General features: G+C 44.0%; 3 protein-coding genes and 1 long non-coding RNA gene across 7 annotated transcripts; 2 read left to right on the forward strand and 2 right to left on the reverse strand.

The window, feature by feature from the left end:
• Positions 1-20,717: 20,717 nt before the first annotated feature.
• On the reverse strand, positions 20,718-21,640 carry LOC136515427 (uncharacterized). Its single transcript, XM_066509013.1, has 3 exons — positions 21,623-21,640; positions 21,468-21,539; positions 20,718-21,155 (listed from the first exon to the last, which is right to left on the reverse strand). Exons 1-3 carry the CDS (start codon positions 21,638-21,640, stop codon positions 20,718-20,720), a joined length of 528 nt encoding a protein of 175 aa, XP_066365110.1.
• A 2,613-nt stretch (positions 21,641-24,253) lies between these two features.
• On the forward strand, positions 24,254-41,160 carry LOC136517564 (uncharacterized). Of its 4 annotated transcripts, none has more exons than XM_066511165.1 (8): positions 24,254-24,381; positions 24,449-25,120; positions 25,713-27,919; positions 27,999-28,268; positions 28,345-28,425; positions 29,893-30,004; positions 30,088-30,154; positions 41,054-41,160. In XM_066511165.1, the coding sequence occupies exons 1-8, from the start codon at positions 24,309-24,311 to the stop codon at positions 41,088-41,090; spliced, it is 3,519 nt and encodes a 1,172-aa protein (XP_066367262.1). In that variant the 5' UTR covers positions 24,254-24,308; the 3' UTR covers positions 41,091-41,160. The 4 variants fall into 4 exon arrangements, with proteins under 4 accessions (XP_066367262.1, XP_066367261.1, XP_066367263.1 ...); XM_066511164.1 differs by lacking the exon at positions 41,054-41,160 and adding an exon at positions 33,534-33,899; XM_066511166.1 differs by lacking the exons at positions 30,088-30,154; positions 41,054-41,160 and adding an exon at positions 33,534-33,899.
• Positions 40,220-47,542, reverse strand: LOC136517566 (uncharacterized). The gene is made up of 3 exons (XR_010774305.1): positions 47,297-47,542; positions 44,477-44,614; positions 40,220-40,783 (listed from the first exon to the last, which is right to left on the reverse strand). It is a non-coding gene; the product is annotated as an uncharacterized lncRNA (long non-coding RNA).
• A 4,668-nt stretch (positions 47,543-52,210) lies between these two features.
• Positions 52,211-52,780, forward strand: LOC136515428 (uncharacterized). The gene has a single exon (XM_066509014.1). The coding sequence runs from the start codon at positions 52,211-52,213 to the stop codon at positions 52,778-52,780; it is 570 nt and encodes a 189-aa protein (XP_066365111.1).
• The last annotated feature ends 19,309 nt before the right edge of the window (positions 52,781-72,089 follow it).

The raw sequence follows: 72,089 nt of genomic DNA on the forward strand, positions 1-72,089 counted from the left end.
CAATGGGGTGAGGATCATTTTCACAAATTTGGTCTAGTCTAGATCATTTACCAAAGATATTTAACTCGGTTTGATATAAGGACAAGCTTCTTCACACCTCCAAATAAGGGTTATCTTGTACCATGTTGAGTTAAACACTTATAGCTCATTTTCTAGATTAAACACTAGGTTTACAAACCCATAAACATGTCATATGCTATCACTAGATCAAATCAAGCATAGAAGCAATAGTGATATCATATAGACATCAAAATCATTTGATTTTCATGAATGAGCCAAATAAAATAGAACCATTTGAAAGGTCCTAATAAGATTGAAAATATGACTAGATGCACTAAACATGTCCTTAGCAAGGATGTATGCCATGCCAAACAACTTTTACCTTGGATTGCTCGAAGGAGAGGCATGTCATGTAAATGGGGGGTGCATCAACATATATTTGAGAAATCCAATATGTTCAACTCATTCCTTAGCTTACAAAACCTTTTCTCATCCAATGGCTTGGTGAATATATCGGCAAGTTGATCTTCGGTGCCTACACTCTCAATGTAAATGTCCCCTTTTTGTTGGTGATCTCTTATGAAATGATGGCGGACATCAATGTGCTTTGTTCTTGCATGTTGCACCAGATTGTTGGTTAGCTTGATTGCATTCTCATTGTCACATAGCAATGGCACTTTCTTGAACTTGATTCCAAAGTCACTCAAAGTGGCCTTCATCTAAAGTACTTGTGCACAACAACTACCGACGGATATGTATTTAGCTTCGGCGGTTGATAAAGCAACATTATTTTGCTTCTTTGATGACTATGAAATAAGTGATCTTCTCAACAATTGACATGTGCCCGAGGTGCTCTTCCTTTCAACCTTGCATCTCGCATAGTCCGAGTCGGAGTAACCAACTAGCTCAAACTTTGCTCCTTTGGGATATCACAAACCAACATTTGGTATATGCTTCAAGTACCTCAATATCCTCTTTGTAGCCTTCAAATGACTTTCTCTTGGAGAGGCTTGAAATCTTGCACACATGCATACACTAAACATGATATCCGGCCTTGATGCGGTCACATAGAGTAGGCTTCCAATCATAGACCGATACAACTTTTGATTCACCATATTTCCACTTGCATCACTATCTAAGTTGTCATTGGTTCCCATTGGTGTGCTAATGACTTTGCTATCAATCATGCCAAACTTCTTGATCATGTCCTTGATGTACTTGCCTTGACTCACAAAAGTACCATTCTTCAATTACTTAATTTGAAGACCAAGGAAGTAACTCAATTCTCTAATCATGGATATCTCAAACTCATTAGCCATTATCTTCTCAAACTCATCACAAAATTCTTGATTTGTTGATCCAAATATGATATCATCAACATAGATTTGCAACACGAATAGATCTTTTCCAATCTTCTTGATGAAAAGAGTGGTGTCAATCTTGCCCATTGTGAACCCTTTAGAGAGGAGGAAGTCCCTCAATCTCTCATACCATGCTCTAGGTGCTTACTTCAAACCATACAATGCCTTCTTCAACTTGTATACATGGTTGGGCTTCTTATCATCTTCAAAATCGGGAGGTTGCTCAACATATACTTCTTCATTGATGTAGCCATTGAGAAATGCACTCTTGACTTCCATTTGATAGAGCTTGATGTTGTGAGTAAGCCTGGGCAAAATACCCGATACCCATTATCCGTACCCGAATTACCCGAACCCAGACCCGAATTACCCGAACCCGAGGTACCCGATTCCAAATTCGGATAGCGATTTTGATTACCCGAAATTAGTTTGGGTAATTCGAGTAATATCCCCCGGTACCCAAACTACCCGAACTACCCAAAGATTTGTTTTGTCTTTGTATTCATCATGTGTTGTTAGCAGAACCATTTAACTTATCACTTTATTAGAATATAATTCTCTCTATTTGAATGAGTGACTGTAATATATTATTCTCTACAAATTGCTATTGAAATTCTATACAAATTGCTGCTGAAATTATGTATAGATCGCTACTGAAATTTAGTGTAGTTTGTTGTTTTCTATAAATTTGGGTATATCGGGTAATACTCGAACCTGAACCCGAATTATCGGGTACCCGAATTTGCGGGTAGTGTTTTTTCGGGGGTAATATCGGGTAGCAATTTTTATTACCCGAATTTTGAATTACCCGAATTACCCGACCCGAAAAAATCGGGTAACCCAAACGCCCAGGCTTAGTTGTGAGCACAAGCATAGGCTAGCAAGATTATAATTTCTTCCAATCTAGCAACCGGGGCATATGTTTCTCCAAAGTCAAGACCTTCAACTTGTGTATAGCCTTGTGCTACCAATCTTGCTTTATTCCTTACAACTATCCCATCTTGATCTTGCTTCTTTCTAAAGACCCATTTGGTTCCAATCACATTGTGTCCTTTTGGTCTTTCTACCAATACCCACACTTGATTTCTTGTGAAGTTATTCAATTCTTTATACATAGCATTCACCTAATCAACATTCTTCAAAGCTTAATCGATCTTCTTTGGTTCAATGGATGACACAAATGAGAAGTGTTTACAGAATGATGCCAATCTTGATCTTGTTTGCACACCTCTTGAAATATCACCAATGATTGTATCCAAAGGATGATCTCTTGCAATACTTGTTGGTTGGAGCAATGGAACTTGATTACTTGCACTTGCTAGATCATTGGGTTGAGATGATGTACTAGCCACTTGATCTTGATCAATGTCATGAGAGTCATTTGTACTAGCTTGATTTGTATCATCTTGCACATTTGAGTTTGAGAGCACTTGCACTTGATCATCTTTATCATCATTCACTTACCTAGGCCTCAATTCACCAATATCCATATTCTTCATGGCATTTGAAAGTTGAATGCCTCTAACATCTTACAAGTTCTCATTCTCTACTTATGAACCCTTGGTTTCATCAAATTCAATATTATGAACTTCTTCAAGAGTACCACTATCCAAATTCTAAACTCTATATGCTTTGCTTGTAGTGGAATAGCCAAGTAGCATCACATTTCTTGTCAAACTTACCCAATCTTGTGCCTTTCTTCAAGATATAGCATTTGCAACAAAAAACCCAAAAATAAGCAATGTTGGGCTTTCTACCATTCAAGAGCTCATATGGTGTCTTCTCTTTCAATCGGTGACAATAGAGGCGGTTGCTACAATAGCAAGCCACAATAGCAAGCCATATTGATAGCTTCGGCCCAAAAAGATTGACTCACATTATACTCACTAAGCATAGACCTTGCCATATCAATAAGTGTTCTATTCTTCCTCTCAATAAAGCCATTTGATTAGGGTGTGTACTTGACCGAGAATTGATGTCTAATTCTAAATTCATCACATAACTCATTAATTCTAGTATTTTTGAACTCACTACCATTATCACTTCTAACTCTCTTGATGGTTGTTTCATACTCATTGTGAATGCTCTTGACAAATGATTTGAATGTTGCAAATACATCACTTTTGTCCACTAGAAAGAATACCCATATGTATCTAGTGTAGTCATCCACTATTACAAATCCATATTTGTTACCACCGATACTAGTGTATTGTGTTGGCCCAAACAAATCCATGTGCAATAACTTAAATGCTTTGCTAGTGCTCATTATGCTTTTCTTAGGGTGCGTGTTTCCAACTTGTTTGCCGGCTTGACAAGAGCTACAAAGCTTATCCTTTTCAAACACAACATCTTTCAAGCCTTTAACTAAGTCATGCTTAACTAATCTATTCAATTGTTTCATTCCAATATGACCAAGCCTTTGTTGACACCGTTTTTTGCACGTGTCAAAATAATCGGAGTGGACTAATCGGCAAGGGGAAAGTTATTGAATACTTTGATAGCCGATGAAAGCCAGTTTGTAAAGATGGTTGCCGATAGCTGGTGATGGTCGATGGAAAGGTTGATTTGGACTCGGGCGTTGCCGATGAGGTTGGAGGTGTTATTGTCGATGCCGATGAAGGGAGGCTTGAGGACTACTGCCGATGAAACATGGAGTATGCCGATGAAGGGAGGCTTGAAGACTACTGCCGATGAAATAGGGAGTATGCCGATGAAGAAAGACTTGAAGACTACTACCGATGAAATAGGGAGTATGCCGATGGGAAGGAGGACGGTGAGATTTCCATCGTAATTGAGGCGGACAGGGAAATAGATAGGAGTTGATTTCCTTTTCTATATTTGTTAGGGTATGATTCATGTAAGAGTCACGTGTTTCCTTAGATATGGGATTGGTGTCCTAGTTGTGTTTGGTTGTGTCTCTTTAGATCAGGGTATAAATATGGAGTAAGGGGCAATGTAATATATATATCAATCAATATCAAAACCAATTTTTACTCCTATTTGCATCTACTTACTTTTCGGCGACTTCGTCAATTTGCATATTTTTCCTTTTTTACGAGTTCTCATTGATTCGGCGAGCTGCATCGTTTCAGTGCGACCTTCGGCGATTCTCGAGTTCCGCGTGAGCACCTCTTGGCCGTGACTTCCGGGCGTATCGCTGTTGTCAGGACCAAAGTGTTCGTATCTTCATCCTTGTCGATTAGCAGGTCAAATCGACTGGCACGCTTTGGATATCGATTCGGGTATTAGCCCTTTGTGTTTGCAGATCCACTTTTGCATCAACACATCTTTTGGCACGCCCAGTGGGACCAATCAATCAATATGTTCAATCCCGAGATCGATTCAGGGAACATTATCGCAGTATCAGAAGAAGATCTCAAGGAAGAACAGAGGCAGGCTATGGAAAAGGCTGTAGAAGAATACAAGCAGCTTTGTCTGAGATCGTTTAGCTTGAACAAGAGTGGACAAGTCATCCAGAAGCAAGATTTGTCGTTGCCTCGGCAGGTTACCTTTGACTCCAATCCTGGTAAACTTCAAGAGATGGTTAATTCTGCAGTAAATCATGCTTTGATTAATCATTCCAATGTGCTGTCCAATACTGTTCATAATGCTGTGGTTCGAACTCTCAAAGAAGGACAAGCGGCACCACATTATGTTGGGCCTGCCTATCATCAACCAGAGCCGGCATCTGTCAAAACTCCATCGGCTCCTTCGGCCGTTGGGGGTACAGAAGTTACTTCCCCTCCAGTATTGGCAGGCTCACCTAATATTCAATCTACACCGATACAATCAGATCAGGTACTACTAGGAGGGCGAGTTCAGCTTAATACAGATCTATCGGCATCAGCTATGTCAGGCCCTGTGTCTCAGAATAGCCAGATTCCTACTAATTGGTGGGGATATGGCATGCTTCCAGAGTCATCTGCTTTCAATCCTAGATTACCTCAAGTGTTTGATGCAGTAGGAAGAGCGCCTATACCATCGGCCGTTTTGCCGATGGCTCAAGTGCCTCAATATGCTGCAACTACTTCTGTGCAACCAACTCCAGGAGGTTTCCAGATGCCTATGGTTCAAACATTCAATTCAAGTCCATCGGCGAGCTTACTGCCGATGCAGCAGAAAGCCCCTGCTATGAGTCAAACTGGGGTTCAGTTCATGCCTCAAACCAGTTATAATTATCCAACAATATCAGCAAATTACCAGCCATCGGTAAGTTTTGTACCGATGAGTTCTAATAATGATTGGTCAGGACAGTTACCTGTTCAACATACAGTTCAGCGAAATCAGCAGGTTGCAGGGATTCAACAAGGTCATATGCAAGCTGGTTTCCAGAATCAAGCATCGGCAGCCCAGCCGATGAATCCTTTCCAACAGGCTAATGGACCACAAGTAACGGCAAATATGCCGATTGCTGGAGATCGTGGGCCACAAAGATATGTGGAGGGATGTCAGCAGGCACCTCCTGTAGAAATTCAACCAGTTCGTCAGTAGGAGGCTGATGCTTTTTGGGCCGATAAGATAGCAGAAATTATGAAGGATTAGTTTGGGATAAAGCCCAAGGTCAATACTTATTCTTATCGGACTCCATACCCTCCTGCATACGATTTAATTCCTCTCCCAAATCGGTACAAAGTACCGGATTTCACTAAATTCTCTGGGCAAGATGATACATCAACAATGGAACATGTCAATCGCTTCATTATTCAATGTGGAGAGGCAGCTAACAGAGATGAATTAAGAGTTCGATTATTTTCATCATCTTTGTCTGGATCAGCATTTACATGGTTCATTTCATTACCACCAAATTCTATTATTACTTGGGTTGATCTAGAAAAACAATTCCATAAGTATTTCTTTGCTGGAATCCATGAAAAGAAGCTTACCGATTTAGTAAAATTGAGACAGCGTAATGATGAATCGGTAGAGAGCTTTGTACAAAGGCTACGAGATGTAAAAAATAAGTGCTACAGCCTGGTGCTGGATGATCGGCAGCTTGCCGATCTGGCTTTCCAAGGGTTATTGCCACATCTTAAAGACAGATATGCTTCTCAGGAGTTTGAAAGCCTCAGTCATCTTGTGCAAAGGATCTCTGATCAAGATACTAGGGTTTTTGAACCTAAAAAGAACTGGAGTAAAAAGGTATCATTTGTTGAAGAAGTAGGAGATTCTGACTCTGATGAAGAACCAGTTATCGGCTTAGCTGAGTGGGTTAAGAATAAAAAGCCAATATCATGTCCCTTTGGTCAAAAAGAGCCAGAAAAGTTTACCTTTGATATCACCAAGGCCGATAAAATATTTGATCTTCTGCTTCAAGAGGGCCAAATTAAGCTGTCACCTAATCATGTGATCCCATCGGCAGAAGAATTGAAGAAGATTTTGTACTGCAAATGGCACAATGCAACTTCACACAGTACAAATGAGTGCAAGGTATTCAGGCAACAGTTACAATCGGCTATTGAATCTGGGAGAATTAAGTTTGGTACTTCCAAGGCCCAGAAGCCGATGAAAATTGATCAACACCCTTTTCCAGCAAATATGTTGGATGCCAAAGGAAAGACCAAGGTATTGACGTCAGAGGCTGCTGAGAAAAACGCGTCAGTGGACCCCCAACATCGGATAACTACCGATGATGCAAAGAGTAAGGGTTTGCTAGGAGAAAGCAGTAGTTCCAAAAATCCTCCTCGACCTGGCATTGTGATTACTCATCGAAGGCAGCAGGAGGGTTGGCGTCAACGTAATGACCGATATCGACAACAGCAAGAAATGAGACGTCAGGAAGAATGGAATCGACATAAAGATCATTGGAGATGTCCGTTTTTCATCCATTGCTGGGAAGAAGGTATTAAATTGCCAACTGTTGAAAATTGCCCTGAGTGTAATGGTTATTACGGAGTTAATCGCTCAGAAAGGAGGTTTCAACTTGGTAATCAGGGTTTGTCTATCAATGAGCCGATCAGAGGCAGAGCATCAGTGCATGATCGGCTGGGGGGCAGACTTAGTGTACATGAGAGGCTTGGTAAACGCGCTGGATATTTTCCAAGGAATCAAGAGGAGCTTGAGGAGATGGCAAACGCAAGAGTTCCCGATGAGGAAATATTCTACAGGGACCCTAATATACGTCGTGTAGAACCAACTAGGACTTGTTATCAGCCGGTTTGGAAAACCAAGTTTCCTCGATGGTGCCCAGAGGGTCTGACAAAGACGCAGAGAAGGAGGATGCAACGTGAGCGTCAGGAGGATTTATACCAAGAGGAAAATTCCTCCAATGAAAGGCCTGGTCATCAGCAGTGGCAGGTAAAACACAAAAATAAGGGTCCATCGGCAGATGTTAATATGGTATTCATGTTGCCGATGGAGTTTTTGGCACTATCTGATAATGAGGAAGAAGTTGTTCTCTCTGATCAAGTAGCTCAGTTAACACTAGATCCAATGATGGCTGTTTTTGAGAAACCTACCGATGACGAGAGACAGCATCTTAAGACTTTATTTGTGAAGGGCAGAGTTGATGGGCAGCCTGTGTCTAAGGTACTTATTGATGGAGGGGCTGCGATTAATATTATGCCTTACGTGATGTATCGGAAACTTGGTAAGGGAGATCAAGACTTGACCAAAACCGATATGATGTTGAAAGATTTTGAAGGCAATGTGTCACCGGCTAAAGGGGCAGTGTGCGTTGAATTGACCATCGGCAGCAAAACCTTGCCAACGACGTTCTTTGTTATCAACGGCAAGGGTGCATATAATCTGCTTCTAGGGAGGGATTGGATTCATGCTAATTGTTGTGTTCCTTCTACAATGCATCAATGCCTCGTACAGTGGATTGGGGATAAGATTGAGGTCGTCCCTGGTGATTCTTCTTATATCATCGCATCGGCAGAATCAGATACTTATGAGCGAACTAAATGCATATCAGGAGAAGCTTGGGAAAAAGAGTTCCTTAGAGTTGCTGATTATGAAATTCCACCGATCCAAGCAGTCGGTTCTGAAGAGGAGTTTTAATGGATAGGTTTGCCGATGATGGAAAATTAGGTCAAGGGTTCACATCGGCAGATGATTTAGTAGAAGTAGATATCGGTGATGGTGATAGGTCAAGACCTACTTTTATTAGTGCTAAGTTAGATTCCAAGTGTAAGCAGCGAATAACAGATTTGTTAAAAGAGTATAAAGATTGTTTTGCTTGGGATTATACTGAGATGCCTGGATTAGACCGATCGATAGTTGAACATCGGTTACGTATCAAATCTGGATTTCGGCCACATCAGCAGCCAGCGCGCCGATGCAACCCTAATGTACTTCCTGACATTAAGGCCGAAATAACTAAATTAATTGAAGCAAAGTTTATTCGGCAATGTCGATACACAGAGTGGATCTCTAATGTGGTTCCTATTTATAAGAAAAATGGAAAACTTCGTGTCTGTATTGATTTCAGGAATCTCAACAAAGCCACACCGATGGATGGCTATCCAATGCCGATTGCTGATTTGTTGATTGATGCTGCGGCTGGACATCAAATTATCAGCTTCATGGATGGTAATGTAGGTTACAATCAAATATTCATGGCTGAGGAAGATATTCCCAAGACTGCTTTCAGATGTCCAGGTCATGTGGGGTTGTTCGAGTGGATAGTCATGACGTTTGGTTTGAAAAATGCCGGTGCTACTTATCAAAGGGCTATGAACTTTATTTTTCATGAGTACATCGGCACATTAGTGGAGATCTACATTGATGATGTAGTGATTAAGTCTGGAGATATCACAGCACATTTAGCCGATCTGCGAAAGATACTGGAGTGCACAAGGAAGCATGGATTGAAGATGAATCCTAATAAATGTGCATTCGGTGTATCGGCAGGACAATTCTTGGGTTTTATGGTGCATCAGCGGGGCATTGAAATCAGTAGGAAGTCTATTGATGCAATTAACAAGGTGATTGCTCCTGCCAATAAGACTGAATTGCAATCTTTGATCGGTAAGATTAATTTCATTAGAAGATTCATATCTAATCTGTCGGGTAAGATCAAGGCTTTCAGCCCACTACTTAAATTGAAAGCTGATCAGGAATTTGTATGGGGAGTTGAACAGCAATTAGCCCTTGATGAAATTAAGAAATATTTATCAAATCCTCCAGTGCTAGTTCCACCTCAACATGGGAAGCCTTTCAGGTTATATTTGTCAGCTGATGATACAGTTATCGGTTCAGCTCTTATTCAAGAATTTGAAGGGAAAGAACGTGTTATTTATTATTTGAGCAGAAGATTAGTGGATGCTGAGACGAGGTATTCGGCCATCGAAAAATTGTGTCTGTGTTTATACTTTTCTTGTGTCAAATTAAGGCATTATTTGTTATCTGCCGAATGTACGGTCATATGCCAAGACGATGTGGTCAAGTATATGCTGTCGATGCCGATATTAAGTGGTAGAATCGGCAAATGGATTTTAGCATTATCAGAATTTGAACTATGCTACAAATCAACTAAGGCAGTTAAAGGGCAAGTGATGGCTGATTTTGTCACTCAGCATTGTAATACAGTGGACTCTCTGGGGATTGCTCCCTGGACACTTTTCTTCGATGGGTCCACATGTGGTGAAGGAGCAGGTATCGGCGTTGTGTTAATTTCACCTCAAGGAAGGAAGTATGAGTTTTCATTGCCGATTGTTGCTACAGCGACAAACAATCAAGCTAAATACCAAGCCTTGATAAAAGGGTTAGAATTGCTGAAGGAGATACGTGCCGATGTTGTTTAAATCTTTGGTGATTCTATGCTAGTTATAAATCAATTGGCTGGAATTTATGAATGCCGAAGTGAAGCTTTGATTTCGTATTATGAAAGATGTTTGCAATTGTTGAAAGGATTTAGAGATTTTCGTCTTGAACATATCTCTCGATTGCATAATGAGGAAGCTAATCGACTAGTTCAGCATGCTTCAGGGTATCAGCCTATTCAGGAAGTGCTAACATCGGCAGTTGATACCGATGACTGGAGGAAAGAGATTGTCGATTATTTAAAGGATCCATATAGAAAGGTTGAGAGACGTATAAGGTTCCAAGCTACCAAATATGTGCTCCTCGATGATGAATTATATTATCGAACTATAGATGGAGTTTTACTTAGATGTGTTAGCAATGATGAATCGAAAAGCTTGATGGGTGAAATTCATGAAGGAGTATGTGGGGCACATCAATCGGCTTTCAAGATGAAATGGATGATCAGAAGGAATGGGTACTATTGGCCGACTATTCTTGAAGATTGTTTTAAATATTTTAAGGGATGCCAGGGGTGTCAAAAGTTTGGTAATATTCAAAGAGCGCCTGCATCGGCTATGAATCCTATAATCAAACCATGGCCGTTTCGGGGATGGGCTATTGATCTCATTGGTCAGATTTATCCGCCATCGAGTAAAGGACATAAATTTATTCTGATTGCTACCGATTATTTCACAAAGTGGGTTGAGGCAATTCCTTTAAAAAAGGTGACATCGGTCAATATGATTGATTTTGTGAAAGAGCATATTGTTTACCGATTTGGTATTCCTCAGACTATCACTACCGATCAGGGCACTATGTTTACATCAGGAGAATTTGATGAGTTTGCTGTAGGTATGGGAATTAAAATTTTAAATTCTTCTCCATATTATGCTCAAGCTAAATGGTCAAGCTGAGGCTTCTAACAAAGGGATCATCAAACTCATTAAGCGCAAAATTGAAGAAAATCCTAGGAGGTGGCATATAGTATTAAATGAAGCCTTGTGGTCATATCGGATGTCATGTCATGGTGCAACCAAAGTAACGCCTTATCAGTTAGTATATGGACACGATGCAGTATTGCCTTGGGAAATTAAGGTTGGCTCTAGACGAATACGTTCTCAAAATCAGCTGACAGCCGATGATTATAATACTCTTATGAAGGATGAGTTGGAAGATGTGGCGGGTCATCGGTTAAGGGCTTTAGTTAGTATCGAAGAAAATAAGAAAAGAGTAGCTAGATGGTATGACAAGAAGGTGAAAGTAAAAGAGTTTGCCGATGGAGATCTGGTCTGGAAATTGATTTTACCGATTGGGACTAAAAGTTCAAAGTTTGGAAAGTGGTCTCCTAATTGGGAAGGTCCATATCGGATAAATCAGTCTGTTCCTGGTAATGCATATATTTTAGAAACCCTCGAAGGGGTTGTGTTTCCCAGAGCGTTAAATGGAAAATATTTAAAGAAATATTACCCTAGTATCTGGATAGATGCATAAAAGTATAAGTGCCGATAACAGTACTATCGGCTAGAATTATGCAAGGATGTCAATGTCTCATAAAGTGCCGATACAATAAATAAGATTACATGTTCAACAAGGATTGGATAGCTAATATCGCACGCAGGCGAATCTGGTCGGCTTCCTCCATTTCTTTGATATCGTCATCGGCAGCACCCTCCACAGGCTTGAGTTTTTTCTTCATGGCTAAAGCTTTGCGAGCTTGGATATCTCTTTCTTGCTGAAGGGCTTTGATGGCATTGGGTAGCTGGCTTTCTTCTTGTTGAGCATGAGTTAAGGCTGCATCGATTTCTTTCAATTCAGCCAATAGAGCTATCTTCCTTGCTGATAGATCCAAGATTTTCTGCTTAAGTGCAGCACCCGAAGTCTACAAGTTGACGATGCCCTTGTGCTTCTCATCAGCGATTTGTTTCAGTTGTAGCATCTCTTCTTTGAGTTGAGCTTGAGCTGCTCTATCGGCAATGCGCTGAGCAGCCCGTTGATATTGCAGTTGGCGGCTTTCTAAGTGAGCTGCTGGGAAGAGTACTTCTTCAACATCGGCAGGGACCTGGCCACGAATTGTTTTGAAAATTGCCTTTGCGGGGTCCGAGTCATCTACCAGTTGGGCGGTACCTTGCTGTAGCAAGTTCAAGAGGGTTTCCAACTTGGATTTAGTCTCTGCCGATATTGTTCCCAGTGCAAGGGAAGAACTTGTCTCCTCTCCATCGTCGTCAGAAATGTCAATGGCAAAGGAAAATAGGCTGTTCGGGGAATCTTGTTCCTGAGAGAGAGAAAAGGAGATCAGTTAGGGGTAAGTATGAGTATTGTAAAATCAGCTAGGTTGATCGGTTTACCTGTTTCAAGGCAATTTCCTGTGCTTGACTGGAGGAAGCAACCTGGAGTATGTCGTGTGGGGGATCGGCTGAGCTTGCCGATGGGATATCCTCTGTGACTTCATCGGTGGTGGGCTCTTGAGGTATGATGACTGATGACATTGGGGCAGATGTAGGGATCGGCATAGACCTTTGTCGTTTTGGCTGTGCTTCAGTATCTGTTAAAGCTTTGCGCTTTGCTTGGGCATCGGCAACGATTGGCTGGGGGGCATCGACACTTGTTGGTTGTGAAGCTTGGACATCTGGTACGTTTGCCGATGTACCCAATTGTTGCTGCAAAACAAGTGTAAGATATGATATTTAACAGATAAAATGTAAAGTCAAGAAGCTACCTCTGAAGGTTCATCGAAAGAAGTGGTGCTTGATATCGGCGGAATTGCCGATGACGATCCAGTAGCAGCTCTTACCCCCTGATGATTAAGGTTAATACAGTTTGTGATCGGCATAAGTGAAAATAAACAAGGTTGTTACCTTAAATGCTTTGACCAAGGTTGTAGCAGCGGCCGATGGAGTAGCCCTGGATGTAGCCAATTTGGACTTAGAAGTGATGGTCTTGGTACGAATCTTCTGGTGGGTCAAAGCGGCTAAGGTGGGAGCGTTGTAGCCGATCGGCGATGTTGGGGAAACAGGCCGGAGATTGAAGGGTTTCCCACTTTTGCTCACCGATGGTGCTGGGTTGTTAACCTGTTACAAGAGAATCAGTTACTGATATATGAAGGGAAAAGCAGAAGGGAGTTAAAGGAAACTTACCGCGTCGTCAGGAATGGCATATTCAGGGTCGATCATGTGCCGATATGTGTGAGCAGAAGTTGTGAACAGTTGTTCTTTCCACTCTCGCCACCATTGCTTATATGACTCGGTGATGAAAGATATTGGTGTCCAGGTGGATATATCAACATCTGTAGTATCGGCATCGGGGGAGAGTTGTACTACCTTGTTCCAATCTGTTCCGCAGGTGATTGTTTCCCTGGGTTTGATCACATCGGCAAAGCAGAGTTTGATTGGCAGTTGCCCAAAAGCCAATTGGCGGGATACTGCCGATGGGTTGTAAAATTCATATGTAATGTTGGTGTTTTTCCCGCTGCCGAATGTGTTTACTGGAATTGCCCTGGGAGTGATGATAGCCATCATGAGCTCATTATCTTGATTCAGAGTGTCATCGGCAAAGTTGAAAAGAAGGGGGAATCTGTTTTCTTCGTCAATATAAGGCACCCAGGCCCTATGATCACGAGAAAGACCATTGTAGAAGCTTTGAAAGAATCTGCCGATTTGGTCTTCGTTGGCTTCTGTTCCAGGAAGGACAATTATGGCTTCACCAAAATTGAGGGGTGAGCGTGTTGCCGATTCATCATCCCCAAGCACATAGTCTTCAGCAATTTCTCGTGGGAATTGTTGAGCAAAAAAGTCCCATTGCAAACGTTTGTGCATATGGGCATTCAGCCACATGTTGATAAACCACCACGGGCCTCCCAGGTTGCCGATGGGTTCGCCAAGCAAAAGTTTCTGAGACACTTGATGAAGAAGATGATAAGTGGAGCTCAGAAGGTATCGGCCAAGAGGAAACCTTACGCCATTAGCCAAAAGTTCAGCTGCAGGGAGGAAGGCGTTGGTTGGTCCTACTGATCGACCACAGAAGATAAATTTTTCTAACCACATATTCAGGAATGTGGCATGTTCCCTCTGGCTAAGTGTCCCGGTTTTCTGGTATTCTTGAATATATCCTGTCCAACCGCCGATGTTGCGGGTATTCACCCTATATTCAGACTTTCTACCATAGATGGAGCCTTCATCGGCAGTTGAGATGTCCAAGCCAGTAAGCATGTGGATATCGGCAAGGGTAGGAGTAGCTGGGCCATGTCCAAACATAAAAGTATTGGTCGTGTCTGACCAGAAATAAGCAGCTGCAATTATCATTGATTCATTTTTCTGCATATCGGCAATAGAGAGCCTAATGCATTGGTCTAACCTTCGTTCTGCCCAGTATACTTGCATCGATCTATTAACCCTCAAGTACCAATCTTTCCACCCTTTGGTGGTTTTGGGCCAAGATCGGAATGTGTCTTTCCACAAATTCAGAGAGAAATTTTGGGCTCTAAAGGGGATTCTGTTAACCTCTGCATTGATCAGATCGGTTGGATCTGGGTTGCCCATTGGTCCAAGGCATTGGACGTGCGGCTGATCGGTTGGGATAACTAATTTGTTGCGCAGTTCCTAAGGTTATGGAATCCAGAAGACAGAAGAAAGGAAAAATCACCAACTGAATGAATTTGCAAAAAGATCAAAGTAAAAGGTAATGGAAGTGGAGCGAACCGCGGGGACGTCGAAGTTGATGGCCATTGTCTTGAGGAAGGTGGAGGTACGAGCTGGAAACTTGAAGTTAGCGCCGGAGAGAGAGAATGCCAAGGATTGGAGGCTGAAGGTCAAGGCGGTTCAGAGGGATATGGTAACTGTTCGCGCGATAATCAGGGGATTGTACAGATGAGTTGATGACAAGTAATCATGACTTGGAGGGGATATCGATACATGATATTTTAATTCTGAAAATGGCAGCATTATCATGTTAAGATCTTGCCGATGGGTTATTGTTTCGGTATCTTAACCATAATCAAGGCAAGAGTGGTTGGCGATTGTGCGATATTTACTGAAGTGCGTGAATCAAGATTAGATTTGATTGGATTTGATAACAAATCAAGTTTTGGCTTGGAGAATGAGTTACGGTAATCGGGCAAAGGCAAGCGTTATCTGGAGTAAATTTCGGAGCATTAATGGTTTTATACTCCGAAATTGGGGGGCATGTGTTGACACCGTTTTTTGCACGTGTCAAAATAATCGGAGTGGACTAATCGGCAAGGGGAAAGTTATTGAATACTTTGATAGCCGATGAAAGCCAGTTTGTAAAGATGGTTGCCGATAGCTGGTGATGGTCGATGGAAAGGTTGATTTGGACTCGGGCGTTGCCGATGAGGTTGGAGGTGTTATTGTCGATGCCGATGAAGGGAGGCTTGAGGACTACTGCCGATGAAACATGGAGTATGCCGATGAAGGGAGGCTTGAAGACTACTGCCGATGAAACAGGGAGTATGCCGATGAAGAAAGACTTGAAGACTACTGCCGATGAAATAGGGAGTATGCCGATGGGAAGGAGGACGGTGAGATTTCCATCGTAATTGAGGCGGACAGGGAAATAGATAGGAGTTGATTTCCTTTTCTATATTTGTTAGGGTATGATTCATGTAAGAGTCACGTGTTTCCTTAGATATGGGATTGGTGTCCTAGTTGTGTTTGGTTGTGTCTCTTTAGATCAGGGTATAAATATGGAGTAAGGGGCAATGTAATATATATATCAATCAATATCAAAACCAATTTTTACTCCTATTTGCATCTACTTACTTTTCGGCGACTTCGTCAATTTACATATTTTTCCTTTTTTACGAGTTCTCATTGATTCGGCGAGCTGCATCGTTTCAGTGCGACCTTCGGCGATTCTCGAGTTCCGCGTGAGCACCTCTTGGCCGTGACTTCCGGGCGTATCGCTGTTGTCAGGACCAAAGTGTTCGTATCTTCATCCTTGTCGATTAGCAGGTCAAATCGACTAGCACGCTTTGGATATCGATTCGGGTATTAGCCCTTTGTGTTTGCAGATCCACTTTTGCATCAACAGCCTTCTATGCCATAACCAACCTATGCTAGACTTTGTGAATAAGCATGTAGATAATCTAGCTTCACTAGTATTGAAATCAACCAAGTATAGATTCTCATATCTAAAACCTTTGAAGATCAAGTTAGAGCTATCTACACTTATGATTTCTACATCATCTACCCTAAATATGTATTTGAATCCAAGATCACATAATTGAGCCACGGATAGCAAGTTGAAATTCAAGCTCTCTACTAGTAACACATTGGATATGCTCAAGTCATTGGATATTGCAATCTTACCAAGCTCTTTGACCTTACCTTTGCCATTGTCACCAAATGTGATACTATCATAACCATTATTGCCATTGGTGTTGATTGAGTTGAACATTCTTGCATCATCGGTCATGTGTTGAGTGCACCCACTATCAAGAACCCAATATCTTCCTCCGGCTTTGTAATTGACCTACAAAAGAAGATCAATTCCTTTTAGGTACCTAAACTTGCTTGGGTCCTTGAAGGTTAGTAACCAAGCTCTTTGACATCCAAATGGCTTTCTTCTTTGAGCCCATCCATGGTTTGCCAATGAACTTAGCCTTTACACCATTTGTACCTTTAGTGAGCATATAGCATGAATCAAGCTTTATGAAGGATATATTAGTATTTTTGCTCTTGTTTTTGCATTCTTGCTCTTTATGACCAACTTGCTTATAACTAGTGTAAAATCGATCATTGTTCTTCACAAAACTAGTCTTGTGAGGAGCAAAGGCCGCCTTGCCTTTCTTGGGGGTATAACCCAATCCCTCTTTGTAGAGAGAAGCTTTTTGGCTACCCAAGACCATAAGCAAGCGGTCCTCACCACCATAAGCCTTAGCTAAGGTGTGAGTGAGCTTAGTGGCCTCCTTCTTGAGGTTCTCATTCTCAACCACTAGTGAGGTATCATAAGTGAGACCATCACTATTAGAAGAGGTAGAAGTGGAAGTGCTACAAGAAGGGTTAGTAGGAGCAACAATGATAGGCATAGATAGTGGTTCATCAATTATGTTACAAGTTAAACCTACATTGCAAGTTTCAACATGCTTATTTTTATTTTGCTCATCAAGCAAAGTGGAATGAGCCTTTTCAAGCTTTTTGTGAGCTTTGCCAAGCTTCTCATTGGCTTCCTCTAGCCTCTCATGAGATGCATTGAGCTCATCAAAGGCTTGCTTAAGGGCTTTTAGTTCCTTACGCAAGCTTTTGCATTCCCTTCTCTTGATATCAAAGTGTTCTCTAGCATCTTCTAGCATGTCAATTAATTTATCCTTAGTAGGTTCATCATCATCACTATCACTATCATTTTTATTTTCATATTCATTATCATTAACATGTTCTTCATCACTTTCATCATCACAAGATTGTACCTTAGTGGCCTTAGCCATGAAGCATGATGAAGATTCGAAGAGAGAAGGCTTCTCATTGATAGCAATGCTTGCAAGAACCTTCTTCTCGGTGGTCTTGTTATCATCACTATCATCATCATCATCACTTGAGGAAGCATCGCTATCCTAAGTGACCACATATGATCCACCCTTCTTCTTGAAGGCCATCTTGTCCTTCTTCTCTTTCTTTTCCTTCTTGTCTTTCTTCTTGTTCTTCTTGCTATCATCATCATTGTTGCTATTATATGGACATTGAGCAACAAGATGATCTTTGCTTCCACACTTGAAGCACCTTCTTGACTCTTCTTTGTTCTTAGATGAAGATTTCTTTCTTCTAGCACGATAGCTCTTCTTCACCATGAACTTGCCAAATCTCTTGACAAAGAGAGCCATCTTCTCATCATCATCATCCCATGAATTATCATCCTCACTTGATGTTTCTTGCTTTGCTTTGCCCTTGGATGATGTGGCTTTGAATGCCACACTCTTCTTCTTCTCATCCTTCTTCCCATCTTTCTTCTCCTTCTTTTCTTTCTTCTCATCATCATCTCTATAGGTATTATCGGTCATAATATCTCCCAATACTTGATTTGGTGTCATGGTGTTCAAACCACTCCTCACTAGAATTGTGACCAATATGCCAAATCTCGAAGGTAAGCATCTCAAGAACTTGTAGGAGAAGTCCTTGTCCTTCACCTCTTCTCCAAGTGCTTTGAGATCATTGATAAGCACTTAAAGTCTATGGAACATCTCAAGCACACTCTCATCATCCTTCATCTTGAAGCTTGCAAACTTCTCTTTGAGAATGTATGCCTTTGCACCCTTCATAGTTTGAGTGCCCTCAAATGGTTCTTCCAACTTTTTCCATGCCTCATGTGCCATCTCAATATTTTTGACTTGCTCAAATGTTCTTTCATTAATTGCATCATGAATAGCACTTAGAGCAATGTCATTGTTTTGGAGAAGTACTTCTTCAGCCGCGGTGGGATTCTTCGAATCTTCAATCTCAATTTTTATTTCTACCACCTTCCAAACCTTCCTATTGATTGACTTGATATAAGTTGTCATCTTGGCCTTCCAGTAGGGATAGTTGGAGCCATCAAATTGGGGTGGCTTCTTGGTGTTGTTGATTTGAGTTATTTTAATACCGAAGGTTGTTAAGCCTAAAATAACGGTGACCTCGGCTCTAATACCACTTGAAAGGTCCTAATGGCTAGAGGGGGGGGTGAACAACCAATAGAATTTTTATAACAACACTTAACAAAATGGTTAGATAATTATGAGGTGAAGCAAGTGTTGCGCTAGCCTACTCAAAATGCAAGCCACCTACCACAATTCTAGTTTAGATAGTGTATATTTACACAAAAGCTATGACACTACCCTATGTTAGTGTGCTCACAAAGGCTAACTAAAGAGCCACACCAACTAAGCAAGCAAGCTCTCACAACTAGCTATGCTAAAGAGCTTGTCAACTGGTTTGCGATAAAGTAAAGAGAGTGCTCAAGATAGTTATACCACCATGTCGAGGAGTAAACCAATCAATCACAAGGATGAATAATAATGAAGACCAATCACCTCGGAATCAAAGGATAAACACAATGATTTTTACCGAGGTTCACTTGCTTGCCGGCAAGCTACTCCTCGTTGTGGCGATTCACTCACTTGGAGGTTCACGCGCTAATTGACTTCACACGCCAAACCCTTAATAGGGTGCCGCACAACCAACATAAGATGAGGATCACATAAGTCATGAGCAATTCACTAGAGTACCTTTTGGTGCTCCGATGGGGAAAGGTCAAGAACCCCTCACAATCACCATAATCGGAGCCAGAGACAATCACCACCCTCCGCTCAACGATCCTCGCTGCTCCAAACCATCTAGGTGGCAGCAACCACAAAGAGTAACAAGCAAAATTCACAGCGAAACACGAACACCAAGTGCCTCTAGATGCAAACACTCAAGCAATGCACTTGAATCACTCCCAATCTCACTATGATGATGAATCAATGATGGAGATGAGTGAGAGGACTTTGGCTAGGCTTACAAGGTTGTTATGTCAATGAAAATGGCCAAAGATATGAGCCATAGCCGGCCATAGGGCTTAAATAGAAGCCCCCACGAAATAGAGCCATTGTACCCCTTCACTGGGCACACTGCGGTCTGACCAGACGCTCTGGTTCAACTGACCGGACACCAACCCTCAGCGTCCGGTCGCCCGATGGACGCCATGCGTCACTAGCTTCAAACATTGTTTGTCAGATTTCAATGGCTACGAAGCTGACTGGACGCTCCGGCACAACTAACCAGACACTGAAGCCCCAGCGTCTGGTCATTTCTAGTAAGCTCCCCGAGGCATATTTCTTCGACCGGACGCGTCCGGTCCACCTTGACTGGATATAGACCAGCGTCCAGTGCAATACCCTAGGTACTATGCTGACCGATCAGTTCGACCGGACGCAAGCTGCTAGCGTCCGGTGCTTTCCAACCCAGCGTCCGGTCAGTTGACCGATGCCTACGTCTTCATGACCAACTCGTTTTCACTTCTAACTTCTTCACCCTTGCTCCAATGTGCCAACCACCAAGTGTATCACCTTGTGCACATGTGTTAGCATATTTTCACAAATATTTTCAAGGGTGTTAGCACTCCACTAGATCCTAAATGCATATGCAATGAGTTAGAGCATCTAGTGGCACTTTGATAACCGCATTCCGATACGAGTTTCACCCCTCTTAATAGTATGGCTATCAAACCTAAATGTGATCACACTCTCTAAGTGTCTTGATCACCAAAATAAAATAGCTCTTATGGTTTATACCTTTGCCTTGAGCTTTTTGTTTTTCTCTTTCTTCTTTTCAAGTTTAAGCCCTTATCATCGCCATGGCATCACCATTGTCATGTTATGATCTTCATTGGCTTCTTCACTTGAAGTGTGCTACCTATCTCATGATCACTTGATAAACTAGGTTAGCACTTAGGGTTTCATCAATTCGCCAAAACCAAACTAGAGCTTTCACTACTACATAGCTACATTGATCATTAATAAAGCATGGAACTAAGAGTCGACACAATTAAAAACCCTCAGTCAGAAACATACTGAGTAAGCAACTCATCGTCTGAGTACCAATCCTCAACCACAACCCTGTTGCTGTGGCTAGACTCACCTGCATTGCCCTAATATGCCTTTCGCCTGTAGTAAGCGGCCTCCACTTCATCTGCGGTCTCTACGGTCTGAGTGAAGAATGCTTCATCATCCTCCTCCACCTGTAAGCCCGCCTCTGCTAGAGCGATGAGCTCACTCAGTCTGTCAGTGTCGTCCTCAGCCTCCTCCGTTTGTAAGCCCGCCTCTGCTAGAGCGATGAACTCGCTTAGTCTACCAGTGTCATCTTCAGCCTCATCCGCCTGCAAGCCTGCCTCTGCTAGAGCGATGAGCTCGCTTAGTCTGTTAGTGTCGTCCTCATCCTCATTCCCCTCATCAAACAACACAATCGGTGATTCAACGGTGCGACCAGCTCGCTTTCTGCGCTCATCTAACTTCTTTTCTTCGTACCTTGCACGAGCAACCTCTGCAACATAGTCCTCGCTGCATCCAATCCCTTCATGTATAAAATGCTATCAGTTAGCAACATGACTATATTACATTTAAAATCAGGCAACAAACAAGGCTTCGAAGTACTCACTGGCACATAATAAAACAACATGCTCATTCAAGACCTACATCTGTACTCTTGTCTCCTCCCTTACCTCCTTCCTTGCCCTCTCCTCCTCTAATGTCATCCGTCTCTCCAATCCCCATTTGACAAGCCCAACGTCGATCGGGTTAGAAATACCGCGCTGTCTAGCAAACTCACGCATCTTGTCTTTGTGATGTTTAACAAAAAGGTTGACGTAGTCAGGTCCATATCTCCTCTTTCATGCAATTACTTGCTTCTTCTTCAGTTCATCTAAGACCTTAGGTTGACTATTATAACATTTACACCTGCATTTCCTAGTGCTCTGTTCAAACGATAAATTATATCATATATGTCTTAGCAAAAGAAATAAAATATGATTTTATGGTTATCATAAAAATAACCAACCTCATCATAGTCAATCATATGGCCGCAATAATGGCCTATTTCAAGCTCTGAAGGGACTAAACCGTAGTTGGATTTAACACCACATTCGCACTTGACTGGCGATGCTTTGTAAATTAACCTTTCTTTCTTCTTTTGCTTTGCTTTTAGAGGTTCTTCGGGCCATTTGTTCTTAGGACCATACAACCACTCCTTGAAACGACACTTCACCATTGAATACATCTAAATAACATGACATTAGTACATGACACATATAGCTCAATATTTCAACACATACACTTTGCACTTACTTTATGCTTGTTTGGACACACAAACTCCAACATATTGTTAGGGTTTATCACGGCTCGGTCTCCGTAATGACATAGAGGAGGTTCCTTGAGTCGTCTAACTACGGCCAAGTGCTTCTCCTTAGCCATCATTGGAGGGGGGTTAGGGGGAGGTGGAACCCACCGCTCGAAGTGCTCTCGTGGATGTCACCCTCTCCACCAATCGTCGAAAAGGAGGTACTTGGGGTCAAACTTGTCTGCACCGTCGATCTACTAAAAGAAAAAGCACCTCTCATGGTCATACACAAAAAAATTCAACAAAATATTAGTAACCTAATAATACAAATGAAGAAGAAAAATATACGGAAACAATTACTTACATTAAAACGACTGCACGTGTAGAAGCAACGAGCCGCTGTGTCCGGATGTCTCGATTGAAACACGTCGCCCAGACGACCACAATTACAGTTAGGGACATGGAGTTTAGGAGGGACGTGGGCATCTTTGCTAGACTCGTTGGAGTACAATTCTCTAGGATGACCCCGTTTTCGCCATAACTACTCCCGAAACATGTCTTCCATCTAATAAAATGGTTCAAATTAAACATCAATCAAAACAATGCAAATTAATATAAAATATAATCATTTGCAATGCAACTAAAATAATATAACCAATAATTATAGCAACAAAAATATACATGGTAAACATACTTCTAATTAAATAATTAACCTTAACATTTGCAAAATCAAACTAATATCTTCCTTCAAACCGTAGACCATAGTTCCTAAACATAATTTTCCTCCTAAACTTAGCTCCCATTCATAATATACTATCCACCATTCAAACAAAAATAAAATATGCGTCATTACCTTGCACGAGGACGAGGAGGGAGGGAGGCGGCCGGGGAATGGAAGGGAAGGGAGGGAGGCGGCAATGGAGAGCCGGCGGGGGCCGGGCTGCCGGCGTTCGTGGCGTGGCGGCCGGTGTGCTCGGCGGCGGGCTGGAGTGGGCGAATGCGGGCGCGGCGGCCAGGCGGCCTTGCTGCTCGGGCAGCGGGACTGGCGGCGGGGGTTTTATTCGCCTCTGCCGCCCCACGGATCAGGGCGTGGCAATGCCGCGCCAAGATCGATGGTGCGGCAGGCCCTGCCCCATCAGCGGTCAGCGATTCCGGTCGCGCGCCACGTCAGCCCTCTGTCGCGCCACCATGCATGGCGTGGCACAGGCATTTGGCCGCGCCAGGGCAATAGGCGCGGCCAAAAGTGTTAGTTTTAAAAAAACCCGACCGTGTTAGATTTAAAATTAGTTTCCAAAAAGTATTAAAATTTAAAAAAATTCACAATATACAAACTAGTTCAAAAATTTAACAAGTGTGGCTACATCTCTCTCCCTCCAATTCTTTCCACAAAATGCAGCTAACCAGCCAATGAGTGATTGACAGGACATGTTAGCAGCAGGCCTTGCATGTAGCATGGGGCCCACCATCACCATCCACACCTTGAATGTTTCTTTGCACATGTCTTTGATGGATTGTAACTAGCTGATGTATGATGGTCGCCTCTAAGCATCGTAGAAGTGAATAACTCTCAATAGGATGTTATCCTACTCACGTCGTTGTTATATATGTTATACATAGTTGTTAGTCAAATATTGGTACATTGAATTTTAAAAAGACAAGTAGTCTAGACAATACCACCCTCTTTACTTGTATAGGAGTGAAAGCTAGTTAGCGATGCCTAACTCTAGCCACTGCCCACTAGTAATGCGAAATTCTAGCAAACTAATGTAATTCTAGGAATTTAAAATAGAGAAAATTCATAAAAGTGCTTAAAATGATCTTTTAGGAGTAGTAAGTTTATACACGTGAGATTATTGTATCTTCATTTTCCATGTGACTTGTGAGTGGCATCTGGCATCACTTAAAATGGATTTTAAGTAAAATCCAAATAAAACATTTGCATTCTTCTCTCAACTGTCGAGGAAGTAGGAACAGTCTAGAGAAACCACCCAACCAACCGTTTTTTTTAACCTATAGTAGAATCGAGCCGTTCCACAGAAAGTGGCAAAATCTGGAATCCAAAGGGTAGGGTTTTGGCTTTTCCCTGCCCGTTTCTGCGCCCGCGCGCTCCCCGCTCCCTCTTTTCCCGCCGCCACGACTCGCTCGCTCGCGCCGCATCGCCGCCGGCGAACTCGCGCACAACAGATCACAGTTTTCCCCGGCCGTACCCCCCTCTCGGCGAGAGGCGTCGCCCTCCCCCTCCCCTTCCCCGCGACGCGCCCCCCCCCCCCCCCCCCCCCCCCCCCCCCCCCCCCCCCCCCCCCCCCCACACACACACACACCCCACACACATACACCCACCCACCCTTTTCGGTCGAATTCCCATCCGCCACAGTAAGCCCGGTCCTACCCGTGTTGCGAACTTGCGATGCGCGGCGAGGCCGGCAATGACGGCTGTGGCGGGGATACCCAAGTCCTGGACGGCGGGACACCTCCGTTAGGTGAGTGCGCATTTTTATTGGCCGTGGTTCTGTGGGCGATTGGTGTAATGTACATTGCGGTCATCAGGTTCTCCATCGAGTGATGGCGATGGAACACAGCGCGAGGCGGATGATCGGGCGCTGTACGACGAAACACAGCCTCTGGATGATGCCGAGACCCAGTTAGTAGACGAGGTGGAGGAGGAGGAGGGTGTAGCTGGCGATTGGACGGAGACACAGCTGGTGGAGGGTGGCGATGACGGTGACCAAGTGAAGACGCAGCAGGAGATGGAAGATGGGGAAGGGGGCGATGTTGGTGGTGGCGCTGAGGATAATGCCTGTAATTGTACTCAGACTCAGTTGGATGAAGAATGTGAGGTGGATGGAGTGAACACCGTTGTAGGAGACATGGTTGAGACCCAGTTGGTTGAGGAATCTGAGGAGGATGATGATGACAAGGATGGATTGAACGATGATGACGAACATGACCCTGGTGAGTTGGGGAAGACCCAGTTGGTCGAAAACTCTGATGAAGACATAGGTGACGATGAGTTGAGCGATGGCACTGTTGTCCTAAGTGACAATGAGAGCTTGTCAGAAGATGAGAGGGGCATGGAGTCAGGAATGGACAAAAGGGATGCGAAGTTGGGAATGAAAGGAAGTATCGAGGGGTTAAATGGAGGGATTAAGAAGCATGATGATAACAATAATTTGGTGGATTCTGATGCATCGACAGATGAGGAGGGTGACACAGATTCAGGTTAGTTACCAGCACTGAATCTGCTATTATTGCTATCTTTGTTTCATAGAAATTCATTAGGATCATTCTATGAAATTTACAATATAAAATGCTTACAGAAGTCCCTGTAGTTTTATCAGTTTTAAGTTGAGAGGCCTAAAGGTATCAAAGTAGTCCAGAGACCTCTTGTCCTGTTTCTTATTTTAAAATCAGAACTTAGTCTTTTAGAGTTTTGTCCGATAACAGAAATATATTTTTTTCTCAGACAATCACAATGTGTAGTCTCTTTTTTTTGAAGGTACTGGTGTTTTGGTTGAGATTTTATTTCATTTTTGTTTTCCCTGGTAAAGAGGTGATTTAGCTTTACATATTCATCTTGGGGGAAATTTTAGTTATCAATGCTTTGATTCTTATTAAGGGGAATGACATTGTCAAATAGCAAAAGTGTTCTGTATCTCTGGTTTGAACATAATGAAGAATTGTACTTGAATTTTCTTTTATATATACTACCCTTATTTCTAAAAATGCTTAGTTTATTAGATTTAATTTAATCTGGCTTTTTAGTGCAACTTAAATTTTGTTTTTCTAATGCCAACATATGTGCAACATCTAGGTCATCTTCAGTTGAAATTACCTTCTGTTCGTGTTGCATCAGTACGGACATGTGGAATTTCTGAACCTCGGGACACTATGTCTGTGAACTGTATGAAGCAAGGGAAACAAAAGGCCTCATCCAATGCAATACATCCCCTGCCGAAAATTGTAGATGAATCTACTTCGTGTAGCACCTCCTTTGGTGGGGTTGATAACGACTCCCATGGTAATGTACAGAACCATGATAAAGGTGGAGGTAAAAGCAGAGATAAGTGCTCAACAGCGAAAAAGCTTTTTGCTGACACAGCAGCTGAGGATGGTGAAAACAACAGCAGATGTCTTGCTGGATTAAGCTATGTTGGATCACAGGAGCCTGGTGATCTGTCACAAGCAAATGCTTTTGATGTTGTGGACAGGTTGATTTCAATCAACGGTGGATTATCATCTCAAGAAAACACCCCAAATAAATTGGAAAAAGAAAAGCCACATGTTTCAAGTAAGAGGGGGACTTTAATGTTGGCTGAGAAGGTTGACCTTGGTAGAGGTTCCAATACGAAGGCAGAAATATTTGAATTTGTGGATAGCCGTGAAGATGATGGAGGAGGTGACTTTTTCAGTAAAAACAAAGACATCTTTTTGCCGAAACCAATTGGTAGAGGAAAACCAAAGAGTCATTCTCCCAGAGCAAAGAAATCTTCCACAAAAAAATCACGGGGAGAAAATAAAATAGGGGAAGCCATGAAACTACCTGGGAGGTTTGAAACTATTCCTTTATCAGATTCAAGACTATTCAAAAGTGATGTAAAGAGTAAGCGGGCTTCTGGAAACAGGACTAAGAAAAACCTTTTGAAGGACTTAGATGATCTATCAAATGCCAAATCATTGGAAGAACAGGAAAGGGCTGATGTAGCTTTGAATGATGTTGGTCCAGATACTCAGATGGCTGTTGAAGCTATGGAGGCCCTGGTACAATGTTCACCTGCTAAAAGTTTTTCTGCTGAAGGTCAACCTCTGTTCAATAGAGATAAGAGAGCTGAGAAGTTTAGAATAACTAAAAGTCATTCGAAGAATGATTCTCCTCAGAGAACTAGCAACATCCAGGAAGGTGTCACGACACGTTCTAAAAGAAGAAAAGTAATTGACTTCAGTACCAAGCCTCAGAAAGAAAGACTAAGAGGATCGAAGATGCAAGAAAGTTCTGAGCCTATAGTAAAAGTGAAACATAAGCAAACAAAGTCTGTACCAGAGAAGAGCAAAGTTTCAAAGAAATTTATCGATGAAAATAAGAACCATGGGACACCTGTTGCTCACCGAACTAGGCATTGTGGTAGGAATGACCCTTCTGCCTTTATCGAGTTATCTAATAAACACTTGAGGAGAGTCAAGAAATTGACAGGTGACAGCTCCACTATTGGGCAAGTGCAAAATAACCACATTGCAACCAAATCTGGTTTGAGTTGTTTTGAAAAAGAAAGCACAGAGCAGACTTGTACAAATAATGATCAAGATCTTCAGCAATCTAGGGATGGAAGTGCACATCGGACCAGTGTAAATAATGTTCAAAACCTTGAAGCACACAGAGTTGAACCAACAACTGATGTTACATGCAGAGATTCCCCATCGCATCCCAAACGGCGAAGAACACCTACAAAAATGATACAGTCAACCGCTGCAGCTGCTGCAAATCATGAAGTACCGTCAGAAGTGGCAAGACCATGCAAGAAAAGGTGGATTTTCATAAGAAGTGTTTCTGACCTGCTAAAGTATGCAAAGAGGGAACCTTCCCATGGAAGATCAGCTTCTATGATGTCCAACATTATAGAAAAATCATTAGCTGCTTCTCCTGTACTTAATTCTTCTGTAAGAGATGACAGGAAAACTTCTTCTGATGTCATTAGCTCTGCACAGAGACTGAAGGAATCCTCCCATGTTGAGGATACAAGCAAATCACCAAAAAATAATCCTCAAGTTCCGAATAGTGCCATGAAAACACCATCAAAAGTGGTTAATGAATTGTCACCCACTTTTAGTCCTGTGAATCCATCAAAAGGCTCAAGTAGAAGCTTGTCAAAAGCTTCTATTGCGAGAGAATTACTGAAGCTAGATCCTGAAAATGTGCTATCAAATCAGCAGAGAAAAGATTCCAGAAGAAGGAAGGATATGGCCGATGTCAGTATTTTATTCAGCCATCATTTGGATGATGATGTTATCAAGCGTCAAAAGAAGGTAAACTATATTTCTATATATATTCTTGTTAGTAATCATCACTTTGAATGAGGTATGTTCATGATGACCTATGTTGTAGATCTTGGCGCGCATAGGAGTTTGTGAAGCATTTTCCATGGCCGATGCAACACACTTTGTTGCAGATAGATTTTGCCGCACAAAGAATATGCTAGAAGCAATAACTCTTGGCAAGCCAGTAGTTACATCAATGTGGCTTGAAAATTGTGGACAAGCAGGCTGTTTTATTGATGAGAGGAAGTATATTCTGAGGGATGAAAAAAAGGAAAAGGAGATAGGTTTCAACATGCCTATATCGCTGGCCTCAGCTTGCAAACATCCTCTTCTGCTGGTACTGTGAAGTTTGTAATCCTATTTCATCTACGCCTGTCCTCGATTCATTTTTTTTACTGAAAAATCATTTACAGGGAAAAAGAGTCTTTGTAACATCAAATGTGAAACCAAGTCAAGTAGTGGTGACTAGCTTGGTTAAAGCATCATCGGGGCAGGTCAGCCTTATTTTATTTTCCAACATACTTTAAGCTTTTGTTTGTATTTGAAATTTGAATTACATGTTAACAATGACTGGATTAGTTATATAACAATTGTTTTGTAATTCCTCAAAAAAAAAAAATGTTTTGTAGGAAACAGTAAGGGGGTCCCTACTGGTTAATATGACAAAATGATATAGGTTATTCACAAAAATATAAATACTCTTATTAGGAAAACAAGACTTGCTGTGGAACCTTTTTCTATCGCCGTCGTTGCAATTTGTATCAACAAGACTGTTTTGAAACAAATAAACTAGGAGAACCTGGTACACCAAAAGTCGAGTAAACTGGTTATCAAGTTAAACGGTTGATGAATCATTTTGTACAGGCAAACATTAGTTTTTTTTTCTTGTATGTCATGATAGCATTTGTATGTTTGTTCTTACTTCTCTAGAGTTGAAAATCTTCTAGGTAGGCATACTGGTCTCATGAAGTTCTTTAGCATTTTCAACATGCTTCATTGTTTATATTAGCAACTACTCCCTCCGCTCCAAATTGTAAGCGTTTTTATTTTTTCTAGGTACATAGCTTTTGCTATGCACCTAGATATACATTATGTCTAGATGAATAGTAAAAGCTATACAACTAGAAAAGTAAGTTCCTTATGAATGCCCAGCCTGCTGCTTAAAATACAATTTTGGTACCCCATATTCGTTAACCCTTGCAAAAGATGTGAATAAACCAATAAAGTAGGAAACTTTCCAATATATATTAGTATCAAGCAGGCAATTGCTGTTACACTTGTCATTTGTATATTGCTTGCAGTTTCCCTCGGTACTTTGAAAAACCATTTTTCTTTAATCAAAATATGGAAGTCATATCCCTCGCTGTATTAGTAGGCATTCTGATGCAATCGGTGATGTGTTGCCGAATACTTGAATAATGAAACTGAACTTTGGGTTTTGTGTAACACATCAGCCAAATAATGGCTCTAAAGTTTTGCTTTCACTGAATATATGTGGAATCTCTAAATACATCTTTCTTTAAAAAAAATTACAGCTTATGTTTTTTGTATACAAATATGCAGCACTGATTTTTTTTTTGATTTTTTTCCCCCTTCTCTTATGTTTTTCAATGTTGTACTGTTTAACTGTCTTCCTTTGTGATACATTAAGTGGACAATATGGAAAAAGGTTATCTATCAGGCCATCAGGGTACTTGATTTGGTTCAAATGTTGACTAATGCCTTCGCCAAAGAGACGCAAAAATAATTACATCCATGTTAAGTACTCTGTAAAGGGTCAAATTTATGCAATCTTCTGTCCATGCGTGTGAAGTTTGAACCAAGTTAGGATGTGAATTCAAGATTGTATTATGCCCTTGGGAGACCTGTACACTGTTTTTGAAGCGGCAAATTAAATGGGATTTTGTCTCAATGGTCACTGTTTGGCACAACATACCTAACCTTTGTTTTTGGTTTTGCAGCCACTAGAGAGGTTAGGACGATCCATAATGAAGGAAAAGGAAGTACCTCCTGACCTACTGGTTATCTCATGTGAAGAAGACTACGGAACTTGTGCACCACTACTCGAGAAAGGTCAGACATACTACACCATACTTTGCATACTATTTTCTTCTCAGGATCTGGGCAGTCAGCTAATGTATATGAGTACCCAATAGGCGCTAGTGTTTTCAGCGTGGAGTTTCTACTAAACGGAATAGTCATTCAGAAACTGGAGTATGAGAGGTGAGTGAACCTAACCTAATTTCATCCATTGAATCATGCATTCTTTGAACTCCGCCTATGGTGGGGTGTCTTTGGTGTCCCAGCATAGTAGGTCCTAAGCCCTGGTAAAGGAGGAGGGTTGTGTTAGGCGCGGCGAGCCAATGTAAAAACTTAGCCACTTTAATGGAGATGAAACCCAAAAGAATCCTGTTGGGGCGTAACCCTCTTAGCGACGCGTCATGTTGGAACCCGGGTATGGTGTTAAATGAGCAAGGGCCGGGTCGTCACCCCCGTGACACGCCGTGTCGCGATCTGGACACGGTGTCAAGTGAGCAAGGATCGGGTCGTCGCATTCTTAGTGGCGCGCCACATCGGCGCTCGGGTGTGGTGCAAAATGAGCAAGGGTCTTCACGCCTACCTTGGTGGGTGCGAAGGGTAAGGAAGTTAGTCGAGCCAACTAGGATCCGTTTAGGTAGCTAGAATGTAGGGTCCCTTACAAGTAAGTTAAGAGAGTTAGTGGACACAGCGGTTAGGAGGCGTGTAAATATCTTATGCGTCCAAGAGACTAAATGGAAGGGACAGAAGACGAATGAGGTGGACAATACCGGCTTCAAGCTCTGGTACACAGGGACAACTTCAAATAAAAATGGAGTAGGAGTTTTGATTGATAAGAGCCTCAAGAATGGTGTGGTGGAGGTGAGAAGGCCAGTGGATAGGACCATCTTAGTTAAACTTGTCATTAGTGATATGGTCTTAAACGTAATTAGTGCGTATGCCAAGTAGGCCATGATGAGAGTGCTAAGCGGCTTTTCTGGGAAGACTTAGATCGCTTGGTTAGAGCTGTCCCTAGTAGCTTGAAGCTCTTTGTAGGATGTGATCTTAATGACCATGTAGGTACATCAAGTGCAGGTTTCGAGGCGGTTCATGGGGGTTTCAGATATGGTAGTAGGAACCAGGAGGGAGAGGAAGTCTTAGACTTCGCCATAGCTTTTGATCTGATGATAGCTAACACTTTCTTCTGTAAGAGACAGTCCCATTTAGTGACCTTTAGTAGCGGCTAGTACTATAGTCAAATCGACTTTGTCCTTACAAGGAGGGATAAACGAACATGTGTGGACTGTAAGTTGATACTTAGAGAATGTGTGGTCGCTCAACACAAGCTGGTGGTGGCTGACTTCCGCTTTCTAGTGCAAGCTCGTGGGAACAAACAAGCTAGGGTTGCTAGAACGAAGTGGTGGAAATTAGAAGGGGAGGCATCAAAGGTCTTTAAGGAAAAGGTCATTGAAGAGGGCCCTTGGAATGATGAAGGCGATGCAAACAGCATGTGGGAGAAGATGGTAACATGCGTTCGGAAGGTTGCTTCAGAGGTGCTTGGAGTGACCAAAGGGAGCAGATGCGACTCGAAAGACACTTGGTGGTGGAATGAAGATGTGCAAAAGGCTATTAAGGAAAAGAAGTGCTATAAGCGCTTGTATCATGACAGGTGTGCAAACAACATAGAGAAGTACAAGGTGGCAAAGAAGACTGCAAAACGAGCGGTGAGTGAGGCAAAGGGGCGGGCCTATGAGGACCTTTACCGACGTTTGAGTACGAAGGAAGGAGAGAAGGACATTTATAGGATGGCTAGGGCTCGCGATAGGAAGACAAGGGACTTCAACCAAGTCAAGTGCATAAAGGATAAGAGGGAGCAACTCTTGGTGAAGGAGGAGATCAGACATAGATGGCAAGAGTATTTTGATAAATTGTTCAATGGTGAGAACGAGAACACCACTGTTCAGCTGGACGACCCGTTTGATGACACTAACAGGCGTTTTGTGCGGAGGATTCAAGAATCGGAGGTCAGAGAAGCCTTGAAAATGATGAAAGTGGGTAAAGCTATGGGCCCTGATGGTATCCCAATTAAGGTGTGGAGATGTCTCGGGATATAGCTATAGTATGGCTAACCAAGATGTTCAACAATGTCTTTCGATCGAACAAGATGCCTGAGGAGTTGAGAAGAAGCATATTGGTACCAATCTACAAGAACAAGGGAGATATCCAAAGTTGTATTAATTATCGGAGAATTAAGTTGATGGGTCACACTATGAAGTTATGGGAGAGAGTCATCGAGCAACGCTTGCGAGGAACGACGCAGATATCAACAAAGCAATTTGGTTTCATGCCCGGAAGGTCAACCACAGAAGCAATCTTCTTAATAAGGCATGTTATGGAGCGGTTTAGAGAGCAGAAGAATGACCTCCACTTGGTTTTCATTGACTTAGAGAAGGCTTATGACAAGATACCAAGAAATGTTATGTGGTGGCCTTTGGACAAATATAAAGTCCCATCAAAATACGTGACCCTCATCAAGGACATGTACAACAATGTTGTGACTAGTGTTGAAACAAACGATGGTAACACAGATTACTTCTCGATTAAAATTGGACTTCATCAAGGGTCAGCCTTAAGTCTATATCTCTTTGCCTTGGTAATGGATGAGGTTACCAGGAACATACAAGGGGATATCCCTTGGTGTATGTTGTTCGCTGATGATGTGTTAGTGGACGAAAGCCAGGCGGGAGTAAATAGGAAACTAGAGTTATGGCGGCAGACCCTTGAGTCTAAATGTTTTATATTGAGCAGAACTAAAACCGAATACATGAGATGTGACTTTGACGGAAAGTTGTACAGGAGGAGAGAGATGTGAGTTTAGAAGGTCAAGTAGTGCATAAGAAGGATACCTTTCGGTATCAGGGATCGATGCTATAGAGGGATGGAGATATTGATGCGGACGTTAGCCATAGAATCAAAGCAGGGTGTATCAAATGGCGACAAGCTTCTGGCATTCTCTGTGACAAGAGGGTACCACAAAAGTTAAAAGGCAAGTTCTATAGAACGACGATTAGACCGGCTATGTTGTATGGAGCAGAATGTTGGCCTATAAAGATTCGACATGTTTAACAACTGAGTGTTGCAGAAATGTGTATGTTGCGATGGATTTGCGGTCACACAAAAATGGACCGAGTTTGGAACGATGATATACGTGATCGCCTAGAGGTAGCACAAATTGAAGAAAAGCTTGTTCAACATCGGTTGAGGTGGTTTGGTCATGTCCAAAGGAGACCTCCAGAGGCACCAGTGCATTGTGAAGTCCTAAGTCAAGCTAATAATACGAGGAGAGGTAGAGGAAGACTAAAATTGACATGGGGGAGACAATAAAAAGAGATTTGAAAGGTTTGAATAGGAGTACTTGTAGCTATTGAAGTGCCTGAACCGTGACTTGGGGCTCTTGGTGGGTTTCAACTCTAGCCTACCCTAAGTTACTTGGGACTGAAAGGCTATGTTGTTGTTCTAATCAAGCATTCTTTGCATTAGTTTTTCCTCCATAGATCAACATTCTTCTCTGTTGATATTTGTGCAGGCACCGCCTTTTCATGGACCAAGTCAAACAGACCCGCTCATCACGGTGGTTGAAGGACACCGTGCAAGACCGGTTTGTCCATGTACCCAAGCGTCCCCGTACCTAGGGGAACAGGGGTGGTGCATAATCTTTCAACAAAATTGTGCTCCTGTTTCCCAAGCCTTAGTAGTTTAGGACCACTGTATATATGTAAGCCATGCTAAACTATTCCTGCTCGTCCCCTGGCCTCTCCATCTCTAGGCCAGCGTAAATGTATGTGCTGAAAATGCGTCTTCCCTGTGCTGATTGCGTAATGCGGGCCTAGTCTTTTGTTTTGCTCGTCTATAAATTTTGTAATGTAGGTGTTCATATGTGTTGTAGCCTGCTTGCCCCCCCCCCCCCCCCCCCCCCCCCCCCCCCCAATTTCTTTCCAGCTCTTCTGAACATGTGTTTACCTGACACAACTGAACTTGAGTGGCGATCAGCTGCTCAGTAGTGGATGTGATGAATCTTCTAGTACTGTTGAAAGGTGGGGTGTTGTTTGATGAGATGTATGTATTCTGTTGTATTGAAGATGTCAGAGAGGCCAGATGGCGCCATGTTTTCTGGTGTGGTGGCGGAAGTCCCATGCCGGTGGCAAATGTGGTGGTGAATGCCAGCGGTGGATAATGTGGAATGGTTTGGGAAAAGAAATCTTCTCAGATGAACTGGAACTTTGGAGGGGTGTACTCGGACACGGCATTAGTTTGAGAACCTAAATTTTTGCTTCATTAGTTGGAGAGAAGAATCCATGAAAAATTTATGTTCATTTTACTCCTAGAAAGTTCCCCCTTTGTTCCACATCCCAGGGTAGCACCACGTTGAGACTGAGCTCAGGTAGTCGTCAAACCTCTTTCTGCCCTGGTGGCCAGGTGGCAGTGCGCCATGGAGCGAGGCTAGTAGGATGGCCTTCATTCTCCGCTATCGGTTGATACAACAGAACGTGTTTGGTTTGGCTTTTTCAGCCCGTAATCGGTTTGCAGCGCTAATGGGTGGATCATGTTGCCTCACTTGCTTGTTGTTTGGCTGGTCTGCAAATGATCAGACGAATGCCTTTTGTCGCTATCCTTCGCGGCTCCGTTCTCACACGACGCCACCTGCCAAGGAGTGCCACTGCCGCCACCCACCCACGTCACAAGGAGCGTCGTCGCCTGTCGACCCTTGCAGATGACCAAGATTATGAGGCTGCAGTTTCACTATGCCAGCAATCAATCAACTACTAGAAGACAGTATATGACTGGAGCATGAAAAACGATGGACCAGTCTCCCAAACAACTCAGAAGTCAGAATCACAGGAAGTCAGGAATCAATGAAGCATAGCATAATTGGTTCTTAATCCTACCAACATGCACTGGACATTAAAGTACTACATTGCATTACATTAAACCTTGGCCTTGTCCCAACTACATTAAATTGTAGATGGCAAAAAAAACTTGACAACTAACAACCTATCAGTAAATGGAGAGCAGGCATGATTACAAGGTAAATTAACTACAAGGGAACTGGGAAAAACTGATCCATATGGAAAAATAGGAAAATATCTCCATGGAAGCACTAATGCGATGAAGCATTGAACCATCAATTAGAAGGTGAAAAATGAAGGTCAGGAACTGTCGATTAGATTTTGCATTGACCTTTCTGTCCAAGGTAGCAAATGGTCACTATATTGCAAAAAAGAATAATTTCATCGGGCATAGCATATCATTGAACAGTAGAGTGACTAAATTTAAGTATCATATGGGACTAAATTATACTGGAAGAATCTCTATCACAAATGGCGCACGAAGCAAGCTACAGACCTGTAAATCAACGACCTTGTGATTCTTATTCCTCACTCAGTTTTCTACGGGCTATCAAATAGATTGTGTAGCTACGTGGAGAAGTGAAACCAAATATAGGGATGTAAGAGAAAGGATCAGCAGTCCACTACACATAACAACAATTCAGAAATCTGAGTCGAAAATAGCTGCCAAAGAAAAGAACAGATGAACTTCCCCATAAGGTACTAACTAACTGAATGATACAAGGGAGACATGGAAAAGCAGTGCTGACTGAAGAAGGAAACTAAAAAAGCGAAAACCAAACTGTTTGAAGCAAAATAGCAGGTCTTATTGTACCGAATAAGAAAGAAGCTGACAGAGGTGAAGAAATATAAACACGACAGCTTCCTGCATTTGGCTTAATTCAATAGGAACAATGAAGGAAGCACATTTGGGAAAATATGAAGGCATGTAGGTGTGTAAGCCATAAAGGACAGCAGCAAATCAATTAAGCATATGGCAGGCCACATTGGCTCACAACAGGTTGCAGCAATTTATTGTAGGAGGTTCGACCGAGGATGATGATATCGGAAACCAAAAAGTAGCGCATTAAATTGTAAGAAAGCAAGAATGAGAAAACAAGCAAGTGTGATGGTAAATCAATCACAATAGAGGCAAAGGTGTGTACTAGTAGATTAAGCCATAAGTTTAACAAAGAACTTGGTTGTTGGAAAATTAAAAAAAGAACAGCCATGAAGGAAAACAGGAAAAGAAATAAAAATAGGTGGGAATGAAAAGGGAATGGGAGAGGGGGTGGATCAGTCTGTCAGTCATTTTTGGCAAGTCAATAACTGTAATAAGTAGATAGGTAATCATACGCTGTTATCATGTACCTTGGACCAAATCATAGTAACTATATTCATTCCTTTGATCTAATCCTTCAGTATAGTATAAGGCATAGGAGGACAGTACATCGACATATAACCATATATGATTATTTAACCTTCAGATTTTTCAAAATAGTACCTCGTTGCAGTCGACAAGACGTATCAGTATTTAGAAACAAACCAACTTAAAATGTGTACATAGGTAGGAGATTACCAATCTGACAGTAGACGACACCGTTGTCTTCATAGGGCACGTGGATTAGGACCTGACATCATCATCATATCAACCTGCTAGGAATAATAATAGACTGAAGGAGGTCATGTGTTAATCAGCATAGCATGAATACATTCTTATAAGTTAGGGAGCACTGTATTTTGTTGGTTCCTAATCTATTAGCCACACAAAAGGTAATGCAATCCCAAAACCTAATACAACTCCCATAGAAATAACCCTTAATAAATATACTCTGAATAATTTGTTTTGAGAAATAACCATTAATAAATGGCATTTCCGTATTGGGCAATATGTCAGTTTGGCAGGACAACTTTTAGGTTGTATGTATGACTAAAATAAATATAAATACTTAGAGCACTAAAATACTGATTACTCCACCCCCTCTCCCATTCCTTTTTTATTTCCACCTATTTTCTTTCACTACAAAGGTTATGTTCATATGCATATTGGGAAACATTAGAACTATAATCAAAGATTGAAGACTAAGTACTTTGCCTACTCTTTTGCTCATCATGGCTTGCTGAATCTTGACTGAAATTGGCTGAAAACACTGTTCTGACTGAAATATTGTGAGAGAAAAATACGGTTTCGGCTGAAAAAAGAAGCCGAACAAGCCGGATATGGGGTAAGCCGAACGGAACCTTAGGAAATGTGGTCAGGTAAGATGGCAAGCAGTAGTGATGAGAAGTACACTATCTGCTGTGGCCTCTGATGCAAATCGACCAACATTCAAAATGCCCAGGCACTCATATGAAGCTAAGCTGAGAGAGATTACGTAACCTTTATAGCAGTGATAGTGAGGTGGCAACTGGCAATTGGTGCCGTCCTCCCAGAGATGAAGACAGAGAAGGCAAATATTGGAGTTGTAGGCATTATAGGCCAAACAATAGAACACGATTCATAATCAACGTAGGGAGAATTCAGAGAGACAAAAGCAAAATCACAAAATAAGATGAAACGGGAGCACCTGAGACTAGTCTGTACCAAACGCGGCACTGTTGAGGCCCACCCGCACCGGGTGCAGCCACCATGCGCAGCCACAGTGGGAGGGGGGGGGGGATGAGGACGAGCGGCTTCCAGGCCATGCTTCTGCCCGGCGCCGGCAACGCCATGGTCAGGACCCATCCGCACTGAGCCACATCGGGAGAGGGGGAGAGGGAGATTGGACGCTGTGAGCAGCGCGCGGGGGAGCGGAGGGGATAACAGCCCTCTGCTCGCGACCGCGGCCACCACCGGCTGTTTGCGCCGCCACATCGGTAGAGGATAGGGAGGGAGGGAGGGAGGGAGGCGCGTGGGAGGGGATAGCCGTCGACGCCCTGGCTCCGGCCATGGCCGGGATCTGGACACACCAGTGCGCCACCGCGTCAGAGAGCGGCGAGTGCAGGGGCCCACCCGGTGCACCGCCGCATGGGGAGAGAGGGAGACGGCGGCGCGGGCAAGGGCGGCACGGGGAGGGCCGGCGGGAGTTGAGGGAGCGGTGGATTGCTTTTTAGGCTCTTACACGTGTGCCATTAAAAAAAGTTCATAATTACACATAGGTCATTAAAAAAGTTGATCGTACACAGATGCCACCGTTCTAAACTTCTTTGCTTTCCAAGTCATTCCGTCCGCATTCCATTCGTTTTTCACCGTTTGGGAGTCCTGACAAGTGGGCCAGGTCAATCAAAACGTCCATAATACCCCTCTCATCCCTATCCTCTCTCTCTCAAACTCAATCTCTCTTCTCATGCGTGCGGCCGGGGCGTGGCTCGCCCGCGCCCGCGGCGGTCGCTCGGGGCTGAGCTCGCCCGCGCGAGCCCACGGCGGCCGGGGCGGAGCTCCCCCGCGCCTGCGGCGGCCGGAGCTCACCTCCTCGCGTCACCTCCACGCACGCTGCCTCAGATCCACGGCGAGGACCGACTGCAGCAGCTCCACGCGCACCGCCTCCTGGCTTTCGCCGCCGCCGCAGCTCCCCTTTGCTCACCTTGTCCATCCCCGCCATCTCCTTCTTCTTGGCCGCGGCGGCGTGGGAGGTGCACCTGCACCTCGCCCGAGCGTGGAGCGCGCGGCGGGCACGGCCACGACCACAAGCACGACGAGCTCCACCACCGCGAAGGGGAAGCAGCAGCACACCACGGCGCACTCGGCCGCCATCCTGCCCGCCGCCTCCCCGCAGCGCGGCTGCTCCCGCGCCCGCCGCCGCTCCCGCTCCCGCCGCGCTTCCACGGGTGGGGACCGACGCAGCCGACGCTCCTAATCCATCGCCGCCACAGCCACCGCGGGCGGGGACGGCGACGCCGACCCCAGCCCCCGCCTCGTGGATGTGGACGTGAACGCGGACGCCGGTGGCTGTGTCGCTGCTTCTGGTGCTGGTGCTCGTGGCGCCGGCCGTCGCGCGCATGCTCCCCCGCAGGCTTCGGCCATCGTCGTCCCCGATCGCGCGCTGCTCGTCGTCGTCTCCGCCGCCGCGGTTAGAGATCGCGGCACGCCACCATCACCTGGAGATTCATGCGGGGGAGAGCGAACGGGCGGCCGGCCGGGGGAGGAGACGCATTCGCCCGCGCCGCCAGCGCCGCGACGACGAGCAGGAGCACGGGGAGCGCGGAACGGAGGCGCAAGAGAAAGAGAGAGAAAGAGAAAGTTTGGGTGGCTGACAAACGGACCCCACCGTAGGGTAAAATGATCATTTCACCTGTCTGTTTGACACCGTTAAATAGAAAAGCGGACGGAATGACTTGGAGAGCAAAGAAGTTTAGAACGGTGGCATCTATGTGTGGTCAACTTTTTTAATAGTCTATGTGTAATTACAAACTTTTTTAATGGCATACATGTAAAATGCTCTTGTTTTTCTTCTTCTTCAATGATTTGGGTTTGAGAGAAGACGGGGAAGACTCTAGAGGAAGGATAGGGTGGAGTAAACGGGAGGCGTTGAGATGGAACGGTGATTTTTTTTACTAACGTGTCCACCGTAGCTGTGCTCCAATTTGAAGGTGCAGTGAAACTCCCATAGAGCCCCCATGAATTTTTAAGCAAAGTTCTATAGTGTAGGTGGGGCTGAGACTTAAGATCAAACAACAGTCGGAGGTGTGTGTTGTTTAGACCCCTAAATATTTTTCCAGAATCCGCCGCTGCGCCTTGGTAACTTCCATCTTTCTTTCTTTTTCTTGTCTTTTTTTCTCTTTACCTTCTCGGTGAAATGATGCCATTTACGTTTTGTTCTTTTTCATGTCTTCTGTTACTCAACATCGCTTATCACGGTGCCTTTGCTATGTTTAATTTCTATTTGTTCCATAATTATCTGCACGAATTGTTAGTAAATAAAATATTAAAAATAATTACATTTTTATGCATATTATTTATACACAAAAATCATTGATTTATATTCTAGTATATTATTATGGTGTACATTATTCTAACAATATTAGTTGTATACATACAGGTTCAAAAATATTAGTTGTATACATAAGAAAACATATTCTCTCTCCTTATTAAACTTCTCAGGCACAAGTATCCAACCAAACAGATCATCTCTCTACTTGCCTCGCGAGGCAAATTTAATTAAAATTCCAGGCAACTCTCAAGCAACACTTTTTACCAGGCAAGTAACCCAGGTCTCCAACCAAACAGGCCCTTAATGTCTCTCTCTGTATATATGGGGACCAACAAAAATATGCGTATTTTGACGGTGTCCATGGACCGTGGCGAGTTTTTTTTTCTTTTCAAATTCAATTAGACTAGAACATTAGGCGCCCTTGCCTTGATTATTTTAGGAAAACTTATAAAGGGCGCCTTGCCTTGATTGTTTAGTAGGAAAACTTATAACAACAAAACTATCTTTTACTCCTAAAGATGGTACTGAGCCTTCAGCATGAGTAGAATTTGCTTGAGGAGATTCAGAAGGGACATCTCATGACCTTCTAATGCAGGCTCCAGTTTTATATCAGCCAGATGAGCCCCTTGTTTTCTTGCAGCCAGCTCACTGCTTTCACTCATAAGTCGCAGTGCCACCTATCTGATTTCCTGAACCCTCCACTGGAAGATCTTCACCAAGTAACCTCCTGTTGCTGTTATCATCCATGGGATTACTCTATAATATGAGGTGAGGTGCAGAAGAAATTTCCTGCAACATGCTGCATATATCTTTTTTGTGTGTTCTTCCCTTGTGATTTTTTATGTGAGATACTCTGCTAGTTTCCACACACATTATAGACTTCCTAGCTGATACTGTATCAGGCCCCGAACTTTTGTCTGCAAGAAGGCTCCCGTAGCACACTTTCTGAGATATATGATCAAGATCATCAGTCTCGGAACAAATTTCAGCCAAAGACAACCAATCCTTTCCTGTAGTGTTCTTCACAAATGAGTACTGACCTAATAAAGCAGGTAAGCCAAAAAAAAAAAAATGCATGTTAACAAGTAGGACAGATAGGTAAAAATCATAGACCCACTAACAACCTCGCTTATGTAGTAAGAAGTACAATCGTTTAAAGTGACTTCAACTTTTGACAGCAATAGTTACCTAACATTTTCTCCTAAACAGAGGCATATCCTTTACGGCATTTTGTAATTTTTAATTACGAATGATAAAAGGCTACCACTCGACCTCTATGGCTAATTTTGCTACATAAACTGCATTTTCAGAACTGATAAGATAATCACACAAGGAACCAAGAAATGAAACATGCATCATTGTTTGAAGACCAGTGTGCAGACATCTAAGATATAAAACTGTCCATGAATCCTAACATTGAAAACAAAAGAGAAGAGCATGACTACTATAGAAGCTATGGCTCAGCTACTATAAGAGGATCATACACAAAAGGCACAACAGGTGGAGACAAAAGGTGGTTAAGCATTTTTGCTCTCTCTGTGCAAGGGAAAAATTATTTGAGATGCATGTCAAAGTATGTATAACCAACTAAAAAATGTTACCAGGTGACAACAGTTTTCAGAGCCTGAATGGAAAGGCTTCGTGACTGCAAATGCACTACATGGTAGTAAGCTAATTTCTGTTCAGCATGATGTGTATAGCTAGTTCTATTTGGTTAGGTGGCTGGTTATTTAGCACTGAGATGCTATAAACTGAGTACTAAAAGACTTAGAGCCTACTTGTCCCATGGCATTATCCAGTATTTCTCAGACAAAATGAACAACGAACTAACTGAATCAGCTTATTTTTCCATAGCTAAACATAACTTGTGACTTGGCAGAGCAAAACACATGAAGCTCACACTTGGGTGTAGTGTGCAATACATAAAGGCAAGTTTGAAATAAAGATAAATTGTATTTTGCTTTGCCAAGTGGTGTAGACTAATCTACTTGTTACCTCACATGCAGATCAGTTCTAGTGGAAGAAAGAAGCAGCTCAGTTTGGGTTGGGTTTCAGATTAAGTTGCATCTCTGTAAGCGCCACAAGTGGTGAAGAACAGTATGGAGAGCACATATAAAAGGCAAATCAACAAAAATACAATATTTTGTGTTAGGAATAATCATGACTTGGTTATTTGAGTTATTGCATATAGGCCATGTACATATGTGTCATGTACGTAGTCTGTGTCATCCAAAACGAGATGTGTTCTCGTGGAGGATTCAAGAGTCATTTGCACGTAGATTAGGCTAGCTAGCAAGTTAGAGTGTGCGTGTGTTGCACAACAGATTGTTAGCTAGTCTCTAGGACTTGCATGTGTTGAGTATACGGTAGAGTAGTATTAGCCACTGCATGTTAGCCAGGCACGTTTGGAGGCGTGGCTTGGTCAGAGGACCATTTCATGCGGCGTACGTGCAGCATATGAGTGTGTGGCTCGGAAGCTGTGGAACGTGCGAGCACGCATGAGACCCGGGCAGTAGTGGCTCCCGTGTGCATGTGGGCAAGGCTATTTAGCCGTGTATCCTGTTTAGTTCAGGTGCGTCGAGTTGTGTATCTTCCAGTTAATAAAGCCAACATATAGGCTGTCCGGCGGCCGGGGCGTTCGTCGCCAGCAAAACTCGCGTCCACTGTTCATCTTCCACCTCCGTCTCCTCTCGTGTGTGAGCGTGTGAGTGCAGTTCGTGCTGCCCAGGGCCAACAATTGGTATCGGAGCCGGTGTATGTACTACGGTGGTTCCTTCAGTCCACCACGAGAGCCGCCGAAGAAGAAGCGCGTGATCCCACACAGAGGTCCGACGGCAACGACGATGGCCAGTGGTGATGTGAAGGAAGGCACCAGCTCGCCGCGTACGGTCGTGGTGGAGCGCGATTTTGGTGGCGTCGAGATCCCGAAGTTGACGAAGACGAACTACCGCGAGTGGGCACTTGAAGTGCAGTGCAACCTGGAGGGCATGGAGCTTTGGGATGCCGTGGAGGGCGGCAGCGCTGAGCGCGGCAAGGATCGACGGGCATTGGCTGTCATTCTACGCAGTGTGCCACCGGAGATGAAGTCTGGGCTCGTCGCGAAGAAGACGGTCAAGGAGGCTTGGGAGGCGATCAAGTCGCTGCGCGTGGGAGACACGCGTGTGCAGGAAGCCAAGGCGCAGCACCTCCTCAAGTAGTTCGAGAACGCGGCGTTCAAGGACGGCGAGGCGATCGACGACTTCGCCGTGAGGATCGGCTCCATCGCCGTGGAGCTGCGCGAGTTGGGGGAGGACATGGAGGACGAGCGCGTCGTCAAGAAGATGCTGCGGGTTGTGCCATCGAGGTTCAACCAAATTGCATGCTCCATCGAGATGTTCGCCGACTTCAAGAAGATGTCGCTGGAGGAACTCGTCGGCAGGTTGCGCGTGGCGGAGGAGCGTTGCGGCGGGGTCGAGCTTGGAGGCGAGCGCACCGGGCAGCTGCTTCTCATGGAGGAGCAGTGGGAGGCACGTCGTCGTCAGCGACGCAACAAGGACCGCGCACGTGCGGGCAATGCGCAGAACGGCCGTGGTGGTGGCCGCGGCGGCGACAACGATGATGACGGGAGCAACAACACCTACTCTGAGTACGGCGAGGGCAAGTCAAAGAACAAGAAAGGCAAGTGCTACAACTGCGGCGAGCGAGGACATTTCTCCCATGAATGTCCAAAGAAGAAGCAGGAAGAGACGCTCCTTGCGAAGGCCGATAACGAAGCAACCCTTCTGTGATGAAGCGTTGAGTGCGCAAGTCAAGATTAGGGGAGGCAATGTTAGGAATAATCATGACTTGGTTATTTGAGTTATTGCATATAGGCTATGTATATGTGTGTCATGTACGTAGCCTGTGTCATCCAAAACGAGATGTGTTCTCGTGGAGGATTCAAGAGTCATTTGCATGTAGATTAGGCCAGTTAGCAAGTTAGAGTGTGCGTGTGTTGCACAACAGATTGTTAGCTAGTCTCTAGGACTTGCATGTGTTGAGTATACGGTAGAGTAGTATTAGCCACTGCATGTTAGCCAGGCACGTTTGGAGGCGTGGCTTGGTCAGAGGACCGTTTCATGCGGCGTACGTGCAGCATATGAGTGTGTGGCTCGGAAGCTGTGGAACGTGCGAGCACGCATGAGACCCGGGCAGTAGTGGCTCCCGTGTGCATGTGGGCAAGGCTATTTAGCCGTGTATCCTGTTTAGTTCAGGTACGTCGAGTTGTGTATCTTCCAGTTAATAAAGCCAACATACAGGCCGTCCAGCGGCCGGGGCGTTCGTCGCCAGCAAAACTCGCGTCCACTGTTCATCTTCCACCTCCGTCTCCTCTCGTGTGTGAGCGTGTGAGTGCAGTTCGTGCTGCCCAGGACCAACATTTTGGTGGGACAGTTGGGATCTAAAGGGCATTAGAAGGACCTTGCATCAAATGAGGGCACAAATGCAGATCAATCTATGAAGCAAAATAGAAGAAAGGGCAAAAATTGTGCAGCACTGCGGAGTAGCATCCTATGAACCATGTTTTTCAGTTCTGCAACATGTCAAAATGATATGCAAGCTCTACAAGTGTAATAAAGCAGGGAAGCAGCACTGATCACCGTTGTGCTTTTCATGGTTTACGTATGCATATATCTGTTTACACTTTCATAACTCTGTTGAACTCGAACCAAATATAGAATGGGGAAAAAACATAGAAATGGTAAAAAGAAGAAGACCTTGTTGGCATGTGACAAAGCTTGCACAAGCCATGGTATCTGGTTGTTGCTCCCTGCATCAGCGATATCAATTATGCCCATCTAGAAGCTTTCTACAGCTGCTCTTGCCGTCATAAAACTCCACTAGGTAAGTGAAACCTAAATAAATAAAAAAATCTTGATCAGATAACTGAATCTGAGTTATGCAAATGTGAACAGATATCACAAGACTTATTGAAATTGGAACACAACATAGTGCCACAATACTACATGAGTAGAAACTGGAAACTGACAGTTTCTCCAGACAAAATTGCTCCGCAGTTTAGTATAGCAGAATCGTTGCGCCACATTATATATGCGGCTATAGACAAGCTGCCACCATACTATATCAAGGTGAGAACAGATAGGATCCATTCCCTAATTACAAAGGAGATGACAATCAGAATGATGTAGTTCTACATGGCATTCTTTTTTTTTTTTGCGACGAAAGAAGAATTATATTAGATAATAGTTGGGTACATCAATACGTTACAAGCACTCTGGATTACACAAATATCCAAAAACTGATTTTCATCTAAATTATACCCACATTTTGAATAGCTCCAGATCTCAAAACCAAATCTGTACGACGCTTTGCAGTATGAATGACCACACAGCCAAACACTCGGCAAAAGGCCTGAGAACAGATACCCAACGAACGACGGCCAACATTCATATAGGCAGAGTTGAGAAACTTCTTCTTTCTGGTGTCTTCCTACTTCTTCTTTCTGTCACCGAAGAATGGGAAGACTGATCTGAAACTTATTCTCCCTAGTCCTTTATCGTGGCTAGATCTAACTACAATAAAACAGAGAAGAGACCGAAGAAAATTATTCCATGGCGGCGACACCATCTCCGCCTTGATGTTGTCGTCCGGAAATAAAAGTCTCCATGTCATCAAACCAGTGAGGATGCTGACGTCGTAGTTGTCGCCCTCATCTTCAACAGAGCCGCCACTGGAGAAAACGATTCCACCCTACGCTCTCGCCGTCGCCGGAGAGGAGGAGGAAATAAATCCCCAAAACTAAGAAACTTGGCATGGAGAAACCCTAACCCTAAAGACTCGATCTACTAGGAAACTTATTAAAAACGATGGATCCCCACTCCCTCCGGCCTCCGGCGATATACCAGAGGAGGAGGGAGGGGGACCAGCGGTGGTGGAGACGGGTGGCGATGGCGGCGGCGCTCGAGTCGTGATACCCTGGAAGCCCGAGTCGCGATACCCTATGGTAAAGCAATGTCCACCTGATGTGAACTCGTAGTTCTACATGGCATTCTGTTAACATATTTTTCTACAGTTTTGACCTCGGCTATAGACAAGTTTTCGCCTTGCACACCATTCGTGTAAACTAATTCAGCTTCTGTCATTTGAGCGGGCAACACAAAGAACACTATGTGCATTATGCAGTCCGAAACCAAAAGCGTAGCACTGGCATGTGGAGGAGAGGGCCGGCACGACCCATGAGGAAAGGCACGGCATGCGGTCCCGACCCATGGAGGAGGGGCCCGGCACGACACATGATGTGGTGCTCGGCCACTTGAACAGGCAGAGTGCACAGCGCACCGCCAATGCGTGTAGGAGGTGGCCGACATAGTAGGGGAAATGATAAGTTGTGGGGGAGAAGGGAACCGGATAGACGTTTTTTTTTCGTTCCTCCATCTATCCCTTCCACTAAGTACAAGTGTCCTAAGTCCTAACTGGTTTTAGCAAGTGATTTGGTTGATGCGGGCGTGGAGCTCCGGCGAACCCTAGCACGCCCACCATCTTTCCCTACCCCTCCTGCCACGGCGAGCTCTAGCCGCGACGCCCTCACCCCGCCCTAGCTGGCCCGGTCACCTCCACCGCTGCTATAGGGTCCCTAACCGCCCGACCACCGTTCCCACCACCTGGCCGGCCTGCCTCTCCCCAAACCTTCCTTCTAAGGCCACTGACGACCTCCTTGTCGGAACCCTAGCCTCCTCCTTCCTCTTCGGCGCGGGCACGGGCACCTTTTCTCTTCCTCTCCGTCGGGCGCGAGGGCGGGCACGTGGGTTGCTCGGCATCGCGTAATAAACTTTGCTCTTTTTATGATGATTAGTAGATGTAGACATAGATAGATATATACAAAGATAGATATTTAATGGCATGTTAGAGAGAGTTAGTCCGATCGTGGCTAGAACGGGTTGGTACTGCAATGGGCCGAAGCAACTAAAGATATTGGCACAATAAGCCCAGCACCGTCGATCCATCGCATGCACCCTCTGTAACTTGCAAACGTGTTAGGTTGGTAGATGGCCTGCCACGGACTGATCGAGACTAGAACCTCTGCGACAACTCAAAGGATGTCGTCTTCCACAGCACGACAGAACCGCGAGCCTGACCCACCGCCATGGCCGTTCCCTCCCTGGCTGACCGCTCGACCCTATCCTGAAGGCGGGACCATGAGTCCGAGAGGGAGGCGGACGCGCCCACATGCCAGGGAAAGAAGGGAGGGCTCGCCCCCTAAGGCTAGGGTCGCGCCAGGTGTAGGGTTGCACAAAGACGAAGTTGTGGTGGAGTTTTTTGGTCAGCTATGGGCCATCTCGACTCACCGCCGCCGCCGCCGCCGCCGCCGCCGCCACCAGGCAGACCTAGGGTTCTAGACACCGCCGCCAACACCACCAATTCCGCCCAGCTGTTCTGGATTCGGAAGGATCTCGTTGAGTTGAAGTGGTTCACCATCACTGATTGCCACCCGGTGCGCCAATCTGATCGGATCGACAAGGATCCGGTGAAGGTAAGTTCACAGAGATTTGGAGCACAAGGAGGAGCAAGAAACATACGCGCGAGTCATCCAGAAGAGCATGACTGAAGGTGGGCGTTGGGTGTGGTAGCCTGGTAGGAGCCGCCTCCTCCTCCTCCGCCCGCCCGGTGAGGCCTCAACAGAATCAAGCGAGGTTTCCCCAACAACAACAGCAGCGTCAGGGATGGCAAGGTCAGGGCCCGCGTCAGCAGATTCCTTAGTACCAAGGGCAAGGCTGGCAAGGGCAGGATCAGCGTCAGCAGGTTCCTTAGGGGGTGTTTGGTTCCTACAGGAAAATTTTAGTCCCTGTTCCATCGAATGTTTGGACACATGCATGAAGTATTAAATATAGACAAAAAAAAAATAACTAATTGCACAGATTGTGGCTAATTTGCGAGATGAATTTTTTAAGCCTAATTAGTCCATGATTTGACAACGTTGTGCTACAGTAAATATGTGCTAATGGCGGATTAATTAGGCTTAATAAATTCATCTCGTAAATTAGTCTCCATCTGTGTAATTAGTTTTATAATTAACTCATATTTAGTTCTCCTAAATAGCATCCAAACGTCAGATGTGACATGGACTAAAATTTAGTCCAGGAAACCAAACACCCCCTTAGAACCCAGTTTTAGGCTGACAAGGTTAGGGTCAGAGGCTGCAGGTTCCTCGGAATTAGGGAGCTCCTCACCCACGTCAACCGAGGTGAGATTCCTGAGAATCTTGGAATCAGTTGGGCAAGTTACTTGGAGTAAGATCCCCAGGTATGCAAGGTAAAGAAGAATCTAAAGAAGGAGAGTCTGCATCTCTTTTGCCACCATCTCCATGAATCTCGAGGACAAGATTCATTTTAAGGGGTAGAATTGTAATACCCTAAAAATTGCATGTTTTTAAAAATAGCTTAAAATGATTTGAAGTTGCATTTTGTGCCATGAAATATAGGAAAAATAATATTTTTCATCCTAAGGTTTAGAAATATGGTTGTGCATACATGCTGGTGCATTTGTGTTTTTTTGTATGAGTGGTTTTGTCCAAATTTCAAAATAATTTCAAATGCTTTTGAAATGATTTGAAAATAATTTTGAAATAAAAGAAAAGAAAAGAATAAAAAAGAAGAAAACCTCACTCTCCCTCCTTCCCCTTCTGGCCTGCTCTAATTTTTCCTGTTCCCGCTCAGGCCTGGTCCAGCAGCGGCCGGCTCTGCTTTTCTCCTCTCACGGCCTGCTCCCTTCACCGTCGTGGCCCCTTTCCAGCAGGCGTCCTGATCCAGCGCCGAAGCCCAGCTCGCTTCCCTTTTCCTCGGCCCAGCTGCACGCGCAGCAGCCCAGTTAAGCCCACGCCGCGCCGCTTTGCTCTCTCCCACCGTGTGCCACTGACAGCCGACCCGCGATTCTACTCGCTGACCGGTGGGACCCTCTTGTCGGTCGTCTCCCATCTCTAGCCATCTCCTTTCTCCTGTCCGCTCGGGACTCCACCGCCGCCGCCATGGACTCCGTGTTCACCACGCCTCCTTCATTTGCCGTGCTTTCCAAGCAATCTCTCAGGCCATAAATAGCAGCTGACCGAGCCGTGCCTTCCTATCCCGAGCCTCGAAACAAGCTCCTATCTCGCCGAGTCGCCGCGCCGAGCTCGAAACCCTAGCCGCTGTGCTCGTCGTCCGCCCCGCCAAGCCACACGTCGCCTTCGTGCCGTCTCCGACCACGAAAAGCGTCGTGGTGAGTTTGCCGTGCTTCCCTCTTTCTTCCCATGCCATCCCCGAGTCTAACCGTGGCCTCTAGGGCCGTCCCTATGAACTCCAGCGAGGATCCGAGCTCCCTAGCCATGGCACCGCCGCGCACAACGCCGTTCCGGCGACCCCCGTTCCCCCATTTGATCTGCACCGCCTGATCTGAGATCAACGGCCTAGATTAGAAGATACCCCTTCGACCGTCAATCTTTCTAAAGAGCCTGTGCAGTTTTGTGTAATAGAACCCGCCGTCCCTGGCTCAGTGTAAAATCCGATTTTATTAATTTAAAGTCTAAAAATCAAGTTCAAGCTATTTATAGAAGTGTCACTGATCTTGTTTTAGCCATAAAATATCTGTTTTAACTCCGATTTGATCCGTTCAAGTTGCGTTAGATTTGTAATTGAGTAATCTACATGTTCAAGCTAATGTTAAACATGTTTTCAACTTTTGAAATTCGAGGTTATATGTAATCTATTATTTTATTAAAGGAAATCTTGTTTAATTCATACCTTTTTCGTTATAGCTCCGATTAGCGTGCTTTTCGCGTCTGTGTGATCGTAGTAACATGTAGAACATCATTAAAACATTTTTACTTGTTGTTTATTGTGTTTGGTGTACTGTTCTAATTTAGTTCTATTGTTTGCTTCGTGTATGATTGCATGGATGCTTGTGTGGTGTTTATGATCATGTCCAGTCGGTGAGCTTTGCGTTGGTGATCACTACTACAAAAACAAATTTGCGTAGCGTTGCGATAACGCTCTCCGCGGCGGTTCCTATTTTTGCCCGCTGCGGTAAATCCCACGATTTACCGCGGCGGGCATTTTTTATTTACTGAGGCGGGCACTTTTGCCCGCCACGGTAAATCGATTTACCGTGGCGGACCTCTTAATATGCCCGCCACGGAAAATACCTATTTTTCATGGTGGACATATTAAGAGGTCCGCCACGGTAAATCGATGTACCGTGGCGGGCATCCTATAAAGCCCGTCTCGGTTAAGGCCGAGGCCCAATAGGCCCAGGGCGAGGCCCGTAGCGGGTACTGGTATAAAATGAGCACTTAGGGTTTTAGTCCTCTTACCTCTCATCCCTTGGCGCCGCTCCCACCTCGCCCACCTCACGACCCACGACGAGCACCTCCACCCCGCGACGACCCGTGACGCATGCACTCCCTCCGTCGCCAGCGTGAAGACCTCTCCCACTCCCTCTCTCTCCCTCTCCCACTCCCTCTCTCTCCCTCTCCCACTCCCTCTCTCTCTCCCTCGCCAGCGTGTGAAGGCCTCTCTGCGGTGCAGGGACAAGCGAGGTCGTGCGCGCCACCACCTCTCCATCGTGCGCGTCGTCGGTGTGTGAAGGCCTCTCCACGGCGCAACATCGAGCAAGGTCGCATGCGCCACCACCTCTCCGTCGTGCGCGCCACCACGTGGGTCCAGGACCATGACCGGATCTGGCGAGGAGAGCGCCACCGTGCCCGGTATCTCTCTCTCCCTCTCTCTCCTCTTAGTACCTCCCTCATCTCTCTCTCTCATAGGCGAGGAGCTGCGTGGCGCGCAGGGACGGGTGATCCACACGGTGGTGGATCCAGGCGACCACGTTGACTCCCTGCGACGTGGATCCACATGGCGGCGGATCTAGGGTGGCTGCGTCTACTCCCTGCTCCCACGATGTGGATCCACATGGCGATGACACGGATCCACGGTGAGACGGCCCCAACCTATGGCAATGGCGCAGATCCTACGAGGATGACCTCCCTGGTGGTAGATCCGACAAGGTGGAGACCCCGACGGCGGATCCAGCGAGGTGCGGTGGCGCTAGTATTGGGTTGTGAATGGGCTCGTCGGTGGGCTCGAGAATGGGCTCACCGATGGGTTCCTGGGTTTTTTTTGTTTTTTTGAAACGTTTAACCGTGGCGGGCATCCTAACATGCCCGTAGTGGGAAATCGATTAACCACAGCAGGCAAAGCGGCCCGCCGCGGGAAGGCCACGATTTACCGTGGCCTCTAGGCCACGGTGGACGGCTTTGCTCGCCGTGGGAAACCAAAAACGCCCGCCTCCAGTAAAGTTTGTGTAGTAGTGGATATAGAAGAAGTCTTTTAGAGGTTACAATTCAATAGAAGAAGATCAGAGTTTTAAGGCAAGTATAGCATGGGATCTTCCTTGTTGTCCTATACACCTTTAATCATTTAATTCATGCTGCATGTGTCTACCTTGACTAGCACTAAGGATTCCCTAGTACTTTGTTACCTTGTACCTTGATTCCTATGGGTTTATGCATTGGGTAGTATGATGCTAGTGCTCAACTGAAGCCACGATCTTGTAACTTGACTAATGGTATATGCAATAACCACTAAAAGATGCTTTTTAGCAACATGAAATCAGAGGGCTAGAGCATTGTGCTATTTTTATGGTGCTCTAGATTCCTCTCCCTAAGGACTTATCTATAAGCGAACATTCAGGACTTACAGTACAAATGTGAGGGCTACATGACTATGGCTTTAGCTTAGTATGAGAACCTTTTCTAGCTTGTTAGTGGTTGCCTTTATTGACGTAAGAATGGCTTGCCAAATCAGGTATAGTGTGGCATCTGTCCCCTTGTGTATAGGTTGTGCGTCATTGTGCCATCGGGAAGGGGGGCTCTACATCTGTTTGCTAAGTGAATCTAATGGCCTAACTTGTTAGGTGAACCTTTGAAAGGCTTCATAGTGAACCCTGCTGACCTTCTTTGGTAGTGGGTCAAGAGGTTGATCACCTCGGGCGAAAGGGTAAATCATGACTCACAATGAAAGTGTACAACCTCTGCAGAGTGTAAAACTGGTATATCAACCGTGTTCACGGTCATGAGCGGCCTTGGACCCTTATGGAATAGATGATGAATACTAATGATACGGATGATGAAGATGCTCACTAATGATTACTGTTTATGCTATTCATTATTCATACACTTGGACGCGTCTAGATCGTACACTTGGACAAATAATCAAGAGAAACCTATTATGGCTGCTATTGATAAGTTTTTCTGTAACACAGTTTTTGATCAGAAATATCCACTTTCTAGTGTGATGGCAAAGGCTAGGGTAGGAAGTGATCATGTACCTTTGATTTTGAATTGTTGTATACATGAGCAAAAAAAACCAAGGTTGTTTAAGTTTGAAAAATGGTGGCTTGAGTAGCCTAATTTTAAGGATTTAGTTAGGAAAACTTGGACTACTGAGTGTACTTTTACATACCCCATGGATAGAAGGCAGTTTAAGATTAGATTATTAAGGAAGAAAGTTAAGGGCTGGTCTATTAATATAGATGCAGCTATTAAGAAACAAAAAAGGGAGGTCCTTAAGGAGTTTGAAAATCTAGATTTGAAATACGAGGTTGGTCTCCTATTACCAGGAGAAAGAAATAGAATGGACTTGATTGTTCAAGACATAGAGAGTATATGGAATTTAGAGGAAATTAAAGCGAGACAAAGATCTCGAGACATGAGTGTTAAGGAAGGGGATAGGAATACTTCTTATTTCCATGCTTTAGCAAACCAGAGAGCTAGGAAGAAAAGAATCTCGATGTTAGAAAGTGATGATGGAGTTTTAGAAGAAAATAAGGACATGCTAGAACATGCTATGCTCTTTTACAACAGTTTGTTTGGTTTTGAGGAGAACCTTGGTGTTAAGCTAGGGGATGATTTTTGGGAAGAAGGAGATAGAGTTACCATCCAGGAGAATGAGCTCTTAGAAGCTCCCTTCTTTGAGGAAGAAATTAGGTTAGCTGTTTTTGAGTCTTATGCTGAAGGGGCCCTAACGAGATCCTAACATATGGGTATATTAAGCCTTGGGATCAATGGTCCCTGACTGAAAAGACCCCCCAGCCGACCCCATTAGGATCGCTCAGGGGCAATACCCATCGGGTATGCTCGTGCGCACCCTCAGACTAAGGAACCCACCCAAGCCTGAGCACGTCGTGGCCTCTGTTCAGGGCTCGGGCCTCGCCCGAGCCTCAAGCTCCCGATCGACGGGAAACGTAATCTCGATCCTTGGCTCCTACCTGACCCACGGCACTAGTGAAGGCCCAAGCACAAGAAGACACGCCCTAAGCCATCAAGGCTTGGGGGCTCTCTAACGCTACACCTTGGGCGCGGTGTTGCCAGCCGCTCCCCCGACAGGGTCACGCATAGGGCATGACACAAGATGACAAGCTCCTCCTCGGCCTCTAGGGGCTCAGGGGCTTCTAGGCCTACACGTCAGCTCCTCGAGTGACCTCTCTCGCCACCAAGAAGACTCTAGAAGGTGCACCTGGGGGAGGCCGGTCCAAGCCGACACAGCCTAACACTTAGTGTGTCAGAACAGGCCAGCCAGACGACGCCTAGGGCTTCTTTGGCTCCACGACACTACCACGGTCCACAGAGCGCCATTACAAGACTCTCTTGGACTCCGATGCATGTAGACCCTAGGCTTAACCCCCCAAACCGCCATGTACCCGACCTATCTTGATATATAAGGGTAAGGTTAGATCCTAGGGGAGGATCATAGACAGATTATTCCATTCTTCCTCACTGATCCACTCTTGCTCAGCACCAGGAGCAGAGCAACCCAGAGAGGGGCACCGAGCTAATCCCCAACCAAATCTCTCTCTACCTCCTATACACTCTATTGTAACCCCTAATTTTGTGTGCTCTTGAGCGTAAGGATCATCACTTGCTGGATGTAGGACATCGATTGGCCCAAACTAGGATAAATCGTTGCATTCTCTCTATGATTCTTGTGTTCTTGAGTCCACCTGAGCCACCGGAGACACGTACTATGACACCGACTCGAACAACAATGCTTACCATGGTTCTGACCCTATGACAGCTGGCATGCTAGGTAGGGGGCAATGTCAAGTATGATTTAGGCTCTATGGTGGCTGGAGCCACCTGCCTCATCGCTGGAGCAGGTGGCACCACCCCAGACAGTGGTGTCCGCTTCCCCTGTGAGTTCTCCATCATAGCCAGTGCCTTCGATCTGGGCCAAGTCCTCAACTTCGGAAGCCTAGCCTATGTTGTCGACTACTACAGTGAGCTTCATCCGCTCAACGGGGCAGCACCGGTGGGCAACGAGCTCCCGACGCCGCCCCCTCCATGGAGCCTCCTAGGAGCAGATCTCGAGGTCCTAGCCCAGCAGATCTAGCATGGTCTGGGTCTGCAGCCCATCGTGTTGGACCGCTACCAGATGTTCTGTATACTGACCAACATCCATCACTAGATTGGCACTGGCGAGGTGCTCCCGCCGCCTGACCACTTCCGGTACAACCTCCCAGACCTGCCTTTCGGTATCTAGAATGCGGCGACGTCCTTCTAGCGGAGCTAGAGCACCTCATCAGCCGCAAGATGCCATGGAGCACCATCCTATCCGGTGCGGCAGGGACTGACGTCCCCTCATTGCGCACCTTCCTCGAGATCCTCTCGGGGAACAGCCTAGAGTATGACTCTGACGACATTGACTGCTATGCCCCACCACGCATTTGCTACCACATCGATAGCGAGGTTCTCACTGATGAGGCGCTTGAGCTCACGCCACTAGACCAGAGTCCCTGGAGCCATGCTAACTACCTTTGGGAGAGGGCCGCTCACCTGTAGGCTTGACAGGTGGACCTAGAGGCCGATGTAGGGTCGAGATGGCGGACTAGAGGGGGTGAATAGTCCTTTCTAAAATTTAAACGTGTCGGCAAACCAAAATAAATGCGGAATTAAAACTATCGGTCTAGCCAAGACTACACCCATCAATCTAAGTTCACAAGCACCTTATAAAGATCCTAATTATGCAACAAAGGTGCCGGGCTAGCTAGATCTCACCTAATCAATTCTAGAGCAAGGTCACACAAGCCTATGCACTAGTACTTTGCACAACTGGTAGAGCTCCTACACAATCTAGTAAGCAAAAGCACAAAGCTCCTAAACTCACTAGCAATGCTAAAAAACAAGTGAAATGTCCTAATGGCTAGAGAGGGGGTGAATAGCCTAATAAAAATTTCTACAACAACACTTAACAAAATGGTTAGACAATTATGAGGCGAAGCAAGTATTGCGCTAGCCTACTCAAAATGCAAGCCACCTACCACAATTCTAGTTTAGATAGTATCTATTCACACAATAGCTATGACACTACCCTATGTTAGTGTGCTCTCAAAGGCTAACTAAAGAGCCACACCAACCAAGCAAGCAAGCTCTCACAACTAGCTACACTAAAGAGCTTGACAACTAGTTTGTGGTAATGTAAAGAGAGTGATCAAGAAGGTTATACCGCCATGTAGATGAAGGAACCAATCAATCACAAAGATGAATAACAATGAAGACCAATCACCTCGGAATCAAATGATGAACACAATGATTTTTACCGAGGTTCACTTGCTTGCTAGCAAGCTACTCCTCGTTGTGGTGATTCACTCACTTGGAGGTTCATGAGCTAATTGGCTTCACACGCCAAACCCTCAATAGGGTGCCGCACAACCAACACAAAATGAGGATCACACAAGCCATGAGCAATCCACTAGAGTACCTTTTGGCTCTCCGTCGGGGAAAGGTCAAGAACCCCTCACAATCACCACGATTGGAGCCGGAGACAATCACCAACCTCCGCTCGATGATCCTCGCTACTCCAAGCCATCTAGGTGGCGGCAACCACCAAGAGTAACAAGCAAAATCCGCAGCAAAACACGAACACCAAGTGCCTCTAGATGCAATCACTCAAGCAATGCACTTGGATTCTCTCCCAATCTCACAAAGATGATGAATCAATGATGGAGATGAGTGGGAGGGATTTGGCTAAGCTCACAAGGTTGCTATGTCAATGAAAATGGCCAAAGGTATGAGCTTCAACCGGCCATGGGGCTTAAATAGAAACCCCCACGAAATAGAGCCATTGCACCCCTTCACTGGGCACAACGCGGGCTGACCGGACGCTCCGGTCATGTTGACCGGACGCTCGACCTCAGCGTCCGGTCACCCAACGGCAGCCACGTGTCCTGACTTTAACGATCACTTGAGTTGACCAGACACTATGCACAATACTAACCAAACGCTGAGCCAGCAGTGTCCGGTCATTTCTAGTAAGCTTCTAGAAACGCCTTTTGCCCACCGGACGCGTCCGGTCATGCATGACCGGACCCTGCCAACATTCGGTTAGAGACCCTAGCCTCTGTGTGTTGCACGACAATAAGACCGGACTCACCTCGCTAGCGTCCGGTCAGTCCATGACCTAGCATCCGGTCGATTGACCGACACTGGCGTCTATGCTGCCACACTTGACCAGACGCGCCGGTCCTTCTGAGACCAGCGTCCGGTCACTTAGTGACCAGCAAGACTAACTCCTTTTCACCTCTAACTTCTTCACCCTTGCTCAAATGTGCCAACCATCAAGTGTATCACCTTGTGCACATATGTTAGCACATTTTCACAAACATTTTCAAGGGTGTTAGCATTCCACTAGATCCTAAATGCATATGCAATGAGTTAGAGCATCTAGTGGCACTTTGATAACCGCATTTCGATACGAGTTTCACCCCTCTTAATAGTATGGCTATCAAACCTAAATGTGATCACACTCTCTAAGTGTCTTGATCACCTAAAACAAAATAGCATCCTATGGTTTATACCTTTGCCTTGAGCTTTTTGTTTTTCTCTTTCTTCTTTCCAAGGTCCAAGCACTTGATCATACCATGGCAATCATCATCATGCTATGATCTTCATTTGCTTCACCACTTGGAATGTGCTACCTATCTCATGATCACTTGAATAAACTAGGTTAGCACTTAGGGTTTCATCAATTCACCAAAACCAAACTAGAGCTTTAATCTCCCCCTTTTTGGTAATTGATGACAACCCTTATACAAAGATATGAAATAAAATTCAATTGAATCCATGTTGCTTGCCTAAGCATATTTACCATGTGTAAAAGAATATGGACAAGTTTCATGAACCCCAAATGGTAGCAATTGCTCCCCCTACATATGTGCTAAGAGTTTGGATTATAGCTTGCACATATGCTTAGATAGGAAATATAGGAGTCATTGTCTACCAAATGATGCTAAGGTATAAAAGATGGACCTTTGAAGTGTGATACCAATCGGAGTGCACTATTATACCATCCTTAGCACCATGGTTAGCTTGATACCACTTGTACACATGCTTTGAAAAGATACCACTTGGAAATACTTGGAAATAAAATCATTAGATATCCTATGTATGCTAGTTTTTCATTGTATCATTCAAACCTACAACTAGCATACACCACACAAGCATGGATATTGAAGTTTAAAACTTATGCCATGCAAGCAAACATATGAAATGCACATTCAAATGCACCATACAAGTTCATGAGCTTGCTCCCCCTACTTGTGTGCTCACAATTTTAATTGATTCCTTTCCTTTGTCATATTCCTCCTCTTATGTCAAGTTCTCCCCCTATCACTTGTATCTTTATTTCTCTTCCCCTTTGTGTTGTCTTTTTGCACTATCTCTCCTCTTTGTCACTTATGTCTTTGTTTTTCTTATATCTTTGTCTCTCTCCCCCTTTGTCATCAATGACCACAAAGACTTAAAATATAGATAGTACCACTTGTAGGGTTGAGATTATCAATGTCAATCAATGGGGTGAGGATCATTTTCCCAAATTTGGTCCAATCTAGATCATTTACCAAAGATATTTAACTCAGTTTGATCCAAGGACAAGCTTCTTCACATCTCCAAATAAGGGTTATCTTGTACCATGTTGAGTTAAATACTTAGAGCTCATTTTCTAGATCAAACACTAGGTTTACAAGCCCATAAACATGTCATATGCTATCACTAGATCAAATCAAGCATAGAAGCAATAGTGATATCATATAAACATCAAATTCATTTGATTTTCATGAATGAGCCTAATAAAATAGAACCACTCTTGAAAGGTCCTAATAAAATTGAAAATGTGACTAGATGCACTAACCATGTCCTTAGCAAGGATGTATGTCATGTCAATCAACTTTTACCTTAGACTAGCTCGAAGGAGAGGCATGTCATATAAGTGGGGATGCATCAACACATATTTGAGAAATCCAATATGTTCAACTCATTCCTTAGCTTGCAAAACCTTTTCTCATCCAATGGCTTGGTGAATATATCAGCAAGTTGATCTTCGGTGCCTATACTCTCAATGCAAATGTCCCCTTTTTGTTGATGATCTCTTATGAAATGGTGGCGGACATCTATATGCTTTGTTCTTGCATGTTGAACCGGATTGTTGGTTAACTTGATTGCACTCTCATTGTCACATAGCAATGGCACTTTCTTGAACTTGATTCCAAAGTCACTCAAAGTGGCCTTCATCCAAAGTACTTGTGCACAACAACTACCGGCGGATATGTATTCGGCTTCGATGGTTGATAATGCAACACTATTTTGCTTCTTTGATGACCATGAGACAAGTGATCTTCCCAACAATTGACATGTGCCCGAGGTGCTCTTCCTTTCAACCTTGCATCCCACATAATCTGAGTCGGAGTAACCAACTAGCTCAAACTTTGCTCCTTTGGGATACCACAAACCAACATTTGGTGTATGCTTCAAGTACCTCAATATTCTCTTTGTAGCCTTAAATGACTTTCTCTTGGTGAGGCTTGAAATCTTGCACACATGCATACACTAAACATGACATCCGGCCTTGATGCGGTCACATAGAGTAGGCTTCCAATCATAGACCGATACAACTTTTGATCCACCATATTTCCACTTGCATCACTATCCAAGTTGCCATTGGTTCCTATTGGTGTGCTAATGACTTTGCTATCAATCATTCCAAACTTCTTGATCATGTCCTTGATGTACTTGCCTTGACTCACAAATGTACCATTCTTCAATTGCTTGATTTGAAGACCAAGGAAGTAACTCAACTCTCCAATCATGGACATCTCAAACTCATTAGCCATCATCTTTCCAAACTCATCACAAAAATCTTGATTAGTTGATCCAAATATGATGTCATCAACATATATTTGCAATACAAATAGATCTTTTCCAATCTTCTTGATGAAAAGAGTGGTGTCAACCTTGCCCATTGTGAACCCTTTAGAGAGTAGGAAGTCCCTCAATCTCTCATACCATGCTCTAGGTGCTTGCTTCAAGCCATACAATGCCTTCTTCAACTTGTACACATGGTTGGGCTTCTTATCATCTTCAAAACCGGGAGGTTGCTCAACATATACTTCTTCATTGATGTAGCCATTGAGAAATGCACTCTTGACATCCATTTGATAGAGCTTGATGTTGTGGGCACAAGCATAGGCTAGCAAGATTCTAATTGCTTCCAATCTAGCAACCGGGGCATATGTTTCTCCAAAGTCAAGACCTTCAACTTGTGTATAGCCTTGTGCTACCAATCTTGCTTTGTTCCTTACTACTATCCCATCTTGATCTTGCTTGTTTCTAAAGACCCATTTGGTTCCAATCACATTGTGTCCCTTTGGTCTTTCTACCAACTCCCATACTTGATTTCTTGTGAAGTTATTCAATTCTTCATGCATAGCATTCACCCAATCAACATCCTTCAATGCTTCATCTATCTTCTTTGGTTCAATGGATGACACAAATGAGAAGTGTTCACAAAATGATGCCAATCTTGATCTTGTTTGTACACCTCTTGAAATATCACCAATGATAGTGTCCAATGGATGATCCCTTGCAACATTGGTTGGTTGGAGGATTGGAACTTGATTGCTTGCACTTGCTTGATCATTGGATTGAGATGATGTACTAGCCACTTGATCTTGTTCATTATCATGAGATCCACTTGTACTAGCTTGATTTGTATCATCTTGCACATTTGAGTTAGAGAGCACTTGCACTTGATCATCTTCATCATCATTCACTTGCCTAGGCCTCAATTCACCAATATCCATGTTCTTCATGGCATTTGAAAGTTGAATGCCTCTAACATCTTCCAAGTTCTCATTCTCTACTTGTGAACCCTTGGTTTCATCAAATTCAACATCATGAACTTCCTCAAGAGTACCACTATCCAAATTCCAAACTCTATATGCTTTGCTTGTAGTGGAATAACCAAGTAGGAATCCTTCATCACATTTCTTGTCAAACTTGCCCAATCTTGTGCCTTTCTTCAAGATATAGCATTTGCAACCAAAGACCCGAAAATATGCAATGTTGGGCTTTCTACCATTCAAGAGCTCATATGGTGTCTTCTCTTTCAATCGGTGACAATAGAGGCGGTTGCTACAATAGCAAGCCGTGTTGATAGCTTCGGCCCAAAAAGATTGACTCACATTGTACTCACTAAGCATAGACCTTGCCATATCAATGAGTGTTCTATTCTTCCTCTCAACAAGGCCATTTGATTGTGGAGTGTACTTGGCCGAGAATTGATGTCTAATTCCAAATTCATCACACAACTCATCAATTCTAGTGTTCTTGAACTCACTACCATTGTCACTTCTAACTCTCTTGATGGTTGTTTCAAACTCATTGTGAATGCCTTTGACAAATGATTTGAATGTTGCAAATACATCACTTTTGTCCACTAGAAAGAATACCCATGTGTATCTAGTGTAGTCATCTACTATCACAAAGCCATATTTGTTTCCACCGATACTAGTGTATTGAGTTGGCCCAAACAAATCCATGTGCAATAACTCAAATGCTTTACTAGTGCTCATCATGCTTTTCTTAGGATGGGTGTTTCCAACTTGTTTGCCGGCTTGACAAGAGCTACAAAGTTTATCCTTTTCAAACACAACATCTTTCAAGCCTCTAACCAAGTCATGCTTAACCAATCTATTCAATTATTTCATTCCAACATGACCAAGCCTTCTATGCCATAACCAACCCATGCTAGACTTAGTGAACAAGCATGTAGATAATCTAGCTTCACTAGCATTGAAATCAACCAAGTATAGATTCTCATATCTAAAGCCTTTGAAGATCAAGTTAGAGCCATCTACACTTATGATCTCTACATCATCTACCCCAAATATGCATTTGAATCCAAGATCACACAATTGAGCCACGGATAGCAAATTGAAGTTCAAGCTCTCTACTAGCAACACATTGGATATGCTCATGTCAATTGGATATTGCAATCTTACCAAGCCCTTTGACCTTGCCTTTGCCATTGTCACCAAATGTGATACTATCATAACCATCATTGTCATTAGTGTTGATTGAGTTGAACATTCTTGCATCACCGGTCATGTGTTGAGTGCACCCACTATCAAGAACCCAATGCCTTCCTCCGGCTTTGTAATTAACCTACAAAAGAAGATCAATTCTTTTTAGGTACCCTAAACTTGCTTGGGTCCTTGAAGGTTAGTCACTAAACTCTTTGGTACCCAAATGACTTTCTTCTTTGAGCCCATCCATGGTTTACCAATGAACTTAGCCTTACACCATTTGTACCCTTAGTAAGCATATAGCACGAATCAAGCTTAATGGAGGATACATTAGCATTTTTGCTCTTGTTTTTGTATTCTTGCTCTTTGTGACCCACTTGCTTGCAACTATTGCAAAACCAACCATTGTTCTTCACAAAACTAGTCTTATGAGGAGCAAAGGCCGCCTTGCCTTTCTTAGGGGGTATAGCCCAATCCCTCTTTGTAGAGAGAAGCTCTTTGGCTACCCAAGCACATAAGCAAGCGGTCCTCACCACCATAAGCTTTAGCTAAGGTGTGAGTGAGCTTGTTGACCTCCTTCTTGAGGTTCTCATTCTCAACCACTAGTGAGGTGCATCACAAGTGAGACCATCACTACTAGATGAGGTAGAAGTGGAAGTGCTACAAGAAGGGTTAGTAGGAGCAACAATGATAGGCATAGATAGTGATTCATCAATTATATCACAAGTTAAACCTACATTGCAAGTTTCAACATGCTTCTTTTATTTTGCTCATCAAGCAAAGATGAATGAGCCTTTTCAAGCTTTTTGTGAGCTTTGCCAAGCTTCTCATGGGCTTCCTCTAGCCTCTCATGAGATGCATTGAGCTCATCAAAGGCTTGCTTAAGGGCTTTTAGTTCCTTATGCAAGCTTTTGCATTCCCTTCTCTTGATGTCAAAGTGTTCTCTAGCATCCTCTAGCATGTCAAATAATTCATCTTTAGTAGGTTCATCATTATCACTATCACTATCATTTATTTCATTTCATTTCATCATCATGTTCTTCATCACTTTCATCATCACAAGATTGTACCTTAGTGGCCTTAGCCATGAAGCATGATGAAGATTCGAAGAGAGAAGGCTTCTCATTGATAGCAATGCTTGCAAGAACCTTCTTCTTGGTGGTCTTGTTATCATCACTATCATCATCATCATCACTTGAGGAAGCATCACTATCCCAAGTGACTACATATGAACCACCCTTCTTCTTCTTGAATGCCATCTTGTCCTTCTTCTCTTTCTTTTCCTTCTTGTCCTTCTTCTTGTTCTTCTTGTTGTCATCATCATTGTCGCTATTGTATGGGCATTGAGCAACAAGATGATCTTTGCTTCCACACTTGAAGCACCTTCTTGACTCTTCTTTGTTCTTGGATGAAGACTTCTTTCTTCTAGCACGATAGCCCTTCTTCACCATGAACTTGCCAAATCTCTTGACAAAGAGAGCCATCTTCTCATCATCATCATCATCCCAAGATTCATCTTCTTCACTTGATGTTTCTTGCTTAGCTTTGCCCTTAGATGATGTGGACTTTGAATGCCATGCTCTTCTTCTTGTCATCCTTCTTCTCATCTTTCTTCTCCTTCTTTTCTTCCTTCTCATCTTCATCTCTATAAGCATCATCGGTCATAATATCTCCCAAGATTTGGTTTGGTGTCATTGTGTTCAAACCGGTCCTTACTAGCAAGGTGACCAACATGCCAAATCTTGCGGGTAAACATCTCAAGAACTTATTTGAGAAGTCCTTGTCCTCTATCTTCTCACCAAGTGCTTTGAGATCATTGACAATCACTTCCATTCGATGGAACATGTCCGGCACACTCTCATCTTCCTTCATCTTGAAGCTTGCAAACTTTTCTTTGAGAATATATGCCTTTGCACCCTTCACGGCTTGAGTGCCCTCAAATGACTCTTCCAACTTCTTCCATGCCTCATGAGCTTCTCTCAATGTTCTTGATTTGCTCAAAGGTTCTCTCATCCAAAGCATCATGGATGGCACTAAGAGCAATGTCATTGTTTTGGAGAAGTATTTCTTCGGCGGTGGTGGGAGCCATCTTCATCTTCTATCTCAATTTTGTTTCTACCACCTTCCAAATCTTCCTATTGATTGACTTGATATATGTTGTCATCTTAGCCTTCCAATAAGGATAATTTGAGCCATCAAATTGGGGTGGCTTCTTGGTGTTGTTGATTTGAAGCCATTTTTACACCGAAGGTTGTTAAGCCTCAAATCACGGTGACCTCGGCTCCTGATACTCACTTGAAAGGTCCTAATGGCTAGAGGAGGGGGGTGAATAGCCTAATAAAAATTTCTACAACAACACTTAACAAAATGGTTAGACAATTATGAGGCGAAGCAAGTGTTGTGCTAGCCTACTCAAAATGCAAGCCACCTACCACAATTCTAGTTTAGATAGTATCTATTCACACAATAGCTATGACACTACCCTATGTTAGTGTGCTCTCAAAGGCTAACTAAAGAGCCACACCAACCAAGCAAGCAAGCTCTCACAACTAGCTATACTAAAGAGCTTGACAACTAGTTTGCGGTAATGTAAAGAGAGTGATCAAGAAGGTTATACCGCCGTGTAGATGAAGGAACCAATCAATCACAAGGATGAATAACAATGAAGACCAATCACCTCGGAATCAATGATGAACACAATGATTTTTACCGAGGTTCACTTGCTTGCCGGCAAGCTAGTCCTCGTTGTGGCTGATTCACTCACTTGGAGGTTCACGAGCTAATTGGCTTCACACGCCAAACCCTCAATAGGGTGCCGCACAACCAACACAAGATGAGGATCACACAAGCCATGAGCAATCCACTAGAGTACCTTTTGGCTCTCCACTGGGGAAAGGTCAAGAACCCCTCATAATCACCACGATCGGAGTCGGAGACAATCACCAACCTCCGCTCGATGATCCTCGCTGCTCCAATGCCATCTAGGTGGCGGCAACCACCAAGAGTAACAAGCAAAATCCACAGCGAAACACGAACACCAAGTGCCTCTAGATGCAATCACTCAAGCAATGCACTTGGATTCTCTCCCAATCTCACAAAGATGATGAATCAATGATGGAGATGAGTGGGAGGGTTTTGGCTACGCTCACAAGGTTGCTATGTCAATGAAAATGGCAAAAGGTATGAGCTTCAACCGGCCATGGGGCTTAAATAGAAACCCCCACGAAATAGAGTCATTGCACTCCTTCACTGGGCACAACGTGGGCTGACCGGATGCTCTGGTCATGTTGATTGGACGCTCGACCTCAGCGTCCGATCGCCCAACGGCAGCCACGTGTCCCAAATTCAATGGTCACTTGAGTTGACCGGACACTGTGCACAATACTAACCGAACACTGAGCCACCAGCGTCCGATCGTTTCCAGTAAGCTTCCAGAAATGCCTTTTGCCCACCGGACGTGTCCGGTCATGCATGACTGGACCCTGCTAGTGTCCGGTTAGAGACCCTAGCCTCTGTGTGCTGCCCGACAACAGGACCGGACTCACCTCGCCAGTGTCCGGTCAGTCCATGACCCAGCGTCCGGTCGATTGACCGACACTGGCGTCTATGCTGCCACACTTGATCGGACGCGCTGGTCCTTCTGAGACCAGCGTCCGGTCACTTAGTGACCAGCAAGACTAACTCCTTTTCACCTCTAACTTCTTCACCCTTGCTCAAATGTGCCAACCACCAAGTGTATCACCTTATGCACATGTGTTAGCATATTTTCACAAACATTTTCAAGGGTGTTAGCATTCCACTAGATCCTAAATGCATATGCAATGAGTTAGAGCATCTAGTGGCACTTTGATAACCGCATTTCGATACGAGTTTCACCCCTCTTAATAGTACAGCTATCAAACCTAAATGTGATCACACTCTCTAAGTGTCTTGATCACCAAAACAAAATAGCACCTATGGTTTATACCTTTGCCTTGAGCTTTTTGTTTTTCTCTTTCTTCTTTCCAAGTCCAAGCACTTTATCATCACCATGGCAACATCGTCATGCTATGATCTTCATTTGCTTCACCACTTGGAATGTGCTACCTATCTCATGATCACTTGATAAACTAGGTTAGCACTTGGGGTTTCATCAATTCACCAAAACCAAACTGGAGCTTTCAACAAGGCAACTAATGCCAAATTAGAGAGCGCAAATTACTTAGCTATACAAACTAAGCAATGCAACTAACAAGGTTACTAAAACCAAATTAGCCACTCAAGGGAGCTACATCTATGCTACACAAGTAAGAAGGTAACTAGCAAGCTACTCAAGCTAACTAATTACAATAGCAACTACATAAGCACAATATAAATGAAGTAAATACAAGCTTGTGTAACGAGGATGCAAACCAACGGGAAGACAAGGATAAAACGGTGAATTTTATCCTGAGGTTCACGTGCTTGCCAACACGCTAGTCCCCATTGAGACAAACTCCAAGGTTGTCACCGGTCCTCTTGCTAGTGGTGACCCGCAAGTCACACTCTCCCACGTGGAGTGCATACCACAAGCTCTAGCACTTGACCCAGCTAGACCACTTGTCGCCCTTCGTGTCTCACTCTACTAGAGTTGCTCTTCGTGGCTCCCGCAAGGTGAGCCCAATCCCCCTCACAATCACTTCTCCGGAGCACCGCACAATCTTCTTTGCGTGCTTCGATGGAGACCACCACCAAACTATCTAGGAGGTGACAACCTCCAAGAGTAACAAGCACCACCGGCTTGCAACTCGATCACCTAGTGCCACTCGATGCAACCTCATGATGCAATTGCACTAGAATCGCTCACTCACTCAATCGGATGAACACTATCAAGCAAGAGTGAGTTAGAGGGCTTCCCAAGCACACCTACATAGGCCACCAAGCCTTAAGGGTGCTCAGCTCTCGTCCCATGGCCGACCAATGCTTGGTTTTATAGCCCCCACAAAAATAGAGCCATTGTACCCTTGCACTAGGCACAACTCGAGCTGACCGAACGTGCCAGTCAAGATGACCAGATGTACCCGACCAGCGTTCGGTCGCTGCCATCGCGCCACGTGGCCTCCACATTCAATGTTGGTCGTGCGATCTCAATGGTCACTGACACCACCTCAACGGTCAAGTGATGACCGAGCGCACCTCTGCACCAAGACTAGACGCGCTACTATCAAGTATGGTCGTTATACACCCACGCACAGCATAGTAGACCAGTAGCACCAGACGTACCACCCTCGTCTAGACCAGACGCACCAACGCTAGCATTCGGTCATTCCCAGAGAGGTCCCGAGGGGGCTAAAACATGACCAGACGTGTCAGATCTTGGGTGACCTGACGCGCCCTGGCGTTCGATCCACACAGCACTACTGCCCGAGCGCTACTCGCCGCCACGTCAGCGAGACCGAATGCAGCCACCACGCGTCAGGTCACAAAGTGACCCAGTGTCCGGTCATGCCATAGTGGCAGACCGAGAGCACCACCAATTGACCGGACGTGCTGGTCCTCCTAAAGCCAGCGTCCGGTCACCTCTAGTGACCTGTTTCGCCTCTGTTTCTTCACGGAGTTGATCCATTTCAACTCCAACTCCTTTCTCCTTTGCAAATGTGCCAACACCACCAAGTGTACACCTCCATGTGTATGTGTGTTAGCATTTTCACAATCATTTCTAAGGAGTTAGCCACTCAACTTGCCATGCCACTTGATTCTAGCAATGATGCAAAGTTTGATCACTCGAGTGACACTAGATGACCGATATGCAAATAAGTTTGCCCCTCTTGATAGTACAACCATCTATCCTAAACCTGGTCATCAACTTCTCTACATGCCTATGACCGGTGAAATGAAATGCCCTATAGATTATACCTTTGCCTTGCGCATTCTATTTCATCTCCTCTAAAGTCGATGCAACACATGCACCAACATGATCAACAATGATATGATCCACCCCGTATCTTCATGTGACCATATTGGTTCATCGATCTTGTCTTCACTTGCTCTTCACTGTTGCCTTGGTCCATCGGAGTTAAGTCCTCGACTTGCCCTTCACTCTTGCAACCGGTACATCAAGCCAAGCCTTGTCTTGATCTTCTCCATCTTAGTCTCATGACTCCATGTCATGTCTCATATGTAATGAGCTCCTTCATCACATGTGTGAGCATTAGAACAAATCCAAGCCATCTTCACTGTCATGGCATGAGTTGCTCACACACATGTACCTATGGACTAATTTCCTGTGTATCTCACATCAAACACAATTAGTCCACCTAGGTTGTCACTCAATTACCAAAACTAAACAAGGACCTTTCAATCTCCCCCTTTTTGTAATTGATAACAACTCTACAAAGATATGGAATTTAAGCTCAAATAGATTCATGTTGCTTGCCCAAGCAATTTTACCATGTGTAAATGATTTTGGACAAGTACCATAAACCCAAATTAGTAGTATTAGCCCCCCCTACATATGTGCTAGAATGTTTGGTTTGAAGCTCGCACATATGCATAGATTTGAATTGTGGGATAGTAATTACTACCAATGATGCTAAGGTGTAAACAATTAACCTTTGATGTGTGATATTAATTGGAGTTGCACTTTTAACACCATCCTTAGCATCATGAGTAGCTAGACAACAAAAATACTAGAAACCCCGTGAGATCAACATTATAAGCAAGGTTCTAGTACCACATGTAGAAATACAAGTCTAGCTACCATCCTATGCATGCTAGTTATCAAATCATCAATCAAGTTCTACAACTAGCATACACCACACAAGCATGCATATCAAATTTAAAAACTTATGCAATGCAAGCAAGCACATGACTATGCACATATCAAATGCAACCAATCAAAGTTCATGAGCTTGCTCCCCCTACTTGTGTGCTTCTCTTATCCAAGAATTTTGATCCTCCTCAATTTCTCAATGTTGCTCCCTCTTGGTCATGCCCATGTCCAACCTCTACTTCTTTGTCTTATTCTCTCCCAAAGCTTTCATATCTTTGTACAATCTCTCTCCCCTTTGTCATCAATTTCCATAAAAGGTATGCTTCTTATTGATGCAAAGGCATGCATTGGGGTAGATGGTTGAGGCTTGAATCTTGCATTTTTTATGGACACTTCCAAATATTGGAATGACACCACTTGTATAGCTCTTGAGATACCACATATAGGATCTTTGACCTTGATACCAATTTGTGGGACACCTTCCCCTATGTCATAGCATGGGTCATCCACTTGATAAGTTTGAGCTCTTGTATGAGGGATGCATTCTTCACTTGATGATCACTTAAAGTTCAGGATCACTTATGGAACCACCGTCTTGTATGATTGATACCACGTGTAGAGATGTGATACCACTTGGAAGAATTTTCTAGCACAGAACCAGTAGTCGGATTTGTCCATAAAAATCATTTCTTAAATATTTGCTATCTTCATGAGTACCACTTGTAGGATATCACTTGTGAGTTGATCTAGACATCACTTGTGAATTCTTGATGAAATATTTGAGTCTAGATTCCATTTTAAACAATCAAAACAAAATATCCATTTGCATTGTTGTCTTGTGCTTGTACTCTTGTCACTATCATGAGTTTCTAGTGTTGACTTGAACTAAATTGATTTGTCTAAGCTTTCAAGTCCGGTTTGAATCAATGACAAGCTTTTTCACACCTCTTACAAGGGTTATCTTGCCAATGTTGTACTTGTCACTTGTTAGCAATCCAAATTAAATCAAGTACTTGGGTTCACTAGCTCATGAACAAATTCATGTACTAACCACTAGATCAAGTAATCATTCAAATAATAGTGGTAGGCTATGAATTTAAGCATTTCATTTGTTATGCATGATCCTATGAAGCATGTACTATATGCACTAACCGCATACTAGTAAGGGATGAAATGATCATGCACATTACAATGATACCTTTGCTATGTTGGAGTAGAGGATAGTCACATAGATTCTAATTCATTACTCCAATAGCAATATGAAGTCCAATTATAAGCTTGGTGAAGACCAATAGATACCATATTGAATTTCATTCTTCACCCATATAAAATGAATACCACTTATGATCAAGTGCACTTTCTTGTTGTGGTTGACTTGCTTTATCTTTTGATCTTTGCTTGCATGATAGTATCAATTTGAGAATACCACTTGAAATATCATGATTAGCTCTCTTTTGGGTATTGCTTGCTTTTCTTGATCAACCCTTTTGATTGCTTCAACTAAGCATCTCAAATGTTCCTCGGATCATCACTTCCATGTTAGCCTTCCAAGTACCACACTTGGTTTACCTACACATAGGCGGCAAGCCCTTACACTAGGGAGAAGTGACCTCTCTTCAAGAATCATTCTTGATACTCACTTGAAATAACTTGATTGATTGATCCAAGTGATGGACTTAACTTGATGAGTAACCTTGATTCTTTCTTTAAGTCCTTTTCTTTCTTCTTGTTTAAGTTCTTTTCTTTCTACCAAATGATTTCCAATAGTCACTAGAACTTAAACTTCAACTTCACCTTGAGTTTGATCTTGATCTTTTAATTTGAGTACCGAATGTGTGCAAAGTACACTCCACAATCAAATAGCCTTGTACTCTTTGCTTGTCATGCTTCTAGATCATCTCAAAACCAAATTTAGGTACCTCAAACACTTGTAAACATGTTTCCAACTTGAGGACATTTCAATCAAAGTGACTCTAGATCAATCCAATATTTGTCACTTTTCTGACAGATTTTATACCCTTCAAAGGAATGAGCATATTTTCCAAAGTACAAATCCAAATACCACAAAATTTGGTGGAGATGTTATTTACTAAGTTATCTATCAGCTATAAAAATTTGAGCTTCATTTGACTTCTAGATTGCTGCCATATTTTAATTCTTCCACCACTGCTACATGCTAAAAACTGTTGCACTATAGCTGACAAGATCCACTCCAAAACTGAAGCATTTCTTATCCAATTCTCATGAAAATTTTACAGCATATTATACCATAAGTCTAGAGCATGTACACCAATTTTCATGCCAAACCAATAAGTTTTGATTTCTCAAACATGGCTAAGTTCACAGCTAGCTCAGATTTTGCAATATAGGACAAATTTCAACAATTGAGCTATACTTCATCAAATATGAATCAAACTTGATACTAACTTGTTTGAATACTTCCATAGGACATATATACATTCAAACCACTTACTAAATGTCATCTTATGAACTTATCCAACACAAATCAATCTAAACTTGACTACTAATCAATTATCCATTCAATCATCTCATAGCAAGCAACATTGCATATTTATCCAATTCAATCAACTCATATGCACCCTGAAAGGATCAAGATGCCCAAGAGGGGGGGGTGAATTGGGCTAATTCTAAATTTTCTTGCAATAATCAAATCCTACGGATAGCCCAATTAACCCCTTGTGCCTAGAAAAGTGTTTATATCAAGCTAATGCACAACAACCTCTCAACCTAAATTCCAAACTTACTCTAGCAAGCAATTCTTATGGAAGTAAAAGCAAGTATTGAATTGCTCAAAGTAAATGCTCAAAGTAAGTGCTCAAAGTAGATAGAGAGAGAAAGGAACGCGGCGATGTTTTGCCGAGGTATCGAAGAGTCGCCACTCCCCACTAATCCTCGTTGGAGCACCCGCGCAAGGGTGTAGCTCCCCCTTGATCCGCGCAAGGATCAAGTGCTCTCTACGGGTTGATTCTTCGACACTCCGTCGCGGCGAATCACCCAAAGCCGCTCACAACTTGAGTTGGGTCACCCACAAGCTCCGCCGGGTGAACACCAAACTCCTAATCACCACCAAGGCGTCTAGGTGATGGCGATCACCAAGAGTAACAAGCACGAACTCTCACTTGACCACGTGAAGCCTAATGAGAAGATGGATGCACACTTCGCTACTCTTGATTTGCTAGTGAGGCTACTCTCTTGGATTCTCAAATCACAAACACCTCACTAGGACCTTGCTCTTCTTGGCACTCACAAATGTGTTTCTCAGCCGTTTGAATGAGCAAAAGATACTCCACTCACGAGTGGAGCTTCTATTTATAAGCCAGCCTGAAAAACGAACCGTTATGAGCTTCTGCGGGATGACCGGACGCTCCGGTCGTGATGACCGGACGCTCCGGTCAGTTCAACCCACGAACCAGTTTTCAAGTGATGACCGGACGCTGTCAGGGTCCGGTCAGTACTGACCGGATGCGTCCGGTCGCTCTTGGATGCTTACTGTAAACGACCAGATGCTGGATACTCAGGGTCCGGTCACACTGACCGGACGCGTCCGGTCACTCTTTCCCAAGTCTGGACCCTTACTGGAGTCGACCGGACGCTGGCCCTCAGCGTCCGGTCACATGACCTCCCAGCGTCCGGTCACACCAGACTTGATCTTCACGGTCAAATAAACTGACCGGACCCTGCGGCCAGCGTCCGGTCGCACCGGAGCCAGCGTCCGGTCAGTATTTGACCTTCCATTCACTTCCAACTTCCGAACATATGTGAATGAAGTTTGCTCCAAAAGATCTTAGGCATTCATAGGAGCTACCTAGAGCTAGTTTTAACAAGTGTGCACCACACCTAACTCACTAGACTCAACTAGGTCAAGCTACCCGTTCATACCCCCCTTCATAGTACGGCCAAAGGAAAGAAAAAAAAACAAAGTCCTAAACTACTCTAAGTGTCTCTCCAACTCCAATCGACACTTAGAACTAGTTATCCTTAACCTTGTCGTCCAACCTTTGAAAACCGAAACGATTTCCATCGTAGGGGCATGACAACCTCGATTGCCCAATCGATCTCCATTACCATGACCTAACTTAATTGTCTCTGCAAAACACACGTTAGTCATAGTAATCTTGTATTGACATTAATCACCGAAATCCAACTAGGGGCCTAGATGCTTTTAATCTCCCCCTTTTTGGTGATTGATGACAATACCACCTCGAGTATGTTATGGAGTGAGGTTTTTGACGGGCTTG

The sequence above is a fragment of the Miscanthus floridulus genome, chromosome 17, assembly GCF_019320115.1.
Source record: "Miscanthus floridulus cultivar M001 chromosome 17, ASM1932011v1, whole genome shotgun sequence".
NCBI classification, from domain to species: Eukaryota; Viridiplantae; Streptophyta; class Magnoliopsida; order Poales; family Poaceae; genus Miscanthus; species Miscanthus floridulus.

Bases quoted from the DNA above. Each gene is read 5' to 3' on its own strand.
- LOC136515427 (XM_066509013.1), bottom strand. The intron at 21,156-21,467 runs GTAATTGCATGA...GCTAACTGATAG, and splicing joins ATGAACTGAAGAAGAAGCAA to CATTTTATACATGAAGGGAT.
- LOC136517564 (XM_066511164.1), top strand. From the start codon at position 24,309: ATGCGCGGCGAGGCCGGCAATGACGGCTGTGGCGGGGATACCCAAGTC. The intron at 24,382-24,448 runs GTGAGTGCGCAT...TGCGGTCATCAG, and splicing joins CGGCGGGACACCTCCGTTAG to GTTCTCCATCGAGTGATGGC. The intron at 30,005-30,087 runs GTCAGACATACT...AGTACCCAATAG, and splicing joins TGCACCACTACTCGAGAAAG to GCGCTAGTGTTTTCAGCGTG.
- LOC136515428 (XM_066509014.1), top strand. From the start codon at position 52,211: ATGGATAGAAGGCAGTTTAAGATTAGATTATTAAGGAAGAAAGTTAAG.